This window comes from Cornus florida, unplaced genomic scaffold (genome assembly GCF_030987335.1).
Source record: "Cornus florida cultivar Cherokee Brave unplaced genomic scaffold, ASM3098733v1 CherokeeBrave_3.0.0_Hap2_Chr04, whole genome shotgun sequence".
Lineage (NCBI taxonomy): Eukaryota > Viridiplantae > Streptophyta > Magnoliopsida > Cornales > Cornaceae > Cornus > Cornus florida.
The window spans coordinates 21,930,866-22,002,954 of record NW_026775574.1 but is presented as its reverse complement, the minus strand read 5'-3'; the positions used below and the strand labels follow the sequence as shown (position 1 = coordinate 22,002,954).

Below are 72,089 nucleotides of genomic sequence, written 5' to 3'. Positions count from 1 at the left end.
ACCAAACAATTTTTTTTTTTTTTTTTTTTTTTTCAATATTCTCTATTACTAGTGAGCTATTTTTGAAAAAAAAAAAAAAAAAATTCATGATTATCATTTTTGGATATATATATATATATATATATATAAACTATTGCCAGACATCTTTAGACCATGTTAGTAGTTGTTGCAAAATTAGTTAGGGCTTCAGATTTTATTAAGAACGTTTATGTCATCCAAAATTGATGAGTTGGTGGTTAGGTTAGCTAATATTATTGGGGTTGGCAGCTTAGCAAACCTAATGATCAAAACTTGTGATGTCCAAATAGCAAAATATATATATATATAGAATTTGGCACCTAAATAGCAATTAATATAAGAAAATTCAATCAGAACTTGTATCTCTCTGAGATTTTGCTTCAAACAAATTTAGATCTTTTGTTGGAGAGGTTGACTTACTGCATCAATGCCTATTTGTTGGCTCTTACATCCACACTTTCTTAAAAATATATACATAATATATTATATAAATTACTAACAAAATAAAGTGATAGAGACTACATAATCCATTTTAAAACTTGTCCTCATGAATTTTTTGGGAATTAAACTAACGCATCCATGGCATAAAAGAAAATTTTGTTAATTGGGAACAAATACTATCTCATTTTTCTCTAAAATTTCTCAATTTTTTTTTTTTTTAAGAGAATACCAAATGTAACACTGTGTTATGTTTTTATAAAGAAAAATGATTTTAAGACTACAGAGGCCAATGAATGCATTTAACCGAATGCATCCAAGGCCTTTGAAGGCTGAAAATGGGACCTACTTTCGGCCTTCAAAGGCTTGTACGCTTTCAGTTGATTGGATTGTCTAGTCTCTTCAACTAGAATGGCAGTACTTGCTCAAATGTCTAACTTCTTATTTGAATCTCAAAAATGGTGATAACGTATGAAAAATGTAAGAGAGTACCAAATGTAACACCATGTTATATTTTCATAAACGAAAATAATTTTAGAATCGAAAATGCCAACTGACGCATTTAATCGAATGCATCCAAGGCATCAGGCCGGAAATGGGACCCACTTCCGGGCTTGAAAGGCCCGGATGCTTTTGGTTGATTGAATTGTCTAGCCTATTTGACTAGAATAGCAATACTTGTTTAGAAGAGAATGCCACGGCTTATCTAGCTTCTTGTTAGGATCTCAGAAATGGTGATAAATGTATGAAGAAATGAGAGACAAATACAACACCATGTTATATTTCCACAAAATAAAGGTACAACTTATCTGGCTACTTGTTTGGATCTCAAAAATGGTGACAATGAATGAAAACAACAGCACACTACTAATATGCCAATCCCTTTGCCTATGAGCCTAACAATCCAAACAGAGATCACATGGGATTCTAATTAGTTGTCAAACTTTTTTCCTATAAATTAGGAATATATGTGTATATATATATATATGCCATTATAACACTTGACAATTTGTATGTTTTATGCCCATTTTTGCACTTATTGATAATTTGATACAAGTATTATTGCATTTTAACTTGAATCACGGAGGCATCTTTATTTTTTTTTTTATTATTATTTTTTTAACCAGCATCTTTGTTCTTTTACACCACCTAGGCCTTCAATTTATTTTCATCTTTCGGTTAGAAAACTTCAAGAACTGTAATTGTGCTGTGGCGGGTAATTAGGAGGTTAGGTAGATGGATAGGGTTTGATAAAAACCCTAGCCATTTAGTAGGTCCCACACCATTGACCCGCATCCATCATCGCCATGATCACATGCATCATAACTGTTGAACATTGAGCTAAAGAAATAAATTCATAAGAAGTACTCCAATTGCACAACTTGTTTTGATTTTGGAAATTTTTTTTTTTTTTTTTTTTTTTAAGTTAAAAACAAACACACAAATAAAAAAATTAAAAAAAAAAAAAAAAGACAAAAAGAAAGGCTTGTACTCGAGTGTATCTCATCTACCTCTCAAAATGAATGGTGAAGGTTCGAGTTTTCAAAGGATCAAAGTGGGTTATAAAAATAGTACATTTAATTTCCCATAACATGACATACTGTTGGGTTTGGGAGTGTCTAATCCAAAAGGTTAACTTATTAGGTGAAGTTTTCAATTACCCACTTCACCCCTAGGTAGGGAATTTTGAGAACTTGCCTCTTATACTAGTTTGTTATACCCAAACCGAATGCAAAAATCTCAATCCACCATGACTTGTATGGGGGTAATAGCCACTCCACCTAATAAAATAACCTTTTGAATTGGACACCCCTAGACCTAACCCGATACATACAAAGTAGTTCTAGTAAGGCTCAAACTCTTCAACTCTTTCAAAAAGAATATGACTACCATTCAAGATAATGAATTTTATTAATCATGCAATTGCCCACAACTACCACTTATATATGGCTAAAAAAATAAAAAATAAAAATAAAAAAGTAAGAAATTATTAAGTAATCCGGGGACTATAGTGGTATTGGCTGTCAAAAATGTTACACCTTATCTACGCGAATAGAAATAGCATCTTAATATTGCAACAGAATGATTAGAGACTTAAAATAGTACTAAAACTCTAAACCCGTGACACAAAATTAACTAAAATTAACACATTTAGATTTGTGTATTTACTTGTGATTATCAACCTCACATGATCGTGAATTATATGTAATAATTTCTTGTGCTGAATAAACAAAAGTGAGAGAATCTTCTAGTTTCACTATCTGGTGCTTTTACTAGAATAAAAAAAAAACGACGAGAGAAAGAGACTTGGTAGTCTCACACAGTCAGACTCACTACCCCTAATTTAACGCAAAGGTGTGATTTTTTACTAGAAAAAACTTGCCACTGCAGAGTCACGTGATCGCTTCTGCAAAAGAGAACTTTGAACAATTCTGCCACGGTCCACTCCCAGATCTCCTCATTCACATGCTTCACATTTAATACTTCCTCCTAGATCTTTAAGTACTTTGCTTAATTAATTAAATACCATTACCAATTTGCATACCACTTCTACTTTCAATATTCCTTTTACTTTACTTATTTTTTTATTATTATTTTTTTAAAAATCAAGTAAACGTTTGGATACACATCTATAATACTGTCTTTAACAAGATTCGATCGCTCAACTTCCCATTGTTAAAAGAGAGACCATATCACTTATCGGTCCATATTACAATTTCTTTTAATCATATTAATCATACAGAAGACGATAAATAATATTGTTACGGAATGAACCAACAATGTATATTAAGTTCTACTCGTCACGGTTTACTAATCCTTATTTCTTTCACTTTTTTTTTTATTTATTTATTTTTACTGCAAGTGCGGTACTCGTCAGCGATATGGCGTGTATTGTTTGGAGCTTTTGGTCCAAACCCACTAGAATTATTTTCCCTCCCCTCCACTTCTAACTCCCTAACCCTACTAACCATTGCTAAATTCAAAAAAAAAAAAAAAAAAAAAAAAAAAAAAAAAAAAAAAACTATTTATTTTATTTTTATTTTGACAATAGGATTCTAATTATTAAATTGTAAGTAATTTGGTATATATAGAACAAATGTCTACATTTATGATGAGACCTAAACCTGAATTTTTGTGGATGAAATCATCCATTCTCGGGATAACTTCTTTTTTCCTTACTATTTGGTGAGATTTTAGCATCAATTCTCCTCTAATTTAAATTAATGTATGACATTAACATCTGTCACATACTTGGATGGAACTGTTTCATCCATAAATGGGGACACACACTTAATCAACAAAAGAAAATTAAAATTACTGTAATTTTAATATTTTAACTGTAACATTTTTTAAAAAAAAAAATTTTTGGTTAAATTAAAATAACAAGAAAAAAAAGAAAATGAAAATTTTCTAAGCACGCCAAAAGTTTGATTAGCAAGTAAAAAGGAAAAATTTTAAACAGTTGAAAAGTTTGGTCAGCAAGTAAAAGAATAAATAAATAAACTTTACATAATTATTTAAATTTTTCATAAAATTTTGCAACAAAAGACACATAAAAATTTAAATTTCTTGAGAAAACTACATGAATATATTTTTATAACAAGTTTTATGTCATTCAAATTATAAAATATATTAATTGCCATACAAGAAAGCCTCCGAAACAAAAACTTTCCATCTAAACAAACAAAAACCTAGTATTTAATGGAGTTCCCTGCTTTATTCTCTATCGCTCAACGAGTGAGAGACCCCCGCCTCGACTGAAGTGAACCAACTTAAATATTGCCTGCACTTCCCCATCCTTCCCGATCTCCATTTTCTCTCTCTAATCTCTCTCTTTATATATACATACACGCATATATATATATATATATATATATATATATATGTATATGCATATGGTGTATATACTCCTTCCACTTGACATTTGATAGAAACCGATAAACTGCATCAGGATACAAAATAAACCGATAAACTGCGCCTATCTCACCACCAAAACCGGTGGCGCAACCTTCTCGTCCTCCCTCGCCAACGCCGGATTCTGACACACAACGACACAAAATAACGACACTCCACCGCAATGTCTCTCCCCAAACGACACTCCTCAAGTCCGCCGCAAGACAATCTCAAGCACAGAGTGATCACGTGCCTCAACAAGCTCTCCGACCGGGACACTCTTGCCGTGGCCACCACCGAGCTCGAGTCCATCGCTAGAAATCTGACGCACGACGCCTTCTCTCCCTTCCTCACGTGCCTCTCCACCACGGACTCCTCCGAGAAATCGCCGGTGCGCCGCCAATGTGTTCGACTCTTGGGCCTCCTCTCCGCCGCCCACGGCGACGCCCTCTCTCCGCATCTCTCCAAGATGATGTCCGGCGTTCTCCGCCGCCTTCGTGACCCAGACTCCGCCGTCCGCTCGGCCTGTGTGGATGCCGTCGCATCCATGGCCTCGCAGATCACTAAACCCCCGTTCTCTTCGTTCTTGAAACCCCTCGTGGAGGCAATTTCGGTCGAACAGGACTACAATTCGCAGATCGGTTCGTCGCTGTGTCTCGCAGCGGCAATCGAGGCCTCTCCTGATCCAGACTCCGCTCAATTGCAGAAATTGTTACCTAAATTGTTGAAATTAGTGAAGAGTGATTGCTTCAAGGCCAAGCCGGCATTGTTGTCGCTCGTCGGCAGCATTGTCAGTGCCGGTGGTGCATCGAATCGTGGTTTATTGAATTGTTTGGTTCCCTGCTTAATTGAGTTCTTGAGCAGTGAGGATTGGGCGGCGAGGAAGGCTGCGGCTGAGGCATTGGCGAGATTGGCGTTGGCAGAGAGAAATGCCTCACCGGAGTTTAGGTCATCGTGTTTGGCTTCTTTGGAGAGCCGAAGATTCGACAGGGTAATTTTCTACTACTGAGTCATATATTTAATTTTTAATTTTTATGTCTCAATTTGGTTATTTTGATCTCATTGAATTGAAATTGTAACAGGTTAAGGTTGTAAGAGAGACGATGAATCGGAGCTTGGAGTTGTGGAAGGAGGTCCCTGCGGTTTCAGAAGAGGTTGTGCCTCAATTTCAAGTTAAATCATCTCCTAAAGGTAATGCTTTTTTTGGTTTACAATTGTTTCAGTTTTTTATTATTAATTTCTATAGTTATAATTATATCTGAATGCCAAGTTTGTTTGTGCTTCAATTATTGCATCATGCATGTGAATTGATTAATGTATGAATGAGTGAAAAACACCTGTTTTCTTTGGACATAATGTTTGCTGAATTGTGGATTGGATAGTAATAAAGGTTTCATTTGTTTTGGTACAAGGAAACCAGGAGAGTATTTTTTAAGGTTAATAAGCCTGTGAATTTAAGAAATATGAGAGCCAGCATGTTTAGTCATCATCGTTGCCTTTATCCATATGGATGGAGTCGGCCACATTAATTCTCTTTTTCTATGTTGTTTCTATTATACGCCATGTCTTTTCTTAGATTTAATTTTTTGAAATCATTTTTAATTACTTCATCCCATGTAAGCCTTGGTCGCCTTTTTGTAAATGTTGCATCCCAAACATTTACCCCGAAAAGAGTTGGGGAGGATATTTCGTTGTTTTAAAGATGCTTATGGTTCGTCATTGAAGAAACTTCTATATTTGTTTTATAAGAACAACATTTTTTGGCTATGTTATAAAGGGAACTAGTTTTATTAACTATTGGCATGTCATGCACCTGTTGACGCGACACCTGCATCTTCCTGTGTTTGACATTCGTTAAAGCATATGCATCTTACTTTTGAGAAGTTGGATTTACTGTCTGTGAGTCCTAGTATATCATGTGATTTCCTGTTCTTTGAGGTTCTTCTGTTTGAATGCACAATCTTTTTGATATAATATAAATCAAAAGCACATGCATATAATGCCCTTTCATGTGCCCTCGTTTATGGAATTTTTGTTTCCAACACAGCTTGCATCAGACCATGAAAAAACTGGTTGCATGCCCACAAAGCTTGGTACATTGGGGGGTTTCCAATTTCGTTTCTTCTTTTCTTTTTTAAGAGCATATAACATACCATAGGAAAACATTTTATATGATATCAATTTGTTAAATTTGACCTATGCACTTGAAGAATTGGATAAATTGCTCTCGTGTTTTCCTCATCCTTCCAATTAAAAAATTAAAAATGAAAAAGTTGTTTACACTTATCTTATGTATGTTAATTTTTCTTTTCCGTGAGACCAGATAACAGCAGCAGAAGCCCACCTCCTGTCACCAAAAGTTCCCCTGATGAAGGTTTTGAAACTCCTCAGCAAAAGAAAAACCTCTCTAACAGGATGCCTTTGTTAGATACCGTAACCTCACAAAGAAGTCCACCAAAGAGTAGTGTCAAGAAACCCTTGTTCTGTAAGCTGGACAATGGTAAACCCTTTGATAGGGATGTTGAAGTTGCTGTACCCCAGCCTCCCTCCTTGGAAGTCTCTTCTGAAGAGAGGGTTTCAGATCCAGGAGCGAATGGAAGCTGCAGGAATCTGAAGCCGGAAACAAAACGTGTCCTCATTAATAAAACCTGTGATGAAAAATTGCACAAATTTGGTGGTTTGAGATCTGGGTGTCGTGTGGTTCCTTTTTACGAGAATGATGATTGTGATTTGGATGTGGTAGAAAGCAATGCTGCTGAAGAGGATTATGGGAACCAGAAAGAAGCCGAGGATCTGTCTTTGATCTGCAAACAGCTTGTTCAGATCCAAAACCAACAATTCAGTCTGTTTGACCTTCTCCAGGTAATTGTTACTGAGTCTACTATCTCCTCTCTCTAAATGCTATGTCCGGTTGCACTATAAGAACATATTTGCGCCTGCATGGTTCTTCTGTGTTCTATTTTCCGATAATAACTAAACTAAACATAAGTTGGGAAAATGCTTTGTTGAGTGAAGTAAACTAAAAATAAGTTCAATTGTTAATGAACTTTAAATGTTCTCAATTGTTAAACTAAAAATAAGTTCACTCTTGTTAAGTCCCTGGATATTGCATGGTTAGATTCTCTTAGGATGCATCGAATTATCAATGATTGTAGTTTAACTAATGAGAGAGAATGTCGTTAATCATAATATGTTTTTATTGTTTTCTATCTGCTTTATAGACCAATTGAGAAAAGGTTTGGTTATTTCACTTGTATATTTTCTCAAGTTAGTTGGAAAATTGATGAACAACTTTAACTACATAGATAGAAAATGGACTTCAGTTTCGTCACCCCACAAAAAATAAAAATAAAACAATAATAATAAATAAGTACATAAATAGACCATTATCACCACCACCACACTAGAAACCTGACTCAACAAATGCCTTGTTGATTCATCTAATTAAGAAAATGAATCTTTGAAATGGTCCATGCTTCTTTACATGGTTTGTGATGGATACCTTTCTAAAATATATTGCCTGTGTTTTTTCGTTACTTTTAAGCAAGTTGATGTCCATTTTTCTATTTTGTGAAACAGTGTAAAGCTTTTACTTTCTTATTCTATTTAATTTCGAAAAACGTTGCATTTGTTTTAAAGAATCATATTCTGACTTTTTCTTTATACTTGATTATAGAGGTTCATTGGCAGCTCCCAAAGTGGGATGAATTCTCTGGAGACACGAGTAAATGGTCTGGAGAAGGCACTGGATGAGATATCATGCAATTTGGCAGTATCAACAGGAAGGATGTCAAATACGGACTCTGCAGGAAATTCATGTTGCATGCTACCTGGTGCAGAATTTTTGAGTCCGAAGTTTTGGAGGAGAACAGAAGGCCATACTTCTTCTTCAAGGTTCTCTTTTTACGGGAGACATCATTCACCAACCGTCATGCGTAATATGCCCAATAAAGATGCCAATACTGAATCGATAAAGCTGGATAGCACAAGGGGACAACACTATGGTGGGGGTGGATCCGTTGTGAACCCAATGCCAGATACCCGCAAGGATTCAAGGGGAAATCTCGAGTCATTCTTAAATAGAACACCAAAGAAAACTCAAGATGCGGAGAGTATACGAATTGCTGTTGCTGGTGGCCTTGATGGGGCTTCATATTCTAGTCGTATGACATCAGTAAATATAAGCAGCAGGTAAATAGAGATTTGTATTAACTCCTAACATAATTGTCTATCGCAAATAATTTTGCTTTTCTGCATTTAAGGTCGCTTCTTGTGTTTGTGTGTGTGTTGTGATTAATATGCAAATGTGATGTGTGCCACATTCTTATCACTGTTTCATCATGGAGTAGGGTTTATCGAGGGATAATAGGAATTGCTTAGATTCATTTTTTGTATTTCTTGTTTCGCGATGCTCATGAGTGTCTCTAAAAATTAGTTCTTGAGAGTATTACTGATTGTTTTCTTCTTTTATCAGATGATCTGTGTCGAATGAAAGTTGGAGCTACGAAGAGCAATTTTGCTTAGATAATTCGACGTGGGTCAATCATCACTTGACAGGGAAGGAGAATGAAGCCGATTAATCATCTGGGCAGTCGAGCTTTCCATTGGAGGTGCATGAATATGAAATTATGTGATAGAATGCTCTACTTAATTATACCGGGAAATGAAAAACGTTTATTTGATCACGAAATCCCTCATTAGAGTGACCAGATTTTGATAATTAGTGGCTGTATATTTGATTTAGGTTTAATTTGCGCGGTTGTCAGGAAGATGAATAGAATTTGTACAGAGTGGTTTTATGCACCTTCTTGTCTTGTCTTGTCGTCATTGTTTTGTATAGCATTTTAAGTTCTTACAAAAAAAAAGTATCACTTTAGGTTTTCAGATGAGAATATATTCGGTGTGTCGTGCTCTGGATGCCAAGACAATTGTGATGTGCACCGGCACACCGAATACCTTCTCATGTGCATAGCTGGATCATGCCTGATGCCAGGCGTTGGTGTTTTTTATGCAGCAGACATAGAAACCCCGAAGGGTACAAGCCCAATTAAATGGCTAATATTAGTCATATGTCCCATCAAAAAAATAAGCGTCACAACCCTGCGAGCAAATGTTGGTATGACATTTCAAATAAATAAATTTAGCAAATGTAGCTTTACTAAGGCTGGAACTACAATCTTCGGATGAAACACACCAAAAAAAATTATACAAACAGAACATTTGCCATTTTAAAAGCTCAAAAGAGGAGGAGAAGAAGCAAATAAAGGCTCACTGAGCATATATATATATATATATATAATTAGTCTAATGTTTTATGCAAGTGGGGAATGACGTCATTAACGTCATTCTTTATTTACATAAATTTATGTGTTTGACCAACTTTCTATCATTATTCAGGCAAAAATGTAAAAAAAAATCTGAACTATTAATATATTACCAAGATTGCAAATACTCCATGAACTATCAAACGTTGCAAATTGAACCCTACACTATAAAAAAAGGTTGCGAAAAGGACCCTCTTGGTCACCGGATCACATTTTCCGGCGACCAAAAAAATCACCAAAATACCCCCTTATTAATTTATATAAAAATTGTAAAATATCAAAAATATATAATACCCATATTGCAACTAACCAATAGTTAAGGGGTATTTTTGCAATTTTGCCTAGTAATAGTAAACCATATCAATAATAATATTATTAATAATAACTAATAATATTAGTAGTAGTAATACTAATACTAATAGTACTAATAATAATAATAGTAGTAGTAGTATTAACAATAATAATAGTAATAGTAGCAAAATAATAAAAATAAATTGCTTAGTTGCAAGATATGTGAATCACTTTTAATCCTACAAATTAAAAATAAAAATAATAATTTAACAATAAGAATAATAATAACTAATAATAATAGTACTAGTAGTGGTAGTAGTAATAATAATAATAATTTAAAATAATAACAAAAATAAATTGCTTGATTAGTTGATTAATAGATCCATATACCTTTAAATAATTTTTGCAAGCTCATAAATTATAAAAATTAATTAATTAATTAAAAAAATGATGATAGTAAATATATATGTACATACACACATATGTATGAAAATATTTTTTAAAGTGAAAAATTAGGTGAATTTTTATTTGTTTTAAAATATCTTCCTTGAAAAATATTTTTTATATAAATTTTTTGAGATAAAATATATTTTTTTAATTTTATTTTTTGGTGTTTGGCAAAGGCCTGAAAAAATTTCCAAAACAAAAGCATAAGTTATTTTTCGTTAGGTTTTTGTAAATTATTTTACTTAGTAAATATTTTACTTAAATTTTGGAACACCAAATACCAAAAAATAAAAATAAAAAATTATTTTCCATCCAAACAAATGAAACCCAAAACAATGGTAAAGAAAGAGAATATTAATGAATTAATGCAACGCGTGGATTCTATTTAAATTCGTAATCTATCTATTGGTCACTTTCTTTTTGCATTGGTTAGTTTGGTATTTATTCACGTACATATATATAATTAATGAAATTAAATGTTTCTGCTGTACTTTTTGTTTTTGGTGCACTGTTAGTCTGTTGCAAATATTACTATTATTTACCCCCACAAAATACATATATTACTATTACACAGTTAACTCAACTAGCACATCATTTTTTTTTAATTTATTTATTTTTTAATAATTTATGAGCTTACAAAAATTATTTATGGGTATATGGATCCATCAAGTAACTAATCAAGCAATTTGTTTTTGCTATTATTTTAAAATTTTTTTATTATTACTACTACCACTATTATTATTGTTGTTCTTGTTGTTTTTTTATTATTCTTATTGTTAATTTGCAGGGGCTAAAAATGATTCACATATCTTGCAACTAAGCAATTTATTATTCTTATTTTACTATTATTATTATTAATACTACTAGTGCTATTACTATTATTATTAGTAGTAGTATTAGTATTATTACTACTAATATTATTAGTTATTATTAATATTATTATTATTGATATTGTTTATTATTATTAGGTAAAATTGTAAAAAAAAATTCTGAATTATTGGTTAATTGCAATATGGTCCCTGAAGGGTATTATGGGTATTATATATTTATGCTATTCTACTATTTTTATATAAATTAGTTAGTGGGGGCATTTTAGTAATTTGGACCCTCAGGTCGCCGACTCGGTAATAATTCAGGTTTTTTTTTTTTTGCACTTTTACCTATTGGACACGGAGGACAAAAGTAGAGTAACTAACAAGCAGGAAGTACATTGCGTAAGCCCTTGTTATCTCAAGAACTTGATTCTTTGATTGCCTTTCAACACCAGTCAGTTGTCGTTCTCATCTCCGGCGGGCCTCTCCGATTTCTATTTCCGATCACGAGTTGGTAAGCTCTATAACCTAACACACGCGCGCGCGCTCACACATACACGTACCCTTTATGTGTAAAAGCGCGGGTCATGATCGAATTGGCTTCTTGAATTCGATCTACGATGTATCTGTGGATTGAAAAAAAAAATTCCTTAGTTTTTATGTTATTATTTTAATCTATGTGTTTGTTTTTGGTCCTGCAGTCGTTGAAACAATAAACTTTTTGTTTGCTTTCTTGAAAAATTAGGGAAAGTAAATTAAAAAAATATTGAGTTTGAAAGAATTGGTGAAATAGAAAGGAAGATTCAAGCCTTGTTTTTGTTTTTGGTCCTGCAGTTGTTGATTTGGTTTATTAGAATATTTCAAGAAAGAAAACCAGTCCAATGCCATTGTTCTGTTAATGACCGACATTTAGTTCAAAACCCAGATTGGTGTTGAAAGGCAATTAGGAATTTAGGAAAGGGATCAGTTGGCTTAGTGTTGTTGAGTATTTTCATACTTCAAAGTATATAACAGTGCCAACATGTAAGACTTCAAATTGGTTTCTTCTAGTTTCCTTTGCTTTCTCAGCAACCAAACAGGGTTTTAATGAATTACGGATATAAAGAAGAAGGAACACACAGAAAGAAAAGAAATACACATTGTAAAGACATTTAGAGACATACATGAATCAGACACATGAGCACACTACATGGGAATTTTTCCCCCTCTTTCTTTATAAATATTTCTAGTTCTACAAAGATTACTGTGAAATTTGATTGTATATCCTTATTACTAGTTGCAACAGGATCCTGGACGAGGTGAGATAGGGGTATTCCACGTGCTCAAAAGAAATTATGACAGAACAGAAGAAAGTTCCATGTTTGCTTGATCTATGTGTTCAAACAGCAGTAGATAATGTTAGGTATCTTGGGGATGTTGGGGAAACAGATATACATCTCCTTGCGCGCATTTTACCACACTGTACATTTGATCAGTTGATGCATGTCGAGAATTCGACAGAAGTAAGACAAACTATCTTCTTCATTAATCATTAAATTGGTATAACATGGTTCAAATGATCTCGGAATGTTTAATTACATATTTATTTGAAATGCAGGGAAGAGATCTTAGCCCAGTAACTAATAAATTGTGGAAGAAGTTTTATGAGAAACAATTCGGTGCTAAGAGTACTGAGCTTGTAGTTGAGAGGATGAAACAGAGGAAAGTGTCATTTAAATGGAAACAATTGTATGAGGTAATCATTTTTTTGTTATTTCCCTTTATCTGAAGTTATCCGCAGTTCTAATCTTTCCTATTTCTTGATTATATTTAGGTAATTGCATTTTCAATTCACTAAGAATTTTTAGATGGAGTTTGATTGTAAATGAACTGCTTTTTAACAATTGGGTGACTTACTTCCAGGCAAAGACAAAAGACTTGGAGGCGGCTCAACAAAAGTCATTTGATCGAATCAAGGAACTATATAAGAAGGAAGATGCTCGTAAGATCTTTATAATCTAATTTAGTTATTTCCTTAGAAACCTTAAATGCACACGTCAGATTAGCATTTACTTTAACTGAGAAATAACGGGAAGGGCGTGATTTGATCAATTTAATAGTGATATTACAAGGAGGTTTTGTGTATTTAACCCTATTTTATTCTTGTATCACATTGTATGATACAATTGTATAATAGAAGACCTTCTTCCTGTGCAAAGCTTTCAGTTCTATATAATTTGTTTAATTTCCATATAATGACCTGCTGGAATTTCTGAGCTGTTACTGATTTAGTGTTTGGAGCATTTAGATTAAGGCTTAAAGGTAGAGAAGAAGTTTCACTGTTATGAATGAAGGGCTTATTTGACAAAAATAAAGGGAAAGAAAACTACTTGTGAATTAAAAAATAAACATATAACTGGAAATAGAAGTAAAGAAGAATCTATGAGAGGTAACATACTTACAAGAAGCATGGACACTTTTATCAAGGAGCCGTATCATTGTTAGACATGTGTGTCCGACATCGACACTTCTCAGACACTTTAGGACACGTGTTTGACACATCTTGACCATCTCCATAAAACACGTGTTTGACACACTTCAGGAAAATGAATAAATTTGTTGGTGTGCCTTGCATTAATACGAATTTTTGTCCAGTCATATTCCTTTGATAAAATTATCAGTCTCCCATTTAATTAACAAAATGCTCTCCGGATCATATTCTACCATCACTTCTTGGTCTCAGATGCTGTTTCTTCAAATAGATTCAAAGTTTTGGTGCCTTGTTTATATTGAAATTCTTGCCAATTGCTTAATTCTTGCAGGGAAGCAAAGCCGTCAAGTTCAGATTTGCACGAAGGTTCCACCTTCAAGCAGTAAAAGAAGCTTCTATGGAGGTATACTTTTTGTTTCCTGTTGAGTCCCTTAGTTCATTGGAGTCCAGTGATCCATTATATGAATTTAGACAATTAACAGCACCTTGCATAGGCTAAGACACTGAAGTGGATGCATTTTGTATTGGTCTTTAATTGTTTTACATTTAAAAAATGTTTGTAGGTGGACCTGGTAGCAATATTTCCAATACGAAGAGCAACGTGATGAAGAAGGCAAAACTGGAATTTCTCAATAGGTAAAAAGTTCTACAAAGATGAAGTTTAATGTTGGGATGTCTTTTTTCTAGACTAAACAATTCTAATTAAAATTCAGGAGGACATTTATAAAACATTATAGCTAATGTCCTAGGTGTATTGGTAAAATATTAGCGAGGGCCTAAGAAGTGTGCCATATATTTCAGATTAAAAAAAATATTGTTTAATTGTTCAACACGACCAAGATGTGTCTTACACATCTGGGAGTGTTTGAGAAGTGTGGTTGCCCCTAACTTGTACGATCAGAAATGTCTGCTTCTTAGCTCCCAAATATATCAACCTTGTAAAAGGATGTGGTGGTATAATATGTGACTTAAAAGACCTTTAAAGATTCTATCAGAAAGATCTTTCATTTTAAATTTTGCTACATGTGTATGTGCTGCTGGGACTTGCATATTGTTGGGTCCTTGTGCTCACCTGAATGCCAAATGTAGAAGAATTTAATTTTATTCTCTTTTTTCTTTTTAAACAGTCGAGAGGTGAAGAATTTAGCAGCTATGAAGAACAACTCCTTGCAAAGGAATCACTGGTAAAGTTCTTTATTCTCCATATTTGTCGGTATATCTGGAGAGCTATTTGTATATGCACTTTGTGAGACATTGAATCTTGCTTCTTGTTATACAGTATCTCTTTTATGAGGAAGCCAGGTGGTTTCTCTGGGACAAGTTGTGCTTCTACTTCCAAACTTACTAAGCCGATTGGGAGGAGAGTCTAGAAGACCTTTTGTCAATATTAGGCGTTGCCGTTGGATGAGCAATGTTTGGATGATACATTAGCTTGAGCCTCACAACATGGTTCTAAAGTTTTTTTGAATCTTCCATGGTCCCATTTTATCCGGGAACCAAGTTGAGGGCTTCGGTCCAATATATTTAGTGTACATAAATTGCATATACAGGATAATGGGGTCCAAATTCGAAAAGCATTTACACGATCGTTTGGTTTGAAACTTTTGGTCTTCCCTATTACACACTAATATGAATATGGAGAGATGTAAGAACAATATCATGATTGTCTATTTTGTGTGTAGGTTGAATTTTTTTAACATCTTGTGTTGGTTGAAACTAAACTTTTGAGTACACCTGTGCATTACAAAATGTGGGAAGAAATCAATCTAGCCCATACAAAATGTAGGTGACTTAAACTTTATTATATGTGCGCACTCTCTTTTAAGGTATAAGGTCTTTTGCCTATTTCTTCAAAACTTCTTCAACCTTGACAGCCCTCTCTGCTACCGTCAATGTCTTGACTTGAACTGAACCTGTAAATTGTAAAGCAATGCTCCATCTCAGAGTTAAAAAAAAAAAGGGCTAGTTTTGTGCAAGCACGGGTCTGGGAAGGGTTAAACGCATGCAACCTAACCGGCGGAGAGTTTTCACAAGTAAATATTTCAAGAACTTAACACTAGGGTTCATAATGCCGTGTATATTTGCTTAATGGCGTTAATTTAGAAATGGAAGATCATAATGGTCTTGCACACTAGAGCATTTTCTCACCTAATTGCACAATTTATGTGGTCGGGACTCAGCATGAAGATGATTCCTTCATCTTAAAGGTCCAGCGGAAGAGAAAAGGGACGAGAAGTGAGCGCAGCTAGGGATGCCAATTTTTACCGCCCCGTCCCGCCCCGTTAATAACGGATATAGGAACACTTTTTATACTGTTGGGGCGGGCATGGATACAAATTTTGTACCCGTCGCGAGTCACGGGACAGGTAAGGGTTCAATATACATATCCTAGGGGCCCCGCCCCTTCCCGATTTAATATATATATATATATATATATATATATATATATATATATATATAACTTATTTTAGCGGTTTACCTAGTTACCCATCTCTTACAATCCTAATTTAGGATGTAAACTTAGTATTAAATTTACTTTTATTTTGGTTATTGTGGAAGTTGGAGCTTAGAACTTCTTGTGATTTGGTTGTATTAAATTTTTATTTTTGTTTATTATGTTCTTTGAATTATGTTATGTGCATGTTATTTTTTTTATTTTTGTTGGGATACATAATTTCATTTATATTGTGCCATTTCCAGGCTTTCCATGTTTACATAACAGGAGTTTAAGTTCCAAAAAGTGGGAAAAAAAAAATTTGTTAGCGGGACGGGCACGGAGACATAGTATTTCCCAACGGGACGGGGTTAGATATGAAAATCCAACCCTTCGCGAGTCTCGGAGCGGCATGAACTTGACAAAAATTAAAAGGGGCGGGGCGGGATTTAGGAAAACCCGCTCCAAACTCGTCCCATTGCCATCCCTAAGCGCAGCTCACACCCATTATAAGGGCACTCGCATGATACCTTATTCTAAGTGATCTGTGATGTTCCATTTGGGCTTGTCTGTTTATCATTTTTGTTTTATGTTTTTGTTATTTAATTCGTGAAAAACACAAACAAGTAGCTAAATGTTATGCAATAATTGATTATTTAATAAAACAAGCAAAACCCGACAATTATTTAATAAAACAAGTAAAATCCGACTGTCTATCACAGTCAATATCACCATAGAGATATATAGAGCTAAAGTAAAGAGGAGTGAGGACCTTTACTAACCCATTTGATTTGAGCTACTAATATATATCTATATATATATATATATATATATATATATATACACATGTAAAACATCAAGGGATTCAAAACTACTTTAAAGAGAGAGAAAAGTATTAGGTTCCCATCTAATAATCATGGACTTGTAAAAATCTTAATTAATTTGTGTTAAACATTAATCACAAATAATTATAAATCTTTAGATTTTAGAACTTCAATTAATTTCACATTTTCATAACGCATAAATATATATAGCTAGATATATATACCTTGATTCATGATATCAAACCTTGTTGAGATTAGGTCTAACGTCTAGATTCTTTAATTACGAACTAATCTGCAACTCTGATCAACAGTCAAAGGTGGAAACTGGTTTCTCTCTCTTGGCCTTTTGCACACATAAAACTATTTCGTATTGTATCAATAAATCGTACATAATTAATGGAGAATATGCACTTCTATAAAGGTAGAGAGATGACCAGTTTTTCTTTTAGTAATATAATTCTACTTTCCATCAAAGTAAGGAATTAGAAGGAAAACACTTCTTCAATAAGTAATTACCAAAAAGGTAATTATAAGTTGACCAAAAATAATTAATTGATATCTATTTACTTAGCCACCAAGTAATATGTCACACGTCCAAATCATGTGGGCCACAATTAAATAAATAATCTTACATTCTCCCACTAAGCACATATGATAACTTCTGTAGTGGTTTAGTAAAATAGTCATTAGTGTGTACCATAAATCAAATTAAGATATTAATATGGTCATCATAAATACCATGGTAAACAAACTACCAATGTTAGTCATGGCGGTTGTATGTCACTAAATGACACAATCCCTTCCATGTACTACAACACTAGTAACCCATTTAACATAGTCTATAAGTGAGAAGAAATAATAAAGGTCTAGTAATAATAGCTTTTCTAAGACTATTCCTGTTTTTATCATTTAAAGTAATACATGCATGTACATACATAAATTAACAGGAAATAACAGAAACACATTTTAATGAGCTCAAAATGTCAAATATATATAAGCATTGTTAAGCAATCCATAACAAAAATAATAGTTAACTTTAATTATATTCAAGACTCATTTTTTCAAAATGTCCTATGAATGTCTTGGGCGGTAATCCTTTTGTTAATGGATCTGCAACCATAAGTTGTGTGCTTATATTTTCAAAAGACACTCGTTGTTTCTAAACTTCTTCTTTAACGGTAAGATATTTCAGCTCTATATGCTTAATGCCATTGGAATACTTATCGTTTTTAGTAAAGAAGACAGCTACGGTGTTATCACAATAAATTTTCAGCGGTCTGGAAATTGAATCCATAACACTAAATCCCGAAATAAAGTTCCGCAACTACAAACTATGATTTGTAGCCTCAAAGCATGCTACAAACTTAGCCTTTATAGTAGATGAAGCAATAATAGACTGTTTTGCGCTTTTCCATGATATTGCCCCTCCAACTAAAAGGAACAAATAACCAAAAGTGGATCTTCTACTATCCACACATCCAGTAAAATTTGAGTCTGAGTAACCAATAAACACTAAATCACCAGTCTTTCTAAATGTGAGCATATAATTCTTTGTTCCTTATAAGTATCTCATGACTTTCTTTGCAGCTTTCCAATGATGCATTCTTAGATTGCTTTGGTATCTGCCTAGCATTCCAATTGCAAAACCAATATCTGGACGAGTGCAAACCTGTGCATATATCAAACTTCCCACAATAGATGCATAAGGAATATTTTGCATTTCTTTATGTTATAATTCATTCTTTGGGCATTGCATCAAACTAAATTTATCCCATTTCTGTATTGGAACAACACTAACTGAACAATGTTCCATACCAAATCTTTCTAGAATTCTCTCAATATATGTTTTTTGAGACAATCCTAACAATCCACGTGACCTATCACGAAATATTTCTATTCCTATCATATAGGATGCCTCACCCATATCTTTCATCTCAAAATTCTTAGAGAGATAATTTTTAGTTTCATGTAATGAACCAAGATCACTACTAGTAAGCAAAATATCATCAACATATAAAATCAGAAATATAAACTTACTCCCACTAACCTTCTAGTATATACACCGATTAACAGTATTTTCATTAAAATCAAAAGAACTAATAGTATCATTAAACTTAATATACCATTGTCAGGAAGCTTGTTTAAGGCCATATATTGACTTCTTAAGTTTACAGACCATACATTCTTTACCCTCTAATCTGAAGCCTTCAGGTTGATCCATATAGATTTCTTCTTCTAAACTCTCATTTAGGAAAGTTGTTTTCACATCCATTTGATGTAACTCTAAATCATAATAAGCTACAAACGTCATGATAATTCTAAAGGAATCCTTCTTAGATACATGAGAGAATGTGCGATACCTCTCGAATCCGAGACACGGATTGATTAGGCCCAGGCCCAAACCCGAGGGAATATCAAACAATTAAAGTATTTTAAATCAAACACAGAATAGAAATTTAAGAATATAAATAAAGAAATCCGAAAGAAATATAAATAAAATCCTCCAACGATAAATAATATTAATTCAATCCTCCAAAACCTTCAAGGTTACAACTTGGGAATCCAAATAGTGGACCCCTGAAGAAAATCTCAACTGAACTGGAACTGAAAACATCAAATGAGAATCATCAAGAGAAGTCCTACATAAGTAGATGAATGAGAGACTGTCCTCGATAAGCACGATCAAGCTCTAAGGCTAGAACCGTCCTGCACCTGAAAAGAATAATAGAAGAGTGGGTCAGGCCCACGAGCAAGTTCTAATCTAACTGCAATCCATACAGTGCCCTATACGCAGATACACCGTAGATACCTCACAATATCTATCTAGTCTATACATACATATATATATATATATATATATATATATATATATACATTCACTGGACTACAGCAGGGGTCTCATCCTGAAGAAAAGACAACATGCGAAAACATACCCAAAGGTGGGCATGAGTACCTAGACCTAATAGGGTATACCACAACATATTGTAGCCAGTTACGCATTCACTGCATATATGCACCCTAACCAACGAGTCTGAGACTTAAGCTCATCTCGTGATACCATAACCATATATCTAAAGTCCGTCCAAAACTAGGGTATGTCATTCAGTAGTTCATTGAGCTGACATACAATATACAAGCTAGTTAGTCACTCAACTTATGCAGTTGATATGACTTAACTATCATCCATTAATTCAGGAAGTCATTCAACTTAATCACAGTTGATCTAACTTAGTTCCAAGTTAGGATTTAATATATTTTCAATCCATTCCTTTAATCCATTAAGGTAGGTTTAGGCGTTTTGAGTTAAACCGTCCCCTAGTATGTCACCGTCCCATACTGGTGCATACAATCCTCCATATCCAAGTAAATTACAACTTATATATAATAGTTTAATAATTTACAATCCAAAACTATAATCCAATCATTACAGAAAAGTATTTAACATTTCAGCAATTTAAATCTAAGCATTTAACCATATAGCTGCAGGAAACGATTTAATAATTCCACAACTAACATCTAGAGCATGCATAGATCAAATCTAATATAAAAACCTTATCATGCATTTTAAACCAGTTTTATTAACATACTGGATCCCATTAAATTGCTAAAATTTAATTAAACAATTAATCCGTCTTCCATCCGTTAACAGTGTAGAAAATTTATTAATTTTATACTGTTTGTCCCATTGATTTAGAAATCAACTTTAATCAATTCAAGGTTTTAATCACACCTAAAATTAACTATTTAATCCCTCTGTGAAGTCCCATTAAATTTCTGAAATTTAATCAAGCCATTCAGTTCATTTCTTCTGTTAATAGCATGCACAGTTGTATATTTTTACACTACTTCATCCTTTATCACAGAGACTTAAACCATGCAACAAGAGGTTTAATATTACTTAAAGTTAACCCTTTAAACCCTCTGTGAAGTCCCTACAACCCATCAGAACCATCCAAATGCTCAAATAGTGTCAAAAGTATCAAACAGTGCCGTAGAAACCAATTTCAGAACGTACAAAAGGTTAGAGCCTGTTCTTAAAATGAAAGAGCAGGCTCTTTCCCACTTGGAGCCGGCTCTTGCTAAAGGAGAACCGGCTCTTGGCTTTCCAGGGCCAGCTCTCTCCCCCTTGAGAGCCTCCAGTTCAGTCTCTGCTCCGTTTCAGTCTGTTTGCTCCTTCTCTGATCAATTCCTACCCCTCTGTTGGTTTCTTAAACTGATCTTAAGGATTTAATACCATCCTAATGGCATCCCCAAGGTTTGATTAAGCAATTTAAATCAATTACAAAGATTAAACTTGCTACTGAACTTAACATGTTTTAGTACCAACTGAAACCCCATGCACAAATTGAAACGGAACAAATTGCAACACATATTTAAAACTAAATAATAACAACCCTATGAGTTTTATATAACCCCAGTAGTATTCCTATATCTTGTTTACAGTAGTTGCAATCAATTACAGAGACTAAAGTTATAACAAAAACAACATGCTTAAAGGACAGAAAACTAGAACGAGACTTGCATGCACTGTAACAGATTTGTTTCCAACACTAAAAGATCATCAATATAGCATATGTTAAACATGTAAATTCCAGTTACTGATTGATTAAACCCTAGAGATTATCTAGGTGCACAGAACACGAGCCAAAGAGAAGGAGAAAGAGAAGAACTTGCCTGTGATTTCAATTGTGAAATCCCAGCGTCGTGTCCACTGTTCCGGCAACACCGAACTACTATCAAGCCTCCTAGTGCTTCGAGATAATTCACCACAATCCTTCCTTGGTCCTCTCTGATTTCCTCCTTGACAATCCTTAAAATGCTCTGTTCCTCTACCCTCTATTTTTTTTTTCAGAACAACTCTACGTGTATGTGCTATGTGATATATCGTAAACCCTAGGCTTAAAACATAATGGTGTATTTATAGGCTTAATACTAAAACCCTAATCCTTCTAATATTAGAGATAAAGCCCTAGTGTAAACCTTAGTCAGTTGGCCCATAAAGCAGTCTAGGTTAATCCATGTCGGCTACTCATACTGACATCTAGAAAACCCTAGTTAATTAACGTACGTTTCAAAAACTCAATTACCTTATTTACATTAAAATTAATAATTACTAACTTAATTCAACTAATGAAATTACCAAAGACATTTAAATAAAAACAAAACAATGCCAGATAACAATAAATGCAAACAAACAATTTCAATTAAATCAATAGAATGCAATTAATTCAATTAATGCAAATAATTCAAATAAATCAACTAAGGCTAAAAAAAAAAAAAAAAAAAAAAAACAATTAACAAACAAAAATGCACTTAAATAATTTATTAAAAATACTAGGACTATCCTTTTAAAAATTAGGGGTATTACAGAATGTTTCTTTATAATCAATGCCTCCTATCTGAGTGAAGCCCTTGGTTACAAATATGACTTTATATCTTTCAATATTGCCATTAGAGTCACGTTTGGTCTTAAAGTCCCATTTACACCCGACTTGTTTAAATCCTTCAGGTAATTCAACGAGTTCCTAAACTTTATTTTGTTCCATTGACTTCAACACCTCATTCATGACATTAATCCAATTAGTAGAATTATTACTATTAATGGCTTATGAATATGTAACCGGATCCTTACATATCCCTATATTAAAATCAGATTCATGTAGATATACCATATAATCATCCGGAATAGCAGGTCTCTTTTCTCTTTGAGACCGTATTAATATTATTCCTTGTGGTTCTTCTATAACTTCATTGGTGATAGTTTCATTATGGAGTTGTTGATCATTTAATTGTTCTTCGTTATTATGTTGTTCAACAACTGGAGAAACAATTATTTCTTTAGAAGTTGTGGGTAAAATGATTTGTACCCTAACTTCTTGAACGATCACATTTTCATTTCTATCACTCCCACTGATTTTACCATCCTCAATGAATCTGGCATTACCGGTTTCAACAATTCTTGTACTATGTGTAGGACAGTAAAACCTATACTCTTTGGATTTTTCTGGTAACCAATAAAGTACCCACTAACTGTTCTAAAATCCAATTTTTTTTCATGTGGATTATAAATCCTAGCTTCCGCTGGGCAACCCCAAACATGTAGGTACTTTAAACTAGGTTTCCTTCCTGTCCACAGTTTAAATGGAGTTTTTGGAACTGTCTTACTAGGAACCCTGTTTAATATATACATAGCAGTTCTAAGAGCATACATCTACAATGATATAGGTAAAGAGGAATTACTTAACATAATCCTAACCATTTCTATAAGAATACAATTACGCCTTTCAGCTATACCATTCTGTTGTGGCATGCCTGGCATAGTGCATTGAGCATAAATGCCACACTTTTTAAGGAATTTAGCAAACGGTTCAGGGCATTGACCCGTTTCATTATACTTTCCATAATATTCACCACCTCTATCTGACCTTACTATTTTCACTTTTTTATCTAGTTGCCTTTCAACCTCATTTATGTATACTTCAAGACTATTCACTGTTTGAGATTTTTCATGCAACAAATAGATATATCCATAACATAAAAAACCATCTATAAAGGTGATAAAATATTTTTCTCCACCAAAAGATGGAACATCAAAAGGTCCATAAATGTCTATATGAATAATTTTAAGAAGCTCTATACTTCTTGTGGCTCCTTTCTTTGTGTGTTTGGTTTGTTTACTTTTAATACAATCCACACACATAATAAAATCAGTAAAATCTAGATTCCAAAGAATTCCATCTTTTATTAATCTTTTTAATCTTTCACTGGATATATGATCAAATCTTTTATGCCACAAGAAAGATGAATTTTCATTAATTGAGCTACGTTTGGTTCCAACATTATGATGCAAGGTCAAAAGTATTTTAGAAAATAAATCATCAAGTTTTATCTCGTATAAACCATCAACAAGAATACCAAAACCAATAAATTGAGAATTTTTAAACAAACTGAAACATCCATTACCAAATTTAAATGAAAAACCATCAACATCAAGTTTGGACAAAGAAATCAAATTACGAAAAATTGAAGGAACATAAAGAGTTTTAAACAAATCTAAATGAAATCCACTATCTAAAACTAAACGAAATGTCCCAATGGCTTCAATTGGAATTTTCTCCCTATTCCCTGTGAACAAGAAAACATCATTTGGATTTGTGGTTTGGGTTGAAAGAAATCCCTGCATCGTATTGGAAATATGAATATTAGAGCCTGAATCAACCCACCAAATATTAGAAGGAACTTCAATTAAATTTGATTCAAAACATACAAAAGCCAAAGGCTTACCCTTCTTTTCGAACCATTCTTTACGTTTTATGCAATCTTTCTGAAAGTGTCCAGATTTGTTACAAAAATGACACTTATCATTCTTGCGTTCCTTCTTTTGAGTAGCTTGATCAGAATCCTTTACTTAGGGTGTTGCTCGCTTAATGCCTTTTCCAGGCTTTTTCCTAAATTTCTTTCTAGCTTCTTGAGTCATGAGATGAACATTATGATTATCTTGTTGCTTGAGCCTTCCTTCTTCTTTAACTAACATACTGGCCGATTCATTCACATTCCACTTGTCCTTAACAGTGTTATAGTGAATTTGAAATGGCCCATACTGAGTAGGTAAGGAATTGAGAATATATTGAACAAGAAAAGTCTCATCCACATTCATCCCTAAAGTTTTCAATTTCGCAACAAGATTAGTCATGTCAAGAACATGCTCATGCATACTTCGAGTACCATCAAAATGCATAGTAGTGAGGTCAGCCATTAATTTTCCTGCAAGAGACTTATCTGCAGTACGAAAACGTTCTTCAATATTTTTCAAATATTCCTTAGCACTATCAGTTTGGGGTATTGTTTGTAATAATCATTCGCATAAACATAGTACTCAATCTGTTTGATTTCTCCCAAACTTTATGGAGAGACTTTTCTTCTTCACTATTTTCACTAGTAATAGCAGTAGGTTTCTTAATTTGAAATGCTAAATTAAGATCTAGTACACCTAAGTTGAACTAAACTTGCTCATTCTATTATGAGAAGTTAGTCCCATTGAGAATTGGAACAGATGAAGCATGCAAATTCACTGAAACAGGAAGAGATACTGCAATAAAATAATCATAATAAAGTAAACGCTCATAACATTAATACTTTGAGATAACAACACATATAAAAATAAATAAATACATTGTACAACTATGGTACCTCTTTGGGTAATAACCACAAAATACAAAAAAATGATGTTTAGATATATTTATTTATATATAGCTTCATTGGTGATGTACTAAGTAATTAAATAGATAAGTTACCTTTGGATATCCTATATCTATCCAATTAAAAATTACATACAAACCCTTAATGTTTATTTAATCACTTGAAAATTAATTCCCTTTGAGGAATTATATTTAATAATTGAATAAACCCAATATTCATGAATTTTACAAAAAATTATAAGCATCATTATTCATGAAATATTGTAATTATGTCTACCACTAAAATTAATATCCATTAATCATTATGATTAGGTCACTTTGGTAGCTACCAACCTTTCTATAATATGAATATTTAATTATTTAGTGATAAATTCAACCTTAAATTACTCACCATATTATGCACACATATTTTACAAAATCAATTAATTAAATTGCTAATGAGTGCCCAAAAATATCATAGATATATGTACTGTAGGTGTATATCAATAAGCATATGTAATCATGTACAAAACAAAAGACATCATTACAATTTGGCACCTCGTTTTACGCGAAATCAAAAGTAAAAATAAAAAATAAAATTTCATTCTCTATACTACTGATAGGCATGCACGAAAAACACTTAGAGTTGTCTCATTATGCTTATTTATATATAAATATATAACTATTAACCATTCATTAGGTACCAAATCAGGGCACACAATTTAATTAAAACAAATCTGGTAATTGAAATATTATATGTACTAAGAGATATATTTCATGAAACCAAAATATGACAAAACAGATCACATACAACATATATAGGTATATCATAATGAGACAAAACTTATCACATACAAATAGATCCATGACAGTAATTCAAAAAATGCTACTAGTGTATGAAATTGAAAAAGGTTTGATCAGATCTGTTAAATTAAAATTATTTAATTGTTTAATTTTAATTTAAACTTAAACATATTATTTATACAAATATAATGAAAAAATAATGAGTTCCAAAACTTGGGCTCTGATACCACATGTAAAAATCCTAATTTATTTGTGTTAAACATTAATCACAAATAATAAAAAAATCCCTAGATCTTAGAACTTCAATTAATTTTACATCCTAATAACGCATAAATATATATAGTTAGATATACATACCTCGATTCATGATATCAAACCTTATTGAGATTAGGTCCAACGTCTAGATCCTTTAACCACAAACTAATTTGCAACTCTGATCAACAGCCAAAGGTGGAAACTGGTTTCTCTCTCTTGGCCTTTTGAACACATAAAACTATTACGTGTTGCATCAATAAATTATATATAATTGATTGAGTATATACACTTTTATAAAGACAGAGAGAAGACCAGTTTTCCTTTTAGTAACATAATTCTACTTTCCATCAAAGTAAGGAATTAGAAGAAAAACACTTCTCCAATAAGTAATTACCAAAAAGGTAATTATCAGTTGACAAAGAATAATTAATTGATATCTATTTATTTAGCCACCAAGTAATATGTCACATGTCCAAATCATGTGGGCCACAATTAAATAAATAATCTTACAAGGTTTCCCATAAACAAGCCAAAAAAAAAAAAAAAAAAAAAAAAAAAGAAGAAAAAAAAAAGAGGTGTCCATGGAGGAATGAAATGGCAAAATGAGGGGAGAATTAATGAATTATGTTGGGCAATGGTGAATGTGGACTCACTATAATGATAGAAATTTCACTATTAACTAAATAATAATAAATTTTAAACAAATAAAATTTAGTATTAATACTTAGAAATTTCATCTTGTAAGTAAAATAATAACAAGTAAAATTTATCATTGATAATAATAAAATTCACCAATCCCTAGAAATCGAGAGCCATGAAAAGCACAATTCATTTCAAATAGCGCCAAAAAGCAACAACAATGTTAATACTAATAACACAACAATAAATCATTTACCCAAAATTATTATTTTTTATTTACCAAAAAAAAAAAAAAACACACAACAATAAACCCGTCACAATAATTTGCCGCCTATAAATTCTAAAACCCTCTTAAACTGAAAAAAGCAAGCAAACAAATAAAAAAACACCCCAAAACCAAAACTTAAACCCAAACAAACGCCATCTTGTGACTAAATTGAATCTTTTTGCATGAAGTTCGGTAGCATGCATGAAACTAGTATGACTTGGTTTTAAATTACATGAGTGTGGATTATAAGAATATTTTCAATATTGATAATAGTTGGATTTCAATATTATAGAACGTAGAATGAGAGGAGATGCTTTTTCAGAAATTTGAAATGTTGGGGAAAATTAATATAAAAAAAAATTCAATTTAGAAACCAAGTTGAGGGCTTCATGTTAGTTGTCCAATAGATTTAGAATACATTAATTGTACATACAGGATAATGTTGTCAAGGGTCCAAATTCGAAAAGCATTTATACTCTTTGTCAGGGGCTGATTTAAACTTTTAGTATGTGTGTGCACTCTCCTTTTAAGGTGTTTTACATATTTCTTCAAGCATACAAGTACCTAATTAATCAATTCCTTAAGCGGGATTTTTTTGCCAAAAATTAAAATTAGAGTTCTACGCAATTTGGCCATAAAAAATAATAAAAAATAGTGCGATGTGTAAGATGGATAATATGAACTAATATTGTGTTTGGTGTGAATGGAATGCCCATTTTAATTATTCCTTTATTTGGTATGCATTTTAAGGTGAGAATGACAATATTTCTTATTCGGGGCAATACATCTACACCCAGGTGATGTGGGATTGTGCACCACTCGTCCAGTGTGATAGCATACTGGTGCCACCTGCACACACTCACTCTCACCCACCCACAATGTAGCCAAAATCACCAAGGGGGCCCAACATCCTCGTTGGCCACTCTTCCGACTAGATTAGGCTCTGATACTATTTGTAACAATTCTCACCCTACCCAAACATAATATTGTTCACTTTTGGCTCCTTGGTACTATTCTAGGTTAAAAAAGCTTAACTCCGAAGTTTTGGTGGGTCACGACCATCACGGCTTTAAAACTTATTGTATCATAAAATGGTGTTGAATTTGCATACCTATTGACACCCAGATGATGTAGGATTGTGCACTTGTAACTCACCCAATGTAATAACTTACTGGTGCCACCTGCCTACACTCAACCCACAAGGTCGCCACACCCCAATACAAAGAGCAGCTTGATGAAGAGTGCAAAATTGAAATTTCTTAATAGGTAAGTTTTTTTTTCCAGTGAAGTGATGCATACATGGGGCTAGGAAGTTTCATGTTCAAAATATGATGAGATGTTGATTTGCTTTTTACCTGTTAATATTATGTATGGATTGATATATGTGAATCAAAAACACGAATGAGATGTTTTTTGGTTCATATTCTTGAAAATGTGTATATGTACTTATTTGAAAACATGTAAAATGGACACTAATATGTGACATGGATTGTATTTCTTGTATGGAATGAGTCAATCATTCACTTTGGTATCTTTATTATTTTCAAATAAACAATTTGAAGATTAATTGATTCTAAATTACAAAGTTGATCATTCGGGTCTTTTCATGAACGGGTAAATTGCATAAAAGCTATCTCCACTTCCAATTTTTAGGAAGAAACCACTTGAAGAAAAAAGTTGAGGTAAAACCCTCCTAACTATCTAATTTGTTGCAAAGTGATGTTATATGACAAAAATACCCTTCAATATAAAGTTGAGAAAATAGTGGCCCTTAACATAAATTTTATGAAAAATAAATAATTCATTCGTCATAGTGTTGTTAAAAATTTCCCGAATTTTTTTAGTGGTCGCGTCTATCAGAAATTGAAAATATCTAGGACCAATTTTCAAATTTTTCTTAAGTTTTTTTTTTTTTTTTAATAAATTAAAAGGAAAGTAAAACTTAAAATGAAAATTATTTTAAGGAAGACCTATTTTTTAAAAAAAATTATATTATGGGGCATTTTTGTCATTATAACATCACTTTAATGGTGTGTAATTTCAAATTTTCTTAAATGTTCTATTTTTTAAAAAAATAAAAAAGATAAAAAAAATTAAATAAAAATCTCTCTTGAATTTATTTTAAGGGGTATTTTTATCATTATAATATCACTTTGCAGCAAATTAGATAGTTAGGGGGGTTTAATGTCAACTTTTTTCCTTAAGTGGGGTTTTTTGCCAAAAATTAAAAATAGAGTTTTATGCAATTTTCCCATAAAAATAAAATAAAATAAAAATAGTGCAATAGGTAACATGGATGAACCAATGTTACGTTTGGTGCGAATGGAATGCTCATTCCAACTATTCTTTTATTTGGTATGCAATTTAAAGTGGGAATGACCATTCCATTGGAATGAAAATTTATTTTACAACTAAACATATAAAATGGTCATTCCTTTCCCAAGTAATGTTTTTTTTTAAAAATCAACTTTCCAAAAAATCCTCATATTCCAAGTCCAAAAACCATCACCACCATCACTACCAACACAACTGTCTTCCACCCCCCCCCCCCTCCGGCCCCACCACCACCACCACCACCACCGCCGCCTCCGCATTTCACCACCGCCACCTTCATTACATTCCACCACCATTACTATCACCACCACCATTGCATTCCACCACTACACCTTCGACCACTATAACCGTCATTGCCGCCACCCCTGTCATCATTACCGCCTCCATCATCATCACCACCACCACCACCACCACCTATACCATTGCCACCTTGCATCATTGCCACAACTGTTATTGCGCTATAACCACCACTGTCATAGGCTTCAACCACTACCACATCGCCGCCGCCTCCACAACCTTCCACCACCACCTCCATCACTATCACCACTGCTACTGCCATTAACTTCCATTACCGCCCCTACCACCGCCACCGACTTCTACCACCGCTTTCCATATTCCGCACCACCTTCCACCACCACCACCACCGCCACCGCCACCGCCACCGCCTTCCACCACCAAAGTCAAGATAGACAACTCAGAAAAAATTACATGAATCTATGCAAGTGATAATGCAGTCAAGTATATAGACAGTAACTATTCCAATAAAGTGAAACATGCTAGATATGATAGAGCAGAATGCAATCAATGTGGAAAACACAGGCATTGAGCATAAATAAGATAACATGAAACACAAAAGAGGGTATATGAGCTGTATATGCAAATCAATGAAGTTCGATCGATCATGAAAAAGATGAGATCGATCCAAGTTGGATCGATCATAACATGATTGAGATCGATCTTGCTCTGATCGATCAGAGCACTAGTGTGATCGATCGAACCTGTGGAAAAACATGAACAGTCACGGATCTGTAATGTGGACAACACGGGGGCATCCGATTATTCTTGTAGGCCCCTATACACCTCAACACAGGAAGAATAGTCACTTAAATCGGCATGTGACCCCCGAAATAAAAATCAAAAACAAAAATATATACAAAAAAACATATCCATATATATACATATATATACACATGCTAAATAACTCAAAAATGGCAACATCAATTCATGCGAAGCTTAGATCTAAACATGGCAACATAGGAAAACACTAGATTAAGGCTCGAAAATGAAACACAAGAACAAAAACTTACCAAAACAAAGGAGAGAAGTGGTCCGAGAGATCGGGATCGAGAAATGGAGTTTGGAAGCCTTGGGATGTCACCAGAAGCTCGCCAGAGGTATGGAAGACGAATGAACAGCGGTGGGAGAGAAAGAGGGTCTGAGATCGATGTTGAAATCGATCCAAGTGACCCTTGGGTCGTATTTTTAAAAACTGTCTTCGACATGTTCGATGAATAATTTGGGTGATCAGATCGATCGAACACAAATCGATCATGAAGACACTCAGATCGATCGAACCCACAAAATGACAGAGTATTTTTTAAAATTTTTGAATTTTTGAAAATTAAAATATTTTTGGATTTTTTTGAAAATATTTAAAATGTTTTTGGATTTTTTTTTTTTTTAAAAATGTTTTTATTTTTGAAAAATATTTTTGAATTTTGAAATTGAAAAAGTTAAAGTTAAACAAGAGAACACAGATCGATTAAACTTTGATCGATCGAATCTCAATCGATCCAATAGGTAAAAAACCTGGACGGATCTTCGAACGATACATAAAGAGGCATTTTTCAAAGTTTCAAAACAATTTCTAAATATGGAACATAGATCAATCTGGAGGAATGTTTGATGGATCAAGGAAGACTCAGATCGATTAGGAAGAAAATTCACACGATACACAGAGTGATGAAATATGCAGAGATTTTCACACGATGGGACAGGAAGATGGGAATATGCAGGGATGATTGTTCGATCGATCGAACTTCTTCTCAGATCGATCGAACAGACACAAAATGTCTAATTCAAAAACGAAAACCCATGCATTTCCTATCAATGTCTCAAACAATGTGTATGATCGCAGAATATATCTAGATGACGCAAGAAATGAAAGGGGAAAATAGAAATAAGGGAGGAACAAGGTGAAAAACCCTACGACGCACTAGTGTTTAACGTCTCTAGCAAGACGTTGGGCTCTTTTAGCCCTGATAAAAAATCTTGTTGTGTATCCCCTTCTTAGCGGGGTGAAAAGCACTTTGAACCTTACCCAACAAATTATTCCCTAAAGAGCTTGTTGGATTTGATTCAAAGGAGATTGATGGTCTTTTGTCAATGTAACTCTTGGGCTTCCATGCCCTTTCAACATTTGGTTTGAAAACATTTTTCTCTAAGTCTTTTTAGAAAGCAAACCATGGGAATGTTTATCATCAATCAAAGACTTAAAATTTTCCCATTCATTTTCAATTTTTTTTTTTATAATAACACAAACTTCTTTATGCTTATCCATTGAACTCGGGGTTGGATTGAAAATGTTCAATTACACCTTCATATGCCCAAATGAAATTTTTATTATCCCCGTCCTACAACTGATGTTGGCATTTGAGGTTGCCAATAAAGGACGGCCAAGGATAACCGGAATTTGACTCTTGGGATTAGCGACCGGTTCTGTGTCTATGATTACGAAATCGACCGGGAAAAAGAACTTGTCAATTTTGATCAACACATCCTCAATTATACCCCGGGGCTTTTTGATGGATCGGTCGTGTAACGATCCGGATTTCTCAACCCGGTGCGTTAGTGATGAACTAGAAGTTGACCCGATAACGGACCCGAAATGCGGAAGCGAAAGAAGCCAAATGATCTCAAGAGATGTACGTCATCCCCAAGGCCCCAAAATGACTCTCTATGAAGTCACGGAACACAAATGAGCCAAGCAAATGAAGCAAGAATGCCTAACCCGAAAAGACATGAACTAAGGGCAAAATGGTCATTTCTCACTAAAAAGGGTGCCACTGTGCACACCATTGGAAGGACAACGAAAAATGAACAAAATTAGACTCAAGATTCGTCTGATTCTGAGTCCGAGCAGAAAAGATATGAATTTACAACACCCGATGCGAAAGTTATGAAGCAATGACTTAACATTTTCCAATATTTTAATAATAAACTTTGAAAACAAAAGTGCATAGAAAACGAGATACATGTCATTGGCCTCCGGCCTCATCTCATACATGTTAAATATATTGAAAAGAGTACACTTACGTACACTTTACATATACGAATCAACGAATACAAGTTTAAACAAATAGGGCTACAAAGAGGCATCTTATGCTAACACTTGCATAAAATAGAAACTTAGAAACTGTAAGCCATCCAAGGAGCAATGGAATCTTCAAATCCTGAGTCATGTACCTGAAATATGGCCCAATATCGTAGGGGTGAGTAACATAAAGCTACTCGTAGGAGATGAGCATGTATCGACCTAGCATTTTACAATTTTATCACCTTATGGTGAAACATGTTAAAGGGGCTCATGCCACCTAACATCTATGTCAAGATGAGACCCAGGGAGCATCCTAAGCTACCTAGATCATTTCTATCATAATCACATTGTTCATGTAATTCAAACAACATGGAAACATGTTATACAACGCAACAAGATATAGATTCTCAAAGTCTTCAACTTGAAATCCAAAATACGAAAACAACAAGTGTAGGTCATGCCACCTAACGTCTATGTTCAAATTGCATCTATAAGGTCATTACTAAACTGCATTTGAACATCAAAACACAAATTATGATATCGATGCAATTTAACCAACAATGCAACTTCCAATACAACGCATGAAGCATGCTTTCACAAAGCTACATCTTAAGCTCAAAATAGGAAATCAAATAAGGAACAACAAGTTACGATATCATCTAGTTATCAACTTGAAATGAAATACGAAATCAAACAAAGTGGATACTCAGACGTCACGCCGGATCAGACCGACAACATAGTTACTTTAGGATTACTAGCCCATAGGTAACCTCCCTATGTGCGCACTAGACTATATAAAGGGACAATCCCCCGTACTAGAATCAAGTCCTAGCCGTAGCCAAACAACGACATCCCCAAGTTTCCAAAATCAACAAATTGTGCAACAACGTATATATATCAACATGTATATACAAGATATCAACTATTTACCAAGTACAATCCAAATTTTGGAAACTTATACAATACATGCTCAAAATTCACAACTACTATGGCATGTAAGATGTCAAATACAAAGTGTGCAATTCCTTACACATAGTAACAATATATTCAATAAGGAAAAACATATTCTCATGAATATAAAAGTAACAATTATGTTATCCAATGCTCAAAAGTAATCAAGTGAACATACACCAAATCCAAATCCATGATTTAAATATAAAAACAACTTCCAAAATGCAATTAAATTCATGGAGTAATAAAGTAGAATTTAATTAAACATAAATAGTTAAATTCTCTAAATTCCAAGTTAATCCAAATAACCTTAATTTAATATATATTGAAAGACATGTCATGGTCATCATATATATAACATCAAATGACAAGTTAAGTGATTAAAACACTTAAAACAAAATTAATCAAGCTAATTAATTAATTTCCTCTAAATTTTTAAATAATTCCAAATGCCCTCAATTTAATTTATGTTAGAGAACATGCCAAGGCCTATTTAAATACTACATTACAACTTGATTTAATGCTTGATACAACCATGTGAATTAAACTTTCACTAAAGATAAATATTAAATAAAAATTGTAATTCTTAATCAAATGATCCAAATTTAACATATGTTAACCAATATATCTAAACATAATTTCCTAGCATTTTACAATTCAAATCAAAGTTATACATCATCATAAATTTTAAATCTTATACAAAGAAATAAAAATTACTAACTTTCTAGATTTGATACAAGGCATACATATATGTTGTATAATCATGAAAAACACGCAATACAACACACAAATAATCCTAAAACATTCCCTACCTCAATTGGAATGAAAATCCCAATTACCACCGAAATGAAATCGCCCCAAATTTTCGGTCCGCAAAACAGATTTTTCAGCTTATTACCTTCAACTTGTAAAATTCATAAAAAATTCAATTCTAACCCAAATTGAATGAATCCAAAGCCCAATGAAAGCTTAAACACTGTAATTTGATAATATCAATTTAGTTTAACAAAATATTTCCCAATTGAAACAGTTTTGACCCACAACTTTGAAACAAATTCTTCCCAGAAAACACATTTTCAGCCTGTAGCTTTCAACTTTGAAAATTCATTAAAAATTCATTTGACATCCAAATTGGGCAAACCTAATTTATTTTGGAAGTAAACATATGAGAGTGTAAAACTGAAAATTTAAGCCATGATCCAATGTCAAAAGGTTAGTGAAATAAATCATCTAAAAATATGTTTTCCAGCTGCAATAAAAACATGGACAGCAGATAGTTTCGGATTTTAAAAAAAATTTAGAAATGCTCTAAAATCGTAAAAAAATTCTGAGTAGTGTAAAACCCATGGGGGAAGTTCCAGTAAAAAAATTGAAGGCAATTAAAGCACCACAACTCCATATAAAAATTCATTTCCGGACCAAAAAGGAAAAGCTTCAAATTTCCAGCAACTAGCTTGCAACTTCAAAAATTCATAACTAATTCATTTTAAATCCAAATTACATGAAACGAAAACTAAATGAAAGCTAATTGAGTATATTTTCATATTCTATATTTAATTTAACAAGATTAATTTCAAGTTAAAACAGTTTAAGGGCAAAATACAAGTCCTTCTCTTTCATGCATGTAAAACACTCAATAATGACATAAAAATACTTCAAAATAATAGATCAATACCTCACTAGAGAATTGAATTTCTAGATACCAAAGCAAAATTAGGAGTTAGGCTAGATCCTTCAAGGATTTTAAAGAGGAGGATGAGGGGAATAAAAAGTATTCCAAGCTTTATGGTCTAAAGTAAGTGGAAGGGCCTCAAAGATCAAGGTCAATGCCTAAGGCTTCAAGCTCCATCCATGGAGGTTAGGGTTTTCTTGTAAGGAAGAAAATGAAATAATGTGGTTAAGTGTAAGTGGAGGAAATAGAAATCCTCCACTCACTATGTGCTCTTACACCATAGTCAATACACACATCTATGGTCAATTGCACAAAAACCCTCATTTAAAACCATAATCCCAAAGTGGCCCAAAGATATTTGCAAGACTAAATTGTAAACCTACACTTGTCACCAATCCATGGCTCCTTCCTAGGCTTAATCCCACACCTACACTTGTCAACCATTCAAGCCAACAAGTGCGCCAATCCTAGGCCAACAAGTGGGTGAATCCTCACCCTCCAAATGTCATCATCCAATGCATTAAAGTGTTTCCACACAAATGTCAACAAGTGGACCAATGAGAGTGTGACACTTGTCACACTTTTCAAAAATTGCAAAAAGATCATTTTTGAAAATATCCTCCAAATTTAATTGCAAAATGGTTCCCAAAATGAAAAATAATTACTTTTTTAATTACACTAAAACTCCACAAGTTAAGAATAATTACACTAAAGTATGCATTAATGCCCCTTTATGAAAGAAGTAAGCAATCAACATGCTTTTCTAGAAAAAGTAAAAATACCACTATCATGGAGATAAAATATCATAAATGCATGCAAAATCGGAATTAAATCCGAGCACAAAAAGTGAGGTTGTGCAAGAAAAAAGGATAAACGAGAAAAAGACAAAATGTGAATAGTGTTCGGAAAAATAAAATATGGAAATGACACAATCCCGAAAGGAAGTTGTCAATCCAAGGAAAAGAGTCTCGGAAATCATTGCAAAGCACTCGAGACGACATCAAGTGATGAAAAACCGAACCAAAAAAGGAAAAGACAACGGAAAAAAAATATCCGTTAAAATCTGAGAAAAAAGAAAATGAAGAAAAATGACCGGATCATTACAGGTTGGCTAGTTGTAAAACCACCGACGTAGGTTTTAAGTCTTCTAAGCCCAATTGAACATACACCGAGTATGGAAGAAGATTAACACTCGCTCCTAAATCAAGAAAAGCCCAGTTAATAATATGGTCACCAATGATGCAAGAAGTAGTAGGTGAGTCGGGGTCTTTGAATTTTGGGAGAGTGTTGTGTTGCAATATTGAGCTCACTTGCTCGGTCAAGACAACTTTCTTTAGTGCTTAACTCTTGTTCTTCCTCTTTTGGGTGCAAAGATCTTTCAAGAATTTGGCATACGCCAAAATTTGTCTAATTGCATCCAAGAGAGGAAGATTAATCTTCACTTGCCTAAACACTTCAATGATTTCATTCACTTTGCCTTGTTATTTTTCAAGAGAATTGGATCCTTTTAAGGCATCCGGAAATAGAACTTTTGGCTCATAAACCTTTTCAAAATCCTTTTTGGTATTACTTTTAACACAAGAATTTTTCAAATCATCTTTCAAAGATTTTTCAACAAAGGGTTCATGCACATGCAATGATGGAGGAATAGGATGTGAAATGGGACGGGTGTCAACTTTTGGTTGCACCGGTTCACTCTCTTCATTTTGAATACCTATTTAATTGTCAACAATTTTTCCGCTTCTTAAGGTCGTCACCGCATTGACATGCTCAATTGTGCGACCTTTTGATGAGGAATTGGTCTCCACAACAAATTGTTGCTTGGGAGGTGGATTCAAAAACATCTTCTCATTTTCCCTAACATTTAAAGTACTAACTATTTGCCCAACTTGGGTTTCTAGTTTCGCAATGGATTGAGAATGGGAATGAAGTAATTGGGTTGGCCTTATTGTTGTAGTGGAATGAATGGTCTTGGCATGCCCAATGGTACTTAAATATTGTCATGATGCACATTAGGGTGGAGGATACCTTGTTGATCTATGTGACCAAGGTCCTCCACACGGTCTTTATTGATGCCTTCTATTGATGAAATGGAATGACTAGAATTACCCTTTTCCTTAGAAAAACACACAATGAATTCAAGATTCAAATTAAGTGGGACAAGAGTAGGATTTAATGATTTACAACCATGCATGCATAAACAAAACAACTAAAAACAATCAATTAGCAAACACTTCGCCTCCGCAACAAATCAACAATCAACAATCCTCCACATACGATGATCCTATACTCCCATGCTTTGAACAATATGCAAGAAAAATTAAATTGCCTCCACGCGGGCTGACGATCTATTTAAGAAAATAAAAACTTGCCTCCACCCAGGCTTACAATTTAACTAGAGAAAGAGTTTAGAAAAAGCTTACAAATGGTCCTTAAGCAACTTCAAATTAATTTCAATTTTTGCCTTTGTTTGCTTTGTAATTTTTAGATTTTAGCTTTTTATGCTTAGCTTAGCTTAGCTTGCTCCTTGCTTTAGAAATTTCCCTTTTGCTTCACTTCCCCTGGCTCAATTCACCTAGCCAATCAAGCACAAACACAATAAGTAACCAAAGTAAAATAAAAATAAAAATAAAAACAGGATCAAAAGAGTACTAATTCCTAATTGATTTCTAAAGTGCGACGGTACCAAGATCCTCGGCAACGGCACCAAAACTTGGTGTTTCTCGAATCAAAGCATGCAAAAGTGTGTAGTGTGGCCAAGTTTAAATTTAGAAATTGCCACTACCACTTTTAATTATAAATATAGCTAGGGTGAGTATGGATCGTCCCAAGGGAAATTGTGTGTATTTTGCTTGGAAATCAAGGTTTGATTAGTAAGTCGAGTGATCAAAAGTATTTTGATTGGTTAATTAAACTACACTATCAACTACATGAATGCAACGTAAAGTAATTGAAATAGAGTAAAATGTAGATAATATAAAAAAGGGATCTTGGGACTTAGAGGTCGCCACTAAACATCACCTTCCTAGACACTCAATGTGTAATGAATGAGGGGGGTTATGTGTTGCAATATTAGTGTGTGTCATTGACTGAATCAACAAGCATGGATAACTAATTAAGTACACAACATATCAAATTAAATCATTATTCCTTCATTTAAGTCCATAACCAATGCACATCATCAAATTAGAAAAATATACTACTTGCATTCATAAGCATGGAACAACAAATAACAAGCATGGATTGTCCTCCCATCTAAGAAAGTAAGGTAACTACATTATAACTAATTTAGGGATATGAAAATTAAACTAATTAAACTAAGGAAGAGGCACAATCCATCAAGAAATGAGTATGAACCATCAAATAAACCACAAGAGTATTCCATTTAAGCACCATGCCTTGACAATTACTAGATTCATAGCATTAACACACATAGACATGCATCAATATCACAAAACCTAGAGATAAACACATGAACATTTATTCTAGCATACATAGACATATGAATAGAATGAAATGATCAATTGGAAGTATTAAACTATATAAATCAAGACAAGAATTACAACACAAATCCCCTCAAAATACAAAACATCAAAGTCTAGGAGATATGCTTAGGGCTATCTCTAGCCCCAAGAGAATGGTTTAGCCACTCATTGATGTAGTCATCCAATCCTTTAGGGCCATCTTTATGGTAAGAATAATCTTTTTCTCCTTGATGAAAACCTTAGATGAGTAGAAGAACTCCCAAATGATGTGTGTCTCTTTAATCTTTAGACTCCTCCAACCTCTCTCTATGTGGTTCCTTTCTTTCTAAGATTCTATATGTGTAAAATGGATCAAAATTCTTATATAGATAGCTCAAGTGTCATACCCAATGGTCACACCCTGTGCACTAAGACCTCCAAATGATTGTACCACGAGCACGCCTTTTAATTGGCTGGAACTCTTCGCACTTGAGGAAGTTCGATCGATCACAAAGGTGGTCAGATTGAATGAACCATGGCAGTGCCTTTTTGAAATAAGACAAATCTGGGATATTTTTGGGATATTTTGGGAAAAAACAAAAGTGGTAGGTGGGGATAAGATCAAAGAAGTACGATTGATCGTAGAAATGTTGGATCGATCGAAGATGGGAATTTCTTAAGGATAAGGACAAGAGGCTCGATCCATCTTGAAATGGTTGGAACGATCATTGTGAGATCGATCTGAGCTTGGTCTAATTGATCAAAAATTCCTGTTTTCCCACACTTTACTTCCACTTTGCTCCTTTCTTCTACTAAATTTGGAATTGCATCGTTTATGTTCTAATTCAGCTAGATTAACTTATTTTGGGGATAAGTGCCTGAAAAGGGAAATAACATGAAATTGACTAAAACGGGAAAATAAGATAGGATAGGATCCTAGAATACCCAAACTTAAGAGGTTTAAATGTGCAATTTTCAGTTTTCATCACGTGGGAATTTAATTAGTTTATATAAATATATATATGCAAATATATATATTTATTAGACTTAACCCACGATGTAGTAACCACTAAGAGAAGGAATCTATGGCACTAGGGGTTCTAAATTCAGATGAGGCAAAGCTAAAAGGAAGTGGACTTCAACCATGACCCATGATGTCAAATCAATAAGAGAATAGAAGCTAACCACGATGTCGTGAAGGTCAGCCTAAAATGAAGGAAGCGTGGTCCATGGAAGGAAAGGGTGTGGGATGATTTCTATCAACGGTGGAACATTTCCTTCAGAAGGGCCGAACCTTTCCTTTAAAAGTGCCAAACCTTTCTTTCAAAACGGTTAAACCTTTCCTTTAGAATAGCCAAACATTTCCTTCAAAACGGCCGAACCTTTCCTTTAGAAGGACCGAATCTTTCCTTCAGAACGGCCGAACCTTTCCTTCAGACCGACCGACCAGGGGGCCAAAGATCGTATATTCCTAAGTAAAAGGAAGACTAAGCAAAAGTGGCAAGACCAAAGTTGACTAAGCAAGGTAATTGGGCCCAATTTTCTCCTAAATTATAGGAGGCTTCAACAGATAATTTGGCTAAGTCAACTACGTGGCGGAAAAAAAGAAAGTGGGTTGGATAAATATATATGTGTACAAATATATATATATTCTGGAAAACTACTTACGATGAGGAAGCTGCTAAAATCCAGGAGTTCATGGCGCCATGAATTCCAAAGCTCAGAAGGAAAGTCTCAAAATGGGAAGTTACCAAAGTTCAAGGGACGTGGGTAATTATATATATATATTACCTATAATAAGAAAGTCACTGAAAATCAGAGACCACGACGCTATGAAAGGAAGGTTCTACAGAAGGGAAAGACTACTAGAATTTGTAAGACACTTGGTCAAACAAGAATACGTCGATTGAAAGTGGTGGAACTTCATAGGGGAACTACCACTAACCGAGGGAAGTTATCAAGGATCATGGATGACAAGGCTAAAGTTGATAAAATCATGTCTGAAATTAAGGAAAGAAGTCGACAACATGAGGAAGAACAGCGACGTGGGACATTTGTCAATTGATAAAGAGGACAAGTGGGAATTCACTTTAAAACTACCCACGACACAAGTTCATAGAAGACTAAAGAGAACATGGCTGAAGTCTGCGACAGAGGAGGGAGAAGATGGAAGGAAGAAGTTACAACTGCCAAGAGATCACGAGGCACTTGGCAGTCCGAAATCTGGCCATGTGGAAATCGCTGGAGTTGCCACATTAAGCTGCTACATGCATGAAAAGCTCAATAAATAGAACACTTAGAACTAGTTTGCAAACCCTGTTCAAATCATACACCAAAAACTGCACTTCAATTTCCTTACATTCATGTCTCTTTACATTTATATAATACACCTTCAATATATTTAATTCAAGTCATGCACTTATTTTTCTTACTTTCCAGCACCTTACTTTAAAGTCATGCACTTTCAATACTACTTTCCTTTCCACTAGCCATAGAATAGTCCAGAAGTCATTTTTCAAGGCAAAAAGAACCTCCGAAGGTGGTAATTCTAGTTATTCGTACAATCGTCTGATCCCTATAATCTCCTACTCGATAGTTGTTCGGATATACACTTTGGAACGACAGTAGTTCTTGGCATGCCCGACATTCACCCTCCTTTCCGCACTTGGAGAAGACCTCGGTTTTTAGGACCCGAACATATATATATATATATATATATATATATATATATATGTTACATCCCAGATTGATGGATGCCAGACCCAACTCTGCACCGGTGCACCGCTTCTCTTGTAGTCCCAGCCCTGCTCCGGATACATATAATTAAGGCTGATTGCTTGAATGCTAGAGTTTTGAAAGTTTTTCATTAGTATTGAGGATAATAGATGATGTCATAGTTCGTTTTATATTTTTGAGAGACTAATATCCCAAATTAATGAAATTATATACATTGACTTAATAACACCTCTTGAATTATAAAAGAAAAATGCACCTTACCCCCTACCATAATATTTCGGCTAAGAATGTAAAATTGTCCTTGTTGACATATATCCTTTTCTTTTTTCTTAATATTTTATTTTTATTTTTATTTTTATTTTTTATATATATTCACCAACATATTTTTCTTAAAATGGACAATAACGTCATTTAGCCTTCTTATTTAACCGAAAATTAATGGTAACAAGTAAGGTGGATATATATATATATATATATATATATATATATTTCACTTACTGTTTAGGGGAGAGTTATTTACCCATAAACATAGTTGATGAGAAATATGACAAAATGATAATAGAAGAATTCCACAACTTGTTACCATATCCTTCATAACTTCCCAAATATGCAGAACTTCAATTTTCACTTTTCACTCCAATTGGATTGGCAATTCTTTAACTACAAGCTTTTCCTCATTTACATTTGGACTAGTCTAAATAACTTAAATCTCAATCTTCTCTAGAATACAATACTAGCCGCAAACTCCAGCAAGTCTAAGGTCCTCACTTGAGAAAGTCTAGATTGTGAGTTACATTACTTAATAACTATGGTAAACTTTACAAATAGTAAGGAAAAAAATTTAACAAATACAACTCGAAACATTATAAATTTCAAATTATGCATACTTTATTACTTCTATTACTACTCAAGTGTTATGTTCTTTAATTTATTTGAAATTCTTCTCCTTGTTAACATTAATATAAATAATATAAATATTTTATAATAAATATAGGAAAAGTATGTATTGAAATTTTCATTTACTTTTCAATGGTTGTCTTTTAATTTAAATTTCAATTAGTTTGTTCTTGAAATATTTTTTGCATGCTATTGTAATCTTTTCTTATATTTATGTCAGTTGCTTTATTTATCCAAATAAATAAATAAATAAATAAATAAAAATAAAGACCATACAGTGTCAATCGAAGAAGAGTCTCATTAGTGTTGTACCAAAGTCTATTTGAAGATGATGTTTCCTTTTATAAACATCACTAGCTCTAAGGCAATTTTTTCTCAAAAATACTTGTACTTAGTCAAACTTGTCATTCTTTATACTATAAAAAGTATGCATTGAAAATTCAATGTGTTTTTTAATTCTTGTCCTTTAGAAAATATGTACTATTGAATATTTGAAACTTCGATGATTATTTGTAAGCAATCAGATCATATGTCTAAGGCTATTTTTTTTCAAAAATTCTTGTTCTTAGTCAAACTTGTCATTCTTTATGAAAAGTTTGCACTGAAAATTCAATACGTTTTTTAATTCTTGTCCTTTAGAGAATATGTACTATTGAATATTTGAAACTTTGATGATTATTTCTAAGCAATCAGATCATAAGTCTGTTCATCACTCTTCATATCATTGACATTTATTCCTTCAAATCAATCCGTTGAACAGAGAGATTCGAAACTCTCCTTAAGGGTGAAATATTGCTTTGTTCTTTGTGTTCAAGCAAGATTGCTCAAGATACATATAAATATATGTATATACAAACACACATATAAGTTTAGTCTACTGATTTTTCTGTTTGATTTATTTAAAGTTTTTAGTTTTGATTCTTTAAAAGAACATACAACTACACATTTAATATTAAAGACATACTCACTCTTAGATTTGAAGTCTTTAATATCCCACATCCAGATTGCATCACTATTATACCTAAAATTTAGTTCTTCGATCTCTCAACTAGCATATTTATTATTTTTAAGTCCTACATTGAAAGTGTGTAATTAATCACAAGCTTTTCCTCAATTAGACTAGTCTAAATAACTTGAACCTTAATCTTCTCTAGAACACAATACTATTCCGCAAAACCCAACAAGTCTAAGGTCCCCCACTTGAAAAAGTCTCTTGAGATTGTGAGTTACATTACTTAACAAATAGTAAAGAAAAAAACTTAACAAATACAAACACGAAACATTGAAAATTTCAAATCATGCATACTTTATTACTTTTATCTACTCAAGTGTTATGTTGTTTAATTTATTTGAAATTCTTCTCCTTGTTAACATTCATATATATATATATATATATATATATATATAAATCTACGAAAAATATGTATTGAAATTTTCATTTAATTTTCAATGGTTGTCTTTTAATTTAAAATTCAATTAGTTTGTTCTTGAAAATTATTTTTTGGATGCCCTTCTAATATTACAACTAAATCTGAAAAACATAAAAACCATGTAGTGGCAATTAAAGAAGAGTCTCATTAAAAGAAGTGGTTTTTTTTCTTTCTTTCTTTTTCTTTTTCTTTTTTTTTCCTTCTTTGTAGGGCTTAAACCCAATAAAGGGAGCCCTTCTAGAAATTCTCAATAGCCTGGGCCAAGCCCAAGCGAAAGAGTGGGTTTGGAAATAGTTTTCAACAAGCAATTGACGCGCCTCGGTTAGTACCTCACTAGCTGCGTCATTGCCCCAAGCGCAAAGATGACGTCGTTTTCTTTCATTAACACTCCTGGGCTCTAAGGCGATTTTTTCTCAAAAATCCTTGTTCTTCGTCAAACTTCTTATTCTTTATATTGAAAATTCAATGTGCTTTTTAATTCTTGTCCTTCAGAGAATATGTACCATTGAATATTTGAAACTTTGATGGTTATTTCTGAGCAATAGATCTCATCACTGTTCATATCATTGACATTCATTCCTTCGAATCAGTCCACTGAGCAGAGAGATTCCAAACTTCCCCTAAGGGTGAAATATTGCTTTGTTCTTTGTGTACAAGCAAGATTGCTCAAGATACATATAAATATATGTATATATATACACATATTATAGTTATATATATACACAGTATAATATGAGAAGCTAGACCTACAACTCATATTATGTTGTGTAAAAACACTTGTTGAAATGTATGTGTCAGTAAAATAGGGTAAGTTGATATGGTACAGATAAATGGAAATTGTATTGATCAATTTCAGAGGTTAATAATGCAATTGCCTTGGAAAGTATATGTGGATGTTGACGGCGATTTTTTTGGCTCACATGGACTCAGACCTGGAAATTCAGTGGCCCAAGCTTACGCATTGGGCGCTATCAGTCAACCATGGCGACTTGGAATTAATGGTCTACTAGGCCGCTCTTTGATGCTTTACTTTTCTATTATATGAACTGGAAAGATAAAAAAATTGCAAACTTGCTAGTTTTTCCAAATGTGACAATGACAGTTTGGCTTTTTATTGGATTAGTTTCTGGATCACTCAAAAAGTTTAATTTATGGAATAATTTTATTCAAAATTATCTCCGATACAAAATAATACTCACTAATTAAAGATCTAATAAGTTCACAGAGGGATTATGCCTCTTTGAAAAGAAAAAAAAACGCACTAAATTGTTTCTGTGCCACCCGTCTCACATTCGTTGTACTCGCTCCGATAATTGGTTCAAAGATCATCCAATAAAGTAAAACTATGATATGCTGGACTTTTCTTTCACATTTATGTTTAGTGTAACTTGATGAATACGTTGTTTGATTTTTACTAATTTATGTTTTTATTTTATTTTTTTTCAATCTATTTGAATATCTATATATATTCTCCAAAAACACCAATATAATATATTGTAGTTCTGAGAATCTCCTTTAATTCTCAGAAAAAATTAGAGAGGGAATTTAAAAATGGCGATTGAGTTGATGGTATTGGTATTAGTATTAGTGTGGTTAACAGGAGGAGCAGCAGCATCATCATCGTCCGCATTATCTCTAGCAAAGCATGGTTGTAATGACACATGTGGAAACAGCGTGACCATTCCTTACCCATTTGGGGTCGGAGTGGGTTGCTATGCCAACAAGAACTTCTCAATAACTTGCAACTACTCTTTCAATCCACCCAAACCTTACCTCACTCGCTACAACCTTGAGGTGCTCGAAATTTCATTACGGCGGAGCACCATTAACGTCCTTTATCCAGTGCTTGCTTCTGATTGTCAAAATTGGACTAATGTTCATGGACTTGTGAATTTGTCCAGTCCTTTTTGGTTCTCTCGAGCGTATAATTATTTCACGGGGACAGGTTGTGACAACCAGGCCTTAATGAGCAGCCACGAAGGAACAATTTTAGGTGGATGCATATCAAGCTGCAGCAGCAACGTCAATTCATATTATCGAGGAATCTGTCAGGTCACACCCCCTCCATCACTCAGCTTCATCAATGCATCTCTGAGCAGCATTAAAGATTCCAAGAGTAATATTGGTCTTGAAAAAGAATGCAATTATGCCTTCATCGCGGACGACCAATGGGACTACTATAACTCCACAGATAAATATGCCATGCTAGTAACGGGGCGTGTTCCTGCTGTGCTGGATTGGGACATACAAGGGCTGTGCGAGTCTAATGAAAATAGCATGCGCGGCTCATCATGCACAGCAACACATTCACGCTGCACAACATTCAGATCATATCTTTACAACTCTAGTTATTCTATTTACTCATGCTATTGTACTTTTGGCAATGAAGGAAACCCGTATCTGTCATATGGATGTCAAGGTATGCATATATATATATATATATATTTATATTTTTATGTCATCAGTCTGCAAACATACATATTTATCCAACCATTTGCCTAATTCGTACTGAAACATGTCTTAATCCTAGCATACTCAAACCACTTTTTTATATATCTGTGTCACATACCAATTACTAGGCTAACTATTTTTGTTTGATTTTTACTTAATTATTATGCATTCATGACTCTGCAGGTTCTCCCAGGGACAACAAGAAAACTCGAATAATTATATTAGGTATGCCCATTCTTTCACACATATGCACACACCGTTGTTGGGAAAATACAAGTTTTAAAACTTTTTTGAGGAATTTTTATACATGAATCTTGATTCAACACATAGAGACAAGTTTTATGCAAAAAATAAAATAATAAATTATTCAATTATTAGATTGAAAACGTACATCAAAAGTTTGAATAAACCTTTTAATGTTTCCTCTAAAGTGAATGTTTTCACTTATTGCAGATCCCTTAGCTATATTCTTTATCCTATGATCTTTTTCTTCTTGGTAGTGATCTTCCCTTTAGAAATCACTCATAAACCTTGATGAATGACCTTAGAGGCAAGGCTTGTGGTAGCCTCCTTTAGATGAGAAAGCAAACCCTAAAAAATCTAAAGAGAGAAAATATATTTTTTTGCCTTGCAAAGATGTAACCTAAAATATACATGGACCTATGTATATATAGGTAAAATAAAATAAATATTGAAGACAATATATTTTTCTCAATTTCTAAAATTCTCGTGATATCTCAAATCTAATGGGCCTCTAATATCAAATTTGGCTATCGATGAAAATCCTTTGGGCTTACTATTTTCTTTGCTACCATAAATTAATAATTAGGCTGATCCATTAAACCATGGACTCAATTCAATTTAATTCATAAATTAATTTCTACTCCACTAAAAGAAATTAACTGGACTCCAATTAAATAGTAAATAATCTCTAAGTCAATATTGCATTTTGACTCCTCTATGCATAATTATTTATCGGATTATAAAACCATTAATCCGACTATATAATTAATATAAATATTTTGTTACCTTTGATTATTTCCGGCTTGAACACAATAAAAATTTGTTTGACAAAAATAATAATTTATTAAATAAATATATAGAAAACAATTTGTCTAAAACATACGAAGGTTTTCGAATTTAATTTGTGATCAACTATAATCAATACAAAATAAATAGAAGTACATAGCACTGATGCAAATATTAAGAATATAACCCTCTAACTATTAATTACATAACTACCCAAAGTGCCGATCTTTGGATCCCAAAGTTTCTGCCGAACAAAATAAAGTAATTATTAATTAATAAAAGAGTCTATAATTCTTTCATACTTGACAGTCAAAAATCATGACAGTGATAGAAAGCAATTGCATATGACGGCTCTCGTAATATATCTCAACCTATTGTGGATTCAGTTAAAGTCTTAGTTAATTAAACCATTTATGATTACTATTTATAACCCTGTATTAATTGTCATTACATACATATATAAATATATCTTGTAATCAAGTGAACACAATCAATTCCATAATGAATCGAAAAAATAATACATTACATTCACCAATTGTATAATGCCTAAATAATAATATTCAGATAAGGAACCATGACTTTTACAATCCAAACAAGAATTTGCTATGCTAAGGCACACAAATCCCAACAGCTCCCACTTGCCTCATAGCCAATTTGAATCACATCTAACTCCCATATTTTCTATACGATGATCAAACATCTTGATCGGTAAAGCCTTTGTGAATAGATCAGTAGGGTTGTGTTCCGATGCAATCTCGGCCACAAGTATATCTCCTCGATTTACTATATCACGAACCACATGATGTTTCTTCTGAATGTGTCTTGTTCCTTTATGAAATTTTAGGTCCTTGGTTTGGGCTATAGCCACACTATTATCGCAATAAAGCGTCATAAGCTGATCTATATGCTCCACAACCTCCAGTTCAATTAGAAAGTTTCTCAACTATACAGCTTCTTTTACTGCCTCAGAGGTTACAATGTACTCTACTTCCATAGTTGAGTCAACAGTACAATCCTGCTTAACACTTTTCCAACTAACTGCCCTTCCATTGAGTTTGAACACATATCCAGATGTAGATCTCCTGGCATCTGGATCCAATTGGAAATCAGAATCCGTATATCTGATTGGAACCAGATCATCACCTCCATAAATAAGCACGAGACTCTTAGTTCTTCTAAGGTATTTTAAGATATTCTTCACAGCTGACCAATGATCAAGTCCAGGATTGAACTGATATCTACTAACAATCCCTACAGAGTATCAGATGTTTGGTTTGGTACAGACCATATCTTACATAAGACTGCCAACTGTCAAAACATATGGTATCCGCCTCATTTGCTCAATTTCCTCATCAGTCTTAGGATACTGGTCATTTTAAAGAGCCAATCCATGTCTAAATGGTAAAAACCCTTTCTTAGAGTTTTTTATTCCAAACCTGGTTAGAATTTTATCAATGTAAGACTCTTGAGACAAGCCTATTTTCTTTTTAACCTGATCTCACAAAAGCTTGATCCTAAGAATATAGCTTGCTTCTCCAAGATCTTTTATCTCAAATTTATTAAACAACCACCTTTTAACTGATGACAAAGCCTCTACATCATTACTAATGAGCAAAATGTCACCAACATATAAAACGAGAATTATAAGGACATTACGTTATTTTTTCTTGTAAACGCAAGGTTCAAACATGTTTTGTTCAAAGCCAAATAATTTGACTGCTTGATCAAAACAGATGTTCCATGTGCATGAAGCTTGCTTTAGTCCATAAATGGACCTATTTAACTTAAACACACAGTCCTCATGACCTTTTACCACGAAACCGTCTTGTTGCCTCATGTAGATGTATTGTTCAAGATGGCCATTCAAAAATGTCGTCTTAACATCCATTTTCCATATCTCATAGTCATAATGAGCACTAATGGCAAAAAGAGTGCGAATAGATTTAAGCATTGCAATTGGTGAGAATGTATCCTTATAATCAATACCTTTACGTTGAGTGAAGCCTTTGGAAACCAGTCTAGTTTTGAATGTCTCAACATCCCCATCCATTCATCTCTTTCATTTGTAGATCCACTTATAATCAATGGGCTAAATCCCACTAGAAAGTTCTATAATTTCCCAAACTTTGTTAGAATACATAAATTCCAACTCTAATTTCATGGCATCTTTCCAACGATCCGCATCTATATCAGTCAACACTTTCGCGTAGCTTACTGGGTTCGACTCATGCTTATCGGGGACGGCCTCAGAGACCTCACCCAAAAGCGTTAATTTGTCAAGTCGGATGATAGTTCTCCCACTATGATGAAGGATCGGTGTAGGAATTAATGTACTAGACAATGGTATTTCGACAAGGACTTCTTTTGTCTCATCATTCTCAGTATTTATATTAGGTGTGTCCATATAGGGTATAACTGATGTGCCAACCATCTCCTCTAACACTATTCGGCTACTAGGTATGTGGTTCATAATATAATCCTCCTCCAAGTATACAACGCGAATGCTGACAATAATCTTATTGTCCCTGGGATCATAAAATAATCGACCTTTAGTGCCCTTAGGATAGCCAATAAATAAGCATGTATATGATCTTGCTTCTAATTTGTTTGCCTGTTTCTTACACACATGCGCTGGACACCCCCATATATGTATGTGGTTTAAACTAGGTTTCCGTCCAAACCACAGCTCATATGGTGTTCCTGAAACAGACTTGGATGGAACATAGTTCAAGATGTACATTACTGATTCTAAAGCTAATCTCCAGAATGATAAAGGTAATGTAACATAACTCATTGGAGATATAACCATGTCAAGCAAAGTTCCTTTTCTTTTTTTTGCCACTCTATTCTATTGGGGGTAGTCAGGTATGGATAACTGGCACACAATACCCTCATTGACGATATGATCCTTAAACTCCCCTAAGAGGTATTCACCTCCTTGGTCAGATCGAAGTGTTTTGACAAGTTTACCTAATTTTCGCTCCACTTCCACTTGAAACTCACAGAATTTTCCATAAGCTTCTGACTTGTGTCGCATTAGGTAAATATATCCAAAACGTGAATAATCATCAGTGAAAGTGACGAAGTACTCAAATCCTCCTCTTGTTTGGGTGATCATCAGACGATACACATCTGTGTGTACCAACTCTAATTGTTCTTTTGCTCTATATCCTTTAGCTGAAAAAGCCCTTCGAGTCATCTTTCCTTCAATACATGATTCACACATTGGCATAGGCTCCTCTACCTCACAAGGTAATAAACCTTCTTCAACCAACCTTTGAATCTTATTTTGATTGATGTGACCCAATCGTAGATGCCAAAGATACAATGAGTCTAGAGAAACTGTCTTTCTTTTCACATTCAATCTAGATGAAGTTGCATTTATTTCAACATTATGCATTTGATATGAGATAGGAGTTAAAATGTATAGACTATCTTTCAATGCACCAAAAGTTATAACACAACCATTCAATTTAATTAAAACAGTTTTCCCAAAAGCAAAAATATAGATTTTGCAAACCAACGACGAAACTAAAATTAAATTGCTCCTAACACTTGGCGCATAAAGACAATCTTCCAAAATAAGATTCCTCCCACAATCAAACTACATATGAACCACTCCCACTACTTTAGTGAAATACCCCCACACTTTCCACGCATAAGTTGATCAGGCTTATACACGAAAAATGAGAAATATCAAAAACAATTGGTAATATACAAGCATGGAATACAAAATGATAATAATAGAAGAACTTAGACAGGAAAGGAAAACTCGATAATAAAACATCCATCCATCCTTTATTAAATACAATACTCTGTTATACAACTCGGAAATCATATGTCAAGGATCCCTATATATAAACTTGAAAGTTCAACGTCGGAAGTAAATAAAACTGAAAGCAAAATATTACATAAAACTTCTACCCTGAACAAGACCGTAAGAGTAGATGAGTTCGGATGGTGGTCTCACATTGCTAAGCCTCAACCTTGAAACGGGTACTGACCGTGTCCTGAAATAACAACAATGGTGGGTCAACCCCACGAGCAAGTCCTCTCTACTATGACCCAAATCAGAGAATCAAATAAATTAATCATTATTATTCGGAAGTATTCTATATCTGTATACACCCTAATGAAACTACACAATGTATAATATGACCTCAACCAGAATAGACGGTGATCACTTAGACTCACACGAGGTGGTTAAGTGTCTCCTTTCCCTACATGGGAAATCAGCTATTAATACATGGTGCACGGTACTGACAACACAGACTATAAGTCCTACACAGTGGTAACACATCTCAAGGTACTAATAAATATACTGAGCATATCACTTAGGCAACATATGCCAATAATATTAAACCACATACCCCGACAGCCACACATCTGTCTATGGCAACGAATGCATAAGGTATAAATGAGTCTCAACTTATTAGTCAGTTCACATAGTTCTATATGGCAACACATCCATATAATATAAATGCGACTTAATTTATTTAGCAGTCCATTTATTACCTGAAATGCACACAGCATAATAGTAATGATTTATATATCATTAACAACATAAAAAATCCCATAATGTATAATGGACAATTTATATGAATTAAACCATGTAATCATTTAATTTAACATTAATGATTAATACCATTTAAAATAATAACACAATTAATATTTAAATATGTCATTAAATTAATTACATCTGTTAATAGCGATTTGTACTATAAACAATACCATTAATGTCTGAAAATATTAATCGGACATAATAATAATTAACGGGTAATAAAAATAATAATTTAATGTCCCGTTAAACCCGTAACTACTAACCCTAGGCCCAAAAATGCAAGTTAAAGGTTCTGAAAATTTCAAATCAGTCCCTAAGGGTGTTATAGACTTTTCGAGTTGCTGCAGAGACCCCACACGCGCCTTCACGCGCCTCCCAGAGCTTCCTACACGCGCCACCACCTTCTTCACACGCACACGCGCTCCCACGCGTGTCTGGCATCAGCCACGCGCGCACAATGACCACCTGCTGACGCGGCGCTTCCTGGTTCGTTGGTTGCATCACCATTCTGTAGGCGCGCTACACTGGATTAAAACAATGATCCTAAAGTAATCATACGGCCACTAATTCACGCATACCAACATATGGTGTACCGCGCTACACCTAATTGATCTAAGGATCGAAAGCTAATCTAACAGCCACTGATACAAGCGTATGGTAACCCTTGTGCGCTGCATCACACCGGATTACTCCGGTCATCTTCCCCACTGCCGGTGATTGGAATCTAGCCGGAAAATTCACCGAAAATTACAGAAAAATCCTAAAAAATTCCAGAAAATTCTAAAAAAATCCCTAAAGCCTTAAATAATTATTTTAGCTATATTTTAATTACATAGGCTAATAAATAAATATCTAACACCTTTAATAATTAAAATTTTATTACTTTAATAAACTAAAAAAATTAATTTATTAACATCCTAGCATGTTTTCCATACTCCAAAATAATCTAAATAAATTAAATAATTAATTTAATGATTCAAAAGGGAAAAGTAGATAATAACTTGCCTTATGGATTTGAAACAAATCCGCCGGTTGCGCGTAGTCGGGTAAAATTACCTACACTGGTCCTAACTTCTTTCTCTCTCCCTTTTCCTTTCACTCTTATAAAATTGCTCACTGTTATTTTTTCCTCTTCTAACTACGTAAGTTCCTTTAAATGGTAAGTTAGCTACCTAATATATATATTAACTTATATAATATAAATATTACAAATATCTAACTAATAATAAATACCAAAACATTCCTACCTAATTTAAGTTAAGGCAATGCAACCTAAGTCATGTTATTTGACCTAAAATTCTACCATAGTAAATGTAATCCTATCTTTACATCATGACATTGTTTTATTATTATTATTATTATTATTATTATTATTATTATTATTATTACATCTTAATACATTACAATACAATACTTTAAGTAACTAATATTAATTAATATAAAACATAACCGATTATAATATATAGAACATATAATCTATATTACATGTACAAACCAATAATATTAATTAAATAATTTAGCATACAAAATTCAAAGGTGAATAAATCTACACATTAAATAATTAACCTAATACAAAATTAATTGAAATAAACTCTTTAAAAATACGGGGTATTACATTCTCCCCCCTTAATAAAGGAATTTCGTCCCCAAAATTCACTACATACCTGTATGAAAGAGCTCTGGATATTTGGCACAGATAATATCTTCCCGTTCCCAAGTAGACTCTGTTTCACTATGATGGCTCCACTGTACACGTACTAATGGAATAGTCTTCGTGCGCAGTATCTAATTCCTACGATCGAGAATACAGTAAGGTTGCTCTAAATAGGTTGCATCGGGTTGCAACTCAATCTCACCCACATCAATGTGTTGATATCTGTCTTCTTCCCGTAGAAATTTTCGCAGCATGGATACATGAAAAACATTATGTACCCTATAAAGATTATCTGGTAGAGCCAGACGATAAGTTACTACCCCAATCCGATCTGTAATCATAAAAGGACCCACAAAACGAGGCGATAACTTACCCTTTGACCCAAACCGCGTTACTCCCTTCATGGGAGAAACGTTGAGTAAAACCTGATCACCAACCTTAAACTCCAAAACAAGACGGTCGGCATAACTTTTCTGTCTGCTTTGAGCTATACGCATCCGATCCCTAATGATAGTGATCTTTTCTGACGTGTCCTTAATAAATTCAGGACCCAAAAAGCTCTTCTCGCCAACTCCAAGCCAACAAACAGGAGACCTACACGGTCTACCGTACAAAACCTTAAATGGTGCGATACCAATAGTTTTTTGATAACTATTGTTATAAGCAAACTCTGAAAGCGGCAAATATTCCTCCCAATTGCCCTTAAAATCAAGAACACATGCTCGCAACATGTCTTCTAAAATCTTATTAACTCGCTATGTCTGTCCATCTGTCTGAGGATGATAAGCAGTGCTAAGATAAAGTTCTGTCCCCAAGGCCTGCTAAAAGCTCCTCCAAAATCCTAATACAAAGTTCGAATCTCTATCTGATACGATGGACAATGGTATGCCATGCAGTTTCACCATTTCTGCAATATAGAACTTAGTATACTGTTCTGACATAAAGGTTGAACGACCAGGCAGAAAATGAGCGAACTTGGTCAATCTATCAGCAATGACCCAAATAGAATTGTGATTATGATGCGAAGTAGGTAATCCCTCTATAAAGTCCATAGAAATACTCTCCCATTTCCACTCTGGTATGGGAAGTGGCTGTAAAGATCCTGGCGGTCTCTGATGATCAATCTTAACCATCTGACAAGTGCTGCATTTAGAGACAAAGATAGCTATATCTCTCTTCATGCTGGCCCACCAAAACTGGCGTTTCATGTCCTGATACATCTTGTCTCCCCCTGGATGTACAGAAAATTGAGAAGTGTGTGTCTCTCTCATCATAACATTTCTCAAATTATCAGCTGAAGGAACAATTAAACGTCCCTTGTACCTCAATCCTCCATCAGTACCCATGGAATAAAAAGGAACATCTCCTGAAGCTAACTCTAAAACTCGATCAATACACTGTTGATCTGTGAGTTGAGCTTTAATGACCTGGTGAATGATAGAAGGAGTTACTACCACACATGCCATAAAAGCTTCTACTAACTCATCAGCAGCCTTCAAAGCATCCCACTCTGTTGCAAACAAAGTTAAAAGGCTGACATAGGGTCGGCAGCTGAGTGCATCTGCTACTACATTCGCTTTCCCTAGATGATATTAAATAGAGAAGTGATAATCTTTCACGAACTCTAACCATCCGCGCTGTCTCATATTTAGTTCCCTCTGAGTGAACAAATACTGTAAACTCTTATGATCACTAAACAATCGAAAAGTCTCCCCCAAAAGATAATGCCTTCGTATACGCAAGGCAAAAACCACTGCTGCTAACTCCAAATCGTGAGTCGGATAATTAAGCTCATGAGGCTTAAGCTTCCGGGACCCATAAGAAACTGGTCACTCTTCTTGCATCAACATACAACCCAATCCCTTCGGAGAAGCGTCGGTATATACCAAATACTCAATTCCACTCTGAGGTGTGACTAAGATTGGTGCAGAAGTTAACTTACTCTTCAATTCAACAAAAGCAGTCTGACAAGAATCATCCCATACGAATGGTACATTCTTCCAGGTCAGATGAGTAAGTGGACCTGCAATTTTGGAAAATCCCTGGATGAACCTGCGGTAATACCCCGCCAATCCCAGAAAACTACGAATCTCTGTCGGTGAGGTAAGCTGTCCCCACTCCATAACTGCCGCAACCTTAGTTGGATCTACTACTAACCCTTCTTCTGACACTACATGGCCTAGAAATTTGACCTATTTCTGCCAAAATTCACACTTCTCAAACTTTGCAAACAACTGATGTTCACGAAGTATCTGCAAGACGGTGCGTAAATGTCAGGCATGGTCCTTCTCCGACTTAGAGTAAACCAGAATATCATCGATGAAAACAATGACAAACTGATCTAAATACTCTCTGAATACTCTATTCATCAGGTCCATAAAGACAGCTGGGGCATTAGTTAAGCCAGAAGGCATAACACGAAACTCATAAGATCCGTACCTTGTGAAAAATGCTGCCTTTGGAACATTTTGTTCTCTGACTCGTAGCTGATGATAACCAGATCTCAAATCGATCTTCGAGAAGTAAGTAGCTCCTTTCAACTGATCAAACAAGTCATCAATTCTGGGCAACGGGTACTTGTTGCGAATAGTGACCTTGTTTAGTTCTCTGTAATCAATACAAAGACGAAGAGATCCATCATTCTTCTTAACAAACAATACTGGTGCTCCCCATGGTGAAGTACTCCTCCGAATAAATCCCTGGCTGAGCAACTGCTGAATTTGATCTTTCAACTCTCGTATCTCCACTAGTGCCATTCTATATGGCACCTTAGCAATAGGCGTAGTGCCTGGAGCTAAATCAATAACGAAGTCTATCTCCCGACTAGGTGGCAAGTCTGGAATTTCCTGGAATACATCCTGAAATTCCTGCACTACCGGGATGCGGTCAAAAGATACCGTAGTTGCTTCCTGTGAGTCCTCCTCAATAACGAATAAATAAGTGCTAGGCCCTCTATCAGGTTGTGGTACAATAATAAGATACATCTCCTGTCCTGGTATAGCAAATACAATAGACTTTTCGTAACAGTTAACCTGAGCATGGTATTGAGATAACCAGTCCATCCCAAGTATAACATCATAAGAATACATATCCAAAACTAACAAATTTGTAAGAAATCGAAGCCGGCCCATATCTATAAAGATATCACCGCTACGCTCTCGTAAAATTGCGCCAACTCCCAATGGTGTATAAATATTGAGAGGTTGGTCACAAAACTGAGTCGTCATACCAGATAAGATAACAAAAGATCTAGAAACAAAAGAATGTGATGCACCAGTGTCAAACAGTATACGAGCAGATCTACCATATATAGAAAACATAGCCTCAATAGTTTGAGGAGACTGCACATTCTGTGGCATGAAGTTATAAACCCTGCCATGGTGCAACTGTTGTGGAGGTTATCCCTGAGGAAGTGGTGGTGCAGGAAGTGTCGGAAAGTTCTGAACTTGCCCACGTGGTAACTGTGGGGCCGGTAAAGGTAATGGCTGATTAGGTCTCGGCTGCCCATACTATCCCTGTTTAGCTTTGGGACACATCTTAGTTGGATGCCCAATCTCTCTGCAGTGATAACAACGTCCCTGAAAAGGACCTGTTTGCCTTCTCTGTTGATTTCCCGAACACTGTTCCTGTCCAGTTTGAGGTACCACAACTTGCCTACCCTAATTAGGAACCCCATCTCTCTGCACCTCTGTGTTCCCTTTGTTTTTCTTCCAAAGTTGCTGTCCTAGAACTCTGCCCTGGTCATTGAACTTGGTACCACTACTGCTTCCTCTCTCCATTGTCTGGTGAGTGAAGTCTCGGTCAGCCCACTTATCTCCCTTGGATTTCCGGTAATCACTCCTTATCTGGCAGTGCTTTAAAGCGGCATTAACCACCTGTATGTAAGTAGTATATGCAGGGCTACCTACGATTACCATTTTAATTGGCCATATTAACCCCTTAACAAAACAGTCTCTCTTCTTTTCTTCAGTATTCACCTCTTCTGGTGCAAATAAAGACAAATTGATGAACTTCTGTTCATATTCGGCCACGGTCATATCCCTCTGTTGCAGATCCAGAAATTTGGTCTTCATCGCTGTGATCCCCCTCAAATCCGAGACACGGGTTGATCAGGCCCAGGCCCAAACCCGAGGGAATATCAAAGAATTAAAGTATTTTAAAACGAACACAGATGACAAAAAGAACAAAAAAGATAGAATAAAACTGAAAGAAACATTAATTATAAAATCCTCCATGTACAACTGAAAAGTGAAACTCCAATCCTCCAAAACTTCAAGGTTACAACTTGGGAATCCACTGATGGACCCCTAACCAAAAGTTCAACTGAAACTGAAAACTGAAAATAGATAATGCTATAAATATCGAGAGAAGTCCTACGTAATCAGATGAAGGTGAGACTGTCCTCGACAAGCACGATCAAGCTCTAAGGCTGGAACCGTCCTGTACCTGAAAAGAATAATAAAGGAGTGGGTCAGACCCACGAGCAAGTTCTAATCTAACTGCAATCCATACAGTGACCCGATACGCAGATACACCGTAGACACCTCACAATATCTATCTAGTCCATACGTATAAATATATCCACACTAAGGGACATTCACTAGTCTATAATAAGGGTCTCAACCTGAATAGAAGGCAACATGCGAATACGCACCCAAAGGTGGGCATGAGTACCTAGACCTAACAGGGTACACCTCAACCTATTATAACCAGCTACGCATCCACTGCATATACGCACCCTAACCAACGAGTCTGAGACTCAAGCTCAACTCGTGGTACCATAAACATGTATATAAAGTCTGTCCAAATCCAGGTAAGCAGTTCAACTATTTATTAAACTGACTTACAATAAACCAACTAGTTAGTCACTCAACTTATTCAGTGGATATGACTTAACTACCATCCGTTAATCCAGGAAGTCATCCAACTTGGTTACAGCTGATTTGACTTAGCCACAATTAGGATTCGATATCTTTCAATCCATTCCATTAATCCATTAGGTTAGGTTTATGCGTTTTGAGCTAAACCGTCCCTAGTATGTCACCGTCCCATACCGGTACATACAATCCTCCATATCCATGTAAATTACAACATATATAACAGTTCAATAATTTACAGTCCAAAAACCACCATCCAATACTTGTAGAAGGAATCTTAACAATCTAGCAAATAAAATCCAGTAATAATCCATGTAATTGCATCGGAGAATAAACTATTCTAACAATTACCATCCACCACATGCATAGTTCAAATTTAATAAAAACAATGACCCTATCATGTATTTAAAATTTGTTCTATAATAATATTATAGTCCAATAAATCGCTAAATTAAACTAAGCGATCTAGTTCCCTCCATCCGGTAACAGAATACTAAGTCATATACTTATACTGTGTTGTAACCTTTAGCACAGAGCCCCCACTATGCCACAAGTCCAATATATTACTTTAAAAGACTTCATCGTGCATCAAAAATAAATTTAAAATCATTTTATAGCACCCTAAACCATCAGATTAAAATTAATCAACAAATCTCCTCCCAGCCGTTAACTGTACGCAAAGTTGTCAAATAGCGTACTGTTAATTCCATTTAAACTAAGGGGTAAATTTATGCAATTCAAGACCTTAGTTACAAGTTAAAATTATTATTTTACACCCAACTAAAATTTTAAAACTGATTAATAACCCAGATTGCCCAAACAGTGAACATAGTACGTAGAAAAACTTAAAAAAAATTAAAATAAACCAAAAAGAACAAGGGAGCCTGCTCCAGAATTTGGAGCAGGCTCTTTTCCAGCCTAGAGCCGGCTGTAGGACTTCTTAGAGCCGGCTCTACTTTGTTGTGGGAGCCGGCTCCCACTTCCATGGAGCCGGCTCTCACCTCCTCTGAGAGCCTTCGTCCCCGGTGCGTCGTTTCAGCTCTTGTGCTCCTTCTCCGGCTTATTCCTAACCCTCTGTTAGTTTTTAAAACCAAACTTAGGTGTCATATTAATACCCAGTAGCATCCCAATGGCTTGATAACACAATTAAAAAACAATTACAGAGATTAAATTTGCTACCGAACTAACTCGCGTTAGGAACAAAACTGAAACTATAATTCTATTCCAACCTCTCTGTTTCTCTTCACAAACTGATCTTAGGAGTCTTATATCAACCCATTAATATCCCCAGGGTTTGTTTACAGAAGATAGAGGCAAGAATCGTAACTAAAATCTCAAAGACTTTAATATGCTTTAATAAACAGAACTGGGAGCAACAATACACGAACTGTAAACAGATTTGAATTCAATGGAAACGAATCATCAACAAGCATACATTAAACACATAAGTTTCATTTACTAATTAGTTAATCCCTAGAGACTATCTAGGTGCACAGAACACGAGCCAAAGGGAGGGAGAAAGAGAAGAACTTGCCTGTACAGTTTTATAAACAGAACCTTGTCGCCGTTGTTCTAAGCTTTCCGGCAACCACTGACTACCTTCTAGCCTCCTCTGGTTCTGATCTAATCCACCAAACACCTCCCTTGGTCCTCTCTGTTAGTTTCCTTGACAGACCGTTACAATGCTCTGCTCTCTCAACTTCTCTCTTTACTGTATACGGGAATATGGTGAATAGGGTTTTAGAAACCCTCGGCAGACGTATACCCATATATTTATAGAGTTATACCAAAACCCTAAATTAATTAAAGCCCTAACTAAATCCTAACCGGCCCATAGAACTTAATTAAATCCTGTGTCGGCTAAAGAAACTAAACCCTCAATTATGAAAAAAATAGTTAATTAAAATACTTCCTAAATTACTTCCTAAATTAAAACCTTTAATAATCAATTAAATAAAATAAAATGCAATTTAAACAAATAAATAGATACCAATTAAATACACGTCACACAGGTAAACAATTAAATAAAATAATTAAACCAAATAATCATGCAAAAATAATAAATAAATGCCGAGACTATCCTTTTAAATTAGGGGTATTACAATCGCTGATCTTACTGACAAGGGAAAATACTTGCAATCAAAGCGAGTCTGAAATTCAGCATATGTCAATCTGGTCCTCTCTTCAATGGTAGTGATAGACTCCCACCACTGCAACGCATTGCCTATCAGCATAAAAGTAGCTAGCATCTGTTTCTGCACTTCAGTACAGACTACCATCCGAAGATGACGTTCGCTCTCCTGTTTCCACTGATATGCTAACATAACATCTGTGGACCCTGCAAATGATGGTGGATTCCCTCTGATGAACAAGTGACGAGTTTTGTCCCATGAAATTGGCTGTGCTACCAGTTCAGGAGCAGGTGCCATCTGAGGAAGTTGCTGGTTTCGTAGAGCAGATGCTACTCCTGCTGCTACAGCTCGTGCAATGATATCAGCAATTTGAAGAGAAAATTCCTGATTTTTATCTTGATTTGGGGAAATACTGTGATTCCTATTCATACTCCTCGTCCCTCTTCTAGCCATTCTTCTGTCGAATTTAGAAAAATCTACCGTTAGTACATTATAATGGACCAACTAAAAGAGTACAAAGAACCCTAATGCTTAGGCTCTAATTATCAGAATACACAACGTGGAAGTATAGTAACCACAGATCCCTAAGGCACTCGAATCTGGAATGCTCTGATACCAACTGAAATACCCCACACTTTCCACGCATAAGTTGATCAGGCTTATACACGAAAAATGAGAGATATCAAAATCAATTGGTAATATACAAGCATGTAATACAAAATGATAATAATAGAAGAACTTAGACAGGAAAAGAAAACTCGATAATAAAACATCCATCCATCCTTTATTAAATACAATACTCTGTTATATAACTCGGAAATCCTATGTCAAGGATCCCTATATATAAACTTGAAATTTCAACGTCAGAAGTAAATAAAACTGAAAGCAAAATATTACATAAAACTTCTACCCTGAACAAGACCGTAAGAGTAGATGAGTTCGGATGGTGGTCCCACATTGTTAAGCCTCAACCTTGAAACGAGTACTGACCGTGTCCTGAAATAACAACAATGGTGGGTCAACTCCACGAACAAGTCCTCTCTACTATGACCCAAATCAGAGAATCAAATAAATTAATCATTATTATTCGGAAGTATACTATATCTGTATACACCCTAATGAAACTACACAATGTATCATATGACCTCAACCAGAATAGACGGTGATCACTTAGACTCACACGAAGTGGTTAAGTGTTTCCTTTCCCTACCTGGGAAATCAGCTATTAATACAAGGTGCACGGTACTGACAATACAGACTATAAGTCCTACACAGTGGTAACACATCTCAAGGTACTAATTAATATATTGAGCATATCACTTAGGCAACATATGCCAATAATATTAAACCACATACCCCGACAGCCACACATCTGTCTATGGCAACGAATATAAATGAGTCTCAACTTATTAGTCAGCTCACATGGTTCTATATGGCAACACATCCATATAATATAAATGCGACTTAATTTATTTAGCAGTCCATTTATTACCTGAAATGCACACAGCATAATAGTAATGATTTATATATCATTAACAACATAAAAAATCCCGTAATGTATAATGGACAATTTATATGAATAAAACCATGTAATCATTTAATTTGACATTAATGATTAATACCATTTAAAATAATAACACAATTAATATTTAAATATGTCATTAAATTAATTACATCTGTTAATAGCAATTTGTACTATAAAGATACCATTAATGTCTAAAAATATTAATAGGACATAATAATAATTAACGGGTAATAAAAATAATAATTTAATGTCCCGTTAAACCCGTAACTACCAACCCTAGGCCCAAAAATGCAAGTTGAAGGTTCTGGAAATTACAAATCAGTCCCTAGGGGTATTCTGGACTTTTTCAATTGCTGCAGAGACCCCATACGCGCCCTCACGCGCCTCCCAGAGCTTCCTACATGTGCCGCCACCTTCCTCACACGCGCACGCGCTCCCACGCGCGTCTGGCATCAGCCACGCGCGCACAATGAACACCTGTTGACGCGGCGCTTCCTAGTTCGTTGGTTGCATCACCATTCTGTAGGCGCGCTACACTGGATTAAAACGATGATCCTAAAGTAATTATACGGCCACTAATTCACGCACACCAACATATGGTGTACCGCGCTACACCGAATTGATCTAAGGATCGAAAGCTAATCTAACGGCCACTGATGCAAGCGTATGGTAACCCTTGTGCGCTGCATCACACCGGATTACTCCGATCATCTTCCCCACCGCCGGTGATTGGAATCTAACTGGAAAATTCACCGAAAATTACAGAAAATTCCCAAAAAATTCCAGAAAATTCTAAAAAAATCCCTAAAGCCTTAAATAATTATTTTAGCTATATTTTAATTACATAGGCTAATAAATAAATATCTAACACCTTTAATAATTAAAATTTCATTACTTTAATAAACTAAAAAAATTAATTTATTAACATCCTAACATGCTTTCCATACTCCAAAATAATCTAAATAAATTAAATAATTAATTTAATGATTCAAAGGGGAAAAGTAGATAATAACTTGCCTTATGAATTTGAAACAAATCCGTCGGTTGCGCATAGTCGGGTAAAATTACCTACACCGGTCCAAGCTTCTTTCTCTCTCCCTTTTCCTTTCACTCTTATAAAATTGCTCACTGTTATTTTTTCCTCTTCTAACTACATGAGTTTCTTTAAATGGTAAGTTAGCTACCTAATATATATATTAACTTATATAATATAAATATTACAAATATCTAACTTATAATAAATACCAAAACATTCCTACCTAATTTAAGTTAAGGTAATGCAACCTAAGTCATGTTATTTGACCTAAAATTCTACCATAATAAATGTAATCCTATCTTTACATCATGACATTGTTTTATTATTATTATTATTATTATTATTATTATTATTATTTTTACATCTTAATACATTACAATATAATACTTTAAGTAACTAATATTAATTAATATAAAACATAACTAATTATAACATATAGAGCATATAATCTATATTACATGTACAAACCAATAATATTAATTGAATAATTTAGCATACACAATTCAAAGGTGAATAAATCTACACATTAAATAATTAACCTAATACAAAATTAATTTAAATAAACTCTTTAAAAATACGGGGTATTACATTTAGCTTCCACCTTGGCATTAGATCCCATATGCAAGTATGTCTCTCCTTCATTGAGGCTTCTGGATTCTTGGAATCCCTACTAAGAATTGCAAACATGATTAGTGGCTCCAGAATCTATGCACCAGGAATCTATAGATTCAACCAAATAGTATGCCTTAATAACGAATATATCTTTTCCTTTGCTTTACGTGCGAAGTGTTGGACAATTAGGTTTCCAGTGACTTAGTTGACCACAAAGGAAACATTTCCCTTCGCCTTCAACCTGTAATTTCTTTTTCCCTTTTTCCTTTTGGATCACTTTATTTGTCACTACCACAGTTTAGGCACACTCCTTCTTCTTCTTTTTGCACCTCCTTTTGGGCCTAGAAGTGGATGGTCTAGCAAACTGAATGTAGTTGATAGATGCACCCTTACTTTTGATTATCCCTTCAAAAGTTACCAACTCATTCAGAAGTTCAGCGAGTGTGTAATTAAGCTTATTCATTGAATAATTAACTTTAAAAGAGTTGAATGAGTCTGACAACGAGACGATAATCATGTCAACCTGAAGTTCACCATCCAAGTTGCATACAAGGATCTCAAGTTCATTTAGAAAACCAATCATTTTTAAAGTATGATCTTGAACTGGGGTACCTTAGACCATCTTGGTGGTCATCAAGTTGTCATAGCATTTTGGTGTGCACTCTTACCAACTTGCCCAAACATTTCCTTGAGGTTAAGCATGATGTCTACAGAAGTGAGATAATGAAGATGTTGACTTTGGAACACATTCGAGATGGAAACAAGAATGTAGCACCTAGTCATCTCATCTGTTTTATTCCATTTCTTAAAGGCTTCATACTCCTCAGGAGGATCCTCAGACAAAGGTGGAGAAGGTCGGGGAGTAGTGAGCACAAAATTAAACCCCTCATATGTGAGTACAATATCTAATTGCCTTTTCCAATCGATATAATTTGGTCCAATTAATCATTTATCTTTTAGTATGTTTGCAAGTGGATTGAATGGACTAGTTATGATAAATATGAAAATAAAAGCATTCATACAATAAATAAAATGAATAAAAATAATCATACAAAATAAATTAATTAATAATTTTAATTAATTGTGGGTCCATTAACCACGTCGCATGAAAAATTAGACAATCAATATGCCACTAATTTATGAGGTTGGCGGATCATTATTGCTATTGACAAGAAAAACTCATCATTTTCATATCGCTTAGTCTGTATATGAAATGATTCTCGATTATGTTTAACTTTTTTAAAATCACCTCGTATAAACCACTCCTTAGGGGAGCTAACACTATTGATTTTAGATTGAGTGTATAACGTTATTAATGCTCTAATGAAAAATAAAATATTAAATATATTTCCATTATAAGCTTAGACTCTTTAAATCATGCGTAGAGCCTTATTTTTAAAGATATAACTGCAATGAACATTTAATAATTTTATTTTCGTGAGATGGTCATTCTTGTAATTTCAAACTCTTTAAATCATGCGTGGAACCTTATTTTTAAAAATCTAATTACAATGGTTATAATAACAAAGGCCATGGGGTAATGTATAAAAATCTCCACTCCCACTCAATTTTTAATCATTTATAAAATTAGGATTTCCATTCATTTAGTTACATGATATAATGCATGCAAAACGCCTTGATTTTAATCCTTAAATTTAAAAAATATTTGGACTTTTAAATGATTCACTAATATTTAATTTAAGGCATACTTGTAAAAACAATTTTCAAAAATAATTTTTCATTTCCCATTAAGTGCCCTCTAATTAATAAGTAATCAAATCCAATTAATTTTCATAATTTAATTAATATAAATCAAGTCATTTAAATAAATTTCATGGATCCAATGCATGAATAACACTAATTCGCAATTATATATTTCATACATCACATAAATAAATAAATGACAGACTAAAGCAAATAAAATGGATTTAGCTTTTAACATTTAAATACTTTAATTATTGCACGAGAGTCCATCATAGGCTTGTAAACACCTGTAAGAGGCTAGAACACGGCCCCACGCGCCATCGCACGGCCTTACGTGCCTGGAGAGGTGAAATAGCGTGTGGGACGTGCCCGGAGAGTGAGCAGTGCGTCCCCATGCCCTGGCACGTGCTTGGGGAGTGTGCAATGCGTCCCCACGCAATGGCACGAGCTATGGTAGTGTGCAGTGCGTCCCTATACATTGGCACGCACTTGGGGAGTCAGCAGGTGTGTGCCACACGCCTGGAGGGCTCTACAGCGCATGGCACATGCCGCCATACGCCTAACTGTGTTGGTGCCCAGCGTGTGTTCCACGCGCGCTCTTCATGATAATGCGCTGCACCATATCAATCCATCTGCCTTATCTTGATCCAATGGTCTTGGATTTGAGCACACGGTACTCTAGTGTACCGTGCCCGCACCAGATCCCTATTCTTTCATTCCATCGCTGCTGTCGACACCGATAGTGCTTTGGCCGCCAGAATCTTACCGAAAATTGCAGAAAAATTAAATAAAGCCCCAAAAAAATATGAAAAAATTATAGAAAAATTCTAAAAAATTCCAGAAAATTCCCGAGACCTTCTGTAATACTCTTGAACCTTCATAGTACTCATTGATGAAGATTACATGGCTTTAAAATTAATTATACATATGAAATACAATGCAAAATAAATAAATTATATCATTGAACTTTCAAATGGCTAAATCAAAGGTTTAATTACATTCAACCAAAGATAAAATTACATTTAATCTATAAGCTTTATCTATGGCCTAAAAATACATCATTATCCATTTACAATTATACATATATCATTATCATATATCAATATATATCAATATATTAAATCGTACATCAACATACATCAATATATATATTTGCATATATAAATTGGATCCATGAATGATGATTTTCATAAAAAGCAAAATCTCTGGTCATGAATAAAACCAAGCTCTAATACCATTGTTCGAAAAATACAAGTTTTAAATTCTTTTTGAGGGATTTTTATACATAGATCTTGATTTATCACATAGAGACAAGTTTTATGCAAAAAATAAGATGATGAATCATTCAATTATTATATTGAAAACTTACATTAAAGGTTTGAGTAAACTTTTAAATCTTTCCTCTAAAGTGAATGTTCTCACTTATTGTAGATCCCTTAACTATATCATTTCTCCTATGATCTTTTTCTTCTTGGTAGTGATCTTCCCTTTAAGAATCAACCATAAACCTTGATGAATGACCTTAGAGGCAAGGCTTATGGTAGCCTCCTTTAGATGAGAAAACAAACCATAAAAAATCTAAAGAGAGAAAATATATTTTTTTGTTTTGCAAAGGTGTAACCTAAAATATACATGAACCAATGTATATATAGGCAAAATAAAATAAATATTAAAAACAATATATTTTTCTCAATCTCAAAAATTCACGTGATTTCTTAAATCTAGTAGCCTTCCAATATCAACTTGGGCTATAGGTGAGAATCCTTGGGCTTACTATTTTCTTGGCTACTATGAATTAATAATTGGTCTGATCCATTAAAACATGGACCTAATTCAATTAATTCATAAATTAATTTCTACTCTACTAAAAAAAATTACCTAGACTCTAATTAAATAGTAAATAACCTCTAAGTCAATGTTGCATTTTGACCCCTCTATGCATAATTATTTATCGGATTATAAAGCCATCAATCTGACTACATAATTAATATAATTATTTTGTTACCTTTGATTATTTAAGGCTTGATCAAAATAAAACTTTGTTTGACAAAAATAATAATTTACTAAATAAATATATAGAAAACATTTTGTCTAAAACATATGAAGGCCTTCGAAGTTAATTTGTGATTAATCATAATCAATACAGAATAAATAGAAGTAGCACTGATGTAAATATTGAGAATATAACCTTCTAACTATTAATTACATAACTACCCAAATGCCAGTCTATGAATCCCGAAGTATCCGCCGAACAAATCAAAGTAATTATTAATTAATAAAAGAGTCTCTACCTCTCTCATGCTTGAGAGTCAAAAGTTATGACAGTGATAGAGAGCAATTGCGTACAACGGCTCCCGTAATATATCTCAACCCATCGTGGACTTGGTTCAAGTCTTAGTTAAATTAAATGTTCATCCATAATTACTGACTTTGAACCACTTATGATTACTATTTATAACCTTGTATTAATTGTCATTACATACATATATAAATATATCTTGTAATCAAGTGGACACAATTAATTCCATAATGAATCGAAAAAATAATATATTACATTCAGAAATTGTATAATGCCTAAAAAATAATATTCAGATAAGGAACCATGATTTTTACAATCCAAACAAGAATTTGCTATGCTAGGGCACACAAATCCCAACAACTGTAACAGAGTCAAGATAATTGTTGTACCAAATTAAGACCAGAACCATGACATTAATTCTAGAACATTATTTTTTTCCAAAAATTTAATTTGGTCCTTCAATAAAGAAATGTGGTCCAAAATATATTAAAGAAGAATGAGAAAGAAAATTAGCTACTTCCTCCTTCCCAAATTATTTCTCTTTCAATTTTCAAATGTTCTAAAATAAGTCTCTTTAACTGAAAACTCTTAATTTCCTAAATTTTGAAAATTTTCAAACTTAATAATGTAAACTTTTAATTTTTTACCAAGGTTAGTTTAAGGGTTTTAAATAGAGCCATGAATTAAATTCCAGCATCAATGTTTTGGTTAATAAGGTAACATTTTTCCAATTGAACTTTGTAGGTATTAGTACAGGTGTAATTGGAATACTACTTCTACTTGGTGCTTCATGGTGGTTGTATAAATTTGTGAAGAGGAGAAAGGAACTCATGCTTAAAGATAAATTCTTTAAACGAAATGGCGGTCTATTATTGCAACAACAATTATCTTCGGGTGATGAAGGTAATGTTGAGAAAAGCAAGTTGTTTACTTTAAAGGAATTGGAAAAGGCCACTGACCATTTTAATGAGAATCGAATCCTTGGTCAAGGAGGGCAAGGTACTATATACAAAGGAATGCTGACTGATGGTAGAATTATAGCAGTTAAAAAGTCCAAGATAGTGGATGAAGACAACCTTCAACAATTTATTAATGAGGTTGTTATTTTATCACAAATTAACCATAGGAATGTGGTTAAGTTGCATGGGTGTTGTTTGGAGGCAGAAGTTCCCTTGTTGATTTATGAACACATCCCCAATGGAACCCTTTACCAGTATATCCATGAGCAAAATGAAGAGTTTCCACTTACTTGGGATATTCGTGTTCGGATTGCTACAGAAGTTTCAGGAGCTCTTGCCTATCTGCATTCAGCAGCTTCTATGCCCATTTATCATCGAGACATCAAATCTACAAACATTTTGCTGGACGAAAAATTCAAAGCAAAAGTGTCGGATTTTGGAACTTCAAAAACAGTTGCCATTGATCAAACTCATATGACCACACTAGTACAAGGGACCTTTGGATACTTGGACCCAGAATACTTCCAATCAAGCCAGTTTACAGAAAAAAGTGACGTTTATAGCTTTGGAGTAGTTCTTGCTGAACTTTTAACCGGACAAAAACCAATCTCATTAACCAGATCAGACGAACGGCGAAGTTTGGCAACATATTTCATATTGGCAATGAAGGAAAACCATTTACTTGACATTCTTGATGCTCGAGTTTCCAAAGAGGGTGTGAAAGAAGAGATCATGAGGGTTGCTAATCTTGCAAGAAAATGCTTGAACTTAAGTGGGAGAAAAAGGCCTACAATGAAAGAAGTTGTAATTGAATTAGTAGGGATTAGAATGTCGCAAGGGATATCTATTATTCAACAAAATTATGAAAATGATGAATATACAGTAATTGAACTCACAACACCTCGGGATGTCGCTTCAACTTCGACAGGATCGCATTTGGATAGTAATGTAACATCGTCACTAGATGTCCAACCTTTGTTATTTAGGTAATTATGATTGTTACAAATGTTTGTTTACCTTTTTTCTTCATATTTTACACCAGTCTTGTTTGAATAAGTACCCTTATATTTCCTACTATGTTTTTTTTTTTTTTGAAATCGTGATATGTTTGCATGTAGCAAAATTTTAATTTTATATATCATACTTTGGTTGGTTTCGTTGCCAAATCTACAGGTTGAAGGCTAACATCATGAAGCCATCTTTGTAATTAGAACTTATGCTTCATTTGGATTGATAGGTTTGGAAAATAGAAAGGATTAGATACTTTTGTGTTTGTGTTGTCCTTGGGGAGAGAAAAAAAAGGATTTGGATAGTTTTCGAGGGATATCTTATCCCTCCAAATCCCTCACTTCCTATCCTCCCAAAATGAGAAGATTTAGAGAAATGTGATAGTGGGTTAAATAAAATTTTCATAATTTTAAAATCCTTTCAAAAATTAAAAGAAGAAAATTGTTATTACACTTGAGTCCCATCTTATAACATTTGGAGAGAAAGAAAATTATTTTTCAAATCTGTGTGATGTTTTCGTTTTTTGCCATTTTTCATTTTCTGAAATTTGCTGTTTTTGTAATGGCATTTTTGTCTTTTTTCGTTTTACGTGCCGAACACTGTGGGGTGTGCCGGATGTGTCTGAGAGTTGGTTAAGGCGTTTCATTGAGTTTAGGACTCTTTGAAATGCAATAGTTGTCATTTTGGCATTTTTTAATTTTTTTGGAGTCGGGCAATCCCGTGTGGGATCTGCTACCAGAATTGTTGTGTACAAGGATTTTAGTTAGGTTCATTTGCACCTCATGCATTTTATTTGATATATTTTATGTAGGTTATATATATAGTTTGAGTATTAAATGATTTAATTGTGGTACAAAAATAAAAGGAAAATAAATTAATTTTGGTGGGGCCCATCATTAGCATCTTTTAAAGGCCAAAAAGTCATTTGAGCCTCACAATTCTCTTCCTCTCCCGCTGGTCTCTCTCTCACCCTCTCAATCTCCTTTTTCTTTTCTTTTTTACTTCAAAACTTTAATCCTTGATTTCTCTCAAACCGTTGAGAGATTTTTAATGCCGTTTGCGGCAAATTAAAGAGCTTGACGAGATCTATGATTTGATCGGAGCAATTCTTCGTTTGGCACACCTTAAAATTTTGAAATCTAAGGCACAAATTGGGGGGTTTTGCATATTTTGGGGTAGGGGTCTCTAATTCATGTTTTCTTGTGCCTTTGTGAGTCAATTCCTTATTAATTGTTGTTAATATGTTTAATTGGTGTTAATTACCTCTAAGATGATTTAATTGTGGTGTATAAAGTTCATGATTATGTGTATTAGTTGATGTGTATGAAAAGCATGCCTAAGTGTTGATTTTTTATGCTTTATTGTGTTGTTAATTTGCTAGAAATGATAAATGATAGCATGTGTAATCATCTTAGAAATTCTTGTAAAGCATGCTTATTTATGTAGTATGAAAATCCCTTATTTCCATAATATTGAAAGCATGAGACATATATGCATATTATGGGGTATGAATGAAGGAAAATGATTTAAAATAAATGAAAAAGGGATTTTGGGGAAAAGTTTTGATTAAAATGATTTTATGAAAAACTTAGTCGCTGTGTACATATATGTTTACTATCATCATTTTCTTAATTTATTTATTTGTTTTTTTTATATAATTTATTAACTTGCAAAAATTATTTATAGGTATATGGATCCATCAAGAAATTTATTTTTGTTATTATTATAAATTATTATTATTATTATTACTACTACCACTACTTGTACTATTATTAGTTATTATTATTCTTATTGTTAAATTTTTACTTAGCAGGGACTAAAAGTGATTCACATATCTTACAACTAAGCAATTTATTATTATTATTAGTATTCGTATTAGTATTAGTATTACTACTACTAATATTATTAGTTATTATTAATATTATTATTATTGATATGGTTTATTGTTATTAGGTAAAATTGCAAAAATAATTCCGAACTATTGGTTAGCTGCAATATGGCCCCTGAAGGGTATTATGGGTATTGTACATTTATAATATTTTATAATTTTTATATAAATTAATAAGTGGGAGTATTTTGATAATTTTGAATCTCTGGTTGACCGAAAAGATGATCCTTTTTGCAACCCTTTTTACACCGTAGGGTTCCATTTGCAATGTTTGATAGTTCAGGAAGGTATTTATAATTTTAGTAATGCTTCAAGAGTTTTTTCACACTTTTGCCTTGTTGATTTCAAAAGTTGAAAAAAAAAAAAACAATTTGTTTGCCGGAGGGCTTGAAGTTAGTCCAGTTACGACTTGACGGTGCCCAGGTTCAAGGCTTGTCAGAGATCTTATGGACCGTACCA

General features: G+C 34.0%; 3 protein-coding genes and 1 non-coding gene across 6 annotated transcripts; 3 read left to right on the top strand and 1 right to left on the bottom strand.

Moving 5' to 3' along the window:
• Positions 1-4,132: 4,132 nt before the first annotated feature.
• On the top strand, positions 4,133-9,153 carry LOC132302970 (TORTIFOLIA1-like protein 4). Its single transcript, XM_059799987.1, has 5 exons — positions 4,133-5,341; positions 5,433-5,541; positions 6,674-7,212; positions 8,027-8,541; positions 8,825-9,153. Exons 1-5 carry the CDS (start codon positions 4,535-4,537, stop codon positions 8,826-8,828), a joined length of 1,974 nt encoding a protein of 657 aa, XP_059655970.1. The 5' UTR covers positions 4,133-4,534; the 3' UTR covers positions 8,829-9,153.
• Positions 9,154-11,582: 2,429 nt separating this feature from the next.
• Positions 11,583-15,295, top strand: LOC132302969 (uncharacterized). 3 transcript variants are annotated; one of them, XM_059799986.1, is made up of 8 exons: positions 11,583-11,738; positions 12,501-12,726; positions 12,822-12,959; positions 13,127-13,205; positions 14,026-14,097; positions 14,258-14,330; positions 14,822-14,878; positions 14,989-15,295. In XM_059799986.1, exons 2-8 carry the CDS (start codon positions 12,559-12,561, stop codon positions 15,062-15,064), a joined length of 663 nt encoding a protein of 220 aa, XP_059655969.1. In that variant the 5' UTR covers positions 11,583-11,738; positions 12,501-12,558; the 3' UTR covers positions 15,065-15,295. The 3 variants fall into 3 exon arrangements, with proteins under 3 accessions (XP_059655969.1, XP_059655968.1, XP_059655967.1); XM_059799985.1 differs by having other exon boundaries at positions 11,586-11,738; positions 12,510-12,726; positions 14,974-15,295; XM_059799984.1 differs by having other exon boundaries at positions 11,586-11,738; positions 14,974-15,295.
• Positions 15,296-44,105: 28,810 nt separating this feature from the next.
• On the bottom strand, positions 44,106-44,259 carry LOC132305601 (U4 spliceosomal RNA). The gene has a single exon (XR_009481643.1). It is a non-coding gene; the product is annotated as a U4 spliceosomal RNA (small nuclear RNA).
• Positions 44,260-45,136: 877 nt separating this feature from the next.
• Positions 45,137-70,133, top strand: LOC132302968 (wall-associated receptor kinase-like 1). Its single transcript, XM_059799983.1, has 3 exons — positions 45,137-46,314; positions 46,530-46,571; positions 68,520-70,133. The coding sequence occupies exons 1-3, from the start codon at positions 45,447-45,449 to the stop codon at positions 69,722-69,724; spliced, it is 2,115 nt and encodes a 704-aa protein (XP_059655966.1). The 5' UTR covers positions 45,137-45,446; the 3' UTR covers positions 69,725-70,133.
• The last annotated feature ends 1,956 nt before the right edge of the window (positions 70,134-72,089 follow it).

What these genes read in the sequence shown, in the direction of transcription:
- LOC132302970 (XM_059799987.1), top strand. Translation starts at nt 4,535, where the DNA reads ATGTCTCTCCCCAAACGACACTCCTCAAGTCCGCCGCAAGACAATCTC. An exon ending in AGAGCCGAAGATTCGACAGG is followed by an intron (nt 5,342 to 5,432) that starts GTAATTTTCTAC and finishes AAATTGTAACAG; the next exon opens with GTTAAGGTTGTAAGAGAGAC. An exon ending in AGTTAAATCATCTCCTAAAG is followed by an intron (nt 5,542 to 6,673) that starts GTAATGCTTTTT and finishes CCGTGAGACCAG; the next exon opens with ATAACAGCAGCAGAAGCCCA.
- LOC132302969 (XM_059799985.1), top strand. Translation starts at nt 12,559, where the DNA reads ATGACAGAACAGAAGAAAGTTCCATGTTTGCTTGATCTATGTGTTCAA. An exon ending in ATGTCGAGAATTCGACAGAA is followed by an intron (nt 12,727 to 12,821) that starts GTAAGACAAACT and finishes TTTGAAATGCAG; the next exon opens with GGAAGAGATCTTAGCCCAGT. An exon ending in TAAAAGAAGCTTCTATGGAG is followed by an intron (nt 14,098 to 14,257) that starts GTATACTTTTTG and finishes AAATGTTTGTAG; the next exon opens with GTGGACCTGGTAGCAATATT.
- LOC132302968 (XM_059799983.1), top strand. Translation starts at nt 45,447, where the DNA reads ATGGCGATTGAGTTGATGGTATTGGTATTAGTATTAGTGTGGTTAACA. An exon ending in TCTGTCATATGGATGTCAAG is followed by an intron (nt 46,315 to 46,529) that starts GTATGCATATAT and finishes ATGACTCTGCAG; the next exon opens with GTTCTCCCAGGGACAACAAG. An exon ending in AACTCGAATAATTATATTAG is followed by an intron (nt 46,572 to 68,519) that starts GTATGCCCATTC and finishes TGAACTTTGTAG; the next exon opens with GTATTAGTACAGGTGTAATT.